Below are 72089 nucleotides of genomic sequence, written 5' to 3' on the forward strand. Positions count from 1 at the left end.
TTTAATTATCTCTTCCTTGATTTGTGGTTCAAGATGGACACTTATCTTAGTTTCCGTGACATTATTTGGGTCCCCTAAATTGATTGCTTCTGTATCATTCAGGTTAGGCTTGGGTTTTCCCTCAAAATGACTTAGTTCTTTACTAATATCTTCAAAGGCCTCATCGTCATCATATTCTGATTCATCATCACACTCTATTTCTTGAATTATTATTTCAGAATTAGATTGACTTTTAAGACTGGGCCGAAGATTCCCCATGCATGTCATGTCATTGAAACCAGCATAAAAAGAACTATACAAGGAAGAAAAGAAAATGAAAAAATAAAAACTATCAGGAATGATGAAAAAGGGAAATTGCATTTCATTGAAGATAAAAGATAACAAGGTTTATACATCCAAACGGACGAAACATAGAATCTGAATTACAACCCTGGAATAATCCAGATAAACTGAAAGAAAATCAAAGCAAACTACCAAAACTCCTTCCGGGTAGGGAGAGGAGTAGCTTCCCAATTGTTAATCTTTGCACTGGGCCCAACAAATTGCACATCCGCCTTGCTAGAACCCTTTCCAGCTTCCACCATGTTCACATCATCGAATAACTTCTCGAACCTTTCAATCAACTCTTTGTCAGGACCAACCATAGAACTGGGAACTGTTGTTACTGGGCATTTCTTGGTGTCAGGCCTGACAAATGATCTGGAGAGATGTGGGACAGGCTTTGGGAGGACCCATGCCCTCTGTTTCAACTTTTTGGATCTTTTCACGTCTGCAACTGTAGGCTTGTATCCCAAACCAAATGTATCCAAGTTTTTGGGGAGGGACACCGGTTGTACGATACCTTGCAGAGATGCACCCAAACCCTTTCCAGGTACAAAACCATTTTTCAACATTTCAACGGCTACCATGACTGATGTGGCGGTTACCCTTGGCATTGGAACGCATTTTCCTTCTGGAATTTTCTCAACCGACACTGTGTCAAAAACCTAATAAACCCAAGGCCCCTTATCGTCTTCAACCTCAATGAACGGAACAATGGCATCACTGGGAGCGCACAAATTATCCTCACCGTGCACAACGATTTCCTGTCTGTCCCATTCATACTTGACCATCTGGTGCAGGGTAGACGGGACTGCTTTGGCGGCATGAATCCAGGGTCAACCCAACAGCAGATTGTAAGAAACAACCACATCCAGCACCTGGAACTCCATAGTGAATTCAACTAGGCCTATTGTCAGCTCAAGTACTATGTCCCTGACTGAATCTTTCCCTCCGCCATCGAATCCCCGAACGCAGATACTATTTTTGTGAATTCTTTCATCCTCCACTTTCAACTTGTTTGGAGTGGAGAGAGGCAAATGTTCGCACTGGAACCATTTTCGACCAATACCCGAGTAACCACGGAATCTTCGCATTTCACCGTAAGATAGAGGGCTCTATTGTGCTCAGTACCCTCCACGGGCAACTCATCATCAGAAAAAGTGACTCTGTTTACCTCAAATATCTTATTGGCTATCTTTTCCAAATGGTTTACTAATATTTTGTCAGGAACATGGGCCTCGTTCAGGATTTTCATCAAGGCTCGACGATGCTCGTCTGAATGGATTAACAATGACAACAGTGAAATCTGAGCAGGCGTCTTCCTCAACTGCTCCACAATGGAATAGTCTTGCATATTCATCTTTCTCAAAAACTCTTCTGCCTCTTCTTCGGTCACAGCTTTCTTCACTAGCACTGGATTATCTTTAGAGGTTCTAACTTTTCTTAGCTCCTCGGGGGCAAAGCATCTCCCCGACCGAGTCAATCCATGAGTCTCATAGACTTCTTCTTTAACTTCTTTTCCTTTGTACGTTACTATCACCCGTTCATAATTCCAAGGGGCAACCTTGATATTGACTATCGGTAACTAGGTTACAGGCTTGATAATGACGGGATCTGTGCGGGCCCCCTCCACAATTACAACAGGCTTGTTCGCCACCCCTGGCACAACCACTTTTGCTCTTTCTTATTTTGCCGCGACATCACTTGAGGACCCCCTCTTGGCTACCACAGATGGTTCACTATTTGTCCCGTTCAACTTGATCACTGGCTTCTCACTTATTGACTTTTCAACCGACCTGACCTCATTGGGCCGAATCATCATGACGGTCTGTGAAGGCTTCTTAGGTTCCCCCTCCCTTATGCACTATCTCGATCATATTTGTCTCATGATGGGCAGGCAATGGGTTCTGGTTGATATTGGGTGCCTCCGGAGCTTGGACTTCAATCCGATTGGTATCGATAAGCTCTTGAATAACTGTTTTCAATTGCCAACATTTCTCCGTGTCGTGCCCCGAAGCACCAGACAATATTCGCAACTTACATAATGATCAAGATTTCTCGGGGGAAGATTTGGCAGTTTTGGCTCGATCGGCCTTAGCATATCCAGTTGTCTTAGCCTGTGGAACAAACTAGTATATGACTCTCCCAATGGAGTGAAGGTTTTCTTCTTCTGCAATCTCTTGTTCTTAAATACTTGATTGGGTCGGAAACCTGATCCAGGAGGGTTTTGGTAGGCTCTTGGGGGTGGATAAGCATTTTGTGGAGTTGGGTATGTATTTTATAGGACTGGCGCATGCCATTGTGCGTGGGCCAAAAGTTGGCTGTATGTTTGGGCATGGTGGACAGAAAAATGGGGGTCTAGTGGTGGGTAATAGTGTTGGGGTGGATTATACGGGGTATGGGGGTAGGTTTGGTGGTAGGTTCGAGGCTGATTATAGTGGTGAGGTGAGCCCCTAGGTCCGAACCAAGCTCATGAATCAATCGTTGCTATATCCTCTTTCTTTTTCTTTCCAATTACCCCCCAGTTCCACTTTGAACGGCCTGGGTGGTTGCCTTAATAGTTGAATAGCTCATGATTTTGTTTGTCTTGAGCCCTTCTTCTACTATACTGCCCATCTTCACCATTTCATTAAAGGACTTGCCTATAGCTGATACCAGATGACCGTAATAAGTAGGTTCTAAGGCCTGCAGAAAATAATCCACCATTTCACTTTCTTTCATTGGAGGGTCCACCCTTGTTGCCTATTCTCTCCACCGAAAACCATACTCCCCGAAACTTTCATTGTGCTTTTTCTCAATCTTTGTCAAGGACAGACGATTTGGAATAATCTTGAGATTGTACTGGAAGTGACAAACGAATGCTTGGCCTAGATCATCCCATGTATACTTTTTTCTGTGATCCTGCCGGGTGTACCACTCCAACGCCAAACCACTTAGACTTTGACTGAAATATGCCATTAGCAACTCGTCTTTCCCACCAGCTCCCCTCATTTTGCTACAAAAACCTCTCAAGTGCGCCACTGGATCACCGTGCCCATCGTACAAATCAAACTTGGGCATCTTAAACCCTGCCGGCAATTGCACATTTGGAAATAGACATAGATCTTTGTAAGCCACACTTAACTGACCTACCAACCCCCGCATTCTCTGAATGATTGTTCCAGGCTTTTAACTTTCCTGAACATCTCCTCTTGTTCTGGATTTTTAGATGGTTTCTCATTTTCCAAAGGGAGATCAAAACGAGGAGTGTAGGAATAGGGTTCTGGAGCATTGAAAGTGGGCTCCGGGGGGTAATATTGGTTATCATGGGCTTGGAGTAAGGGCTCGCTGGAGGATCTCTGGAGTGTAGCGGGTGCGGTGCCACGAAGACAGGAGTGGCTGGTGGAGGAGGGTATGGAACTGGTTTGGGTGGTGGAGCTTGTGGTGTTTGGGAAGTAGTGCCCTGATAGTAGTGGTAAATGGGAAAAACCGAGGATGAATCGGCCGTGGAAGGTTCCTGGGACTGAGCCAATGGCGGGACAAAGGCGGGGTTAGTGGGGTAAAGTGGTGGCAGGTGCCCTTTTACCCATGCTTGGTACATCTCGAAGGATCGATAACACTCACATCAAGTTCCTGGTTGGTCATGATCGACTTGTTTTTGGACCGGGTGTTGTATGGGTGAGTTGCCAAAATGCCACACAAACTAACCACCTGCCTATTACTTGATGACAACAACAAACTCGTTAGCGATCAGGGTTTAACAGATAGGCAACCGCACATTTGGGGAATGTAATGCACCTAAGCAGTTAACCGTTTCTATTATGCATTTGATCGGTTGTTTGCGTCATCCCGGCTTTCCGTTATTTCCATTTGCAACTTCTCTATTTCTTTTCTTTCCTTTTTCTTTTATTTTCTCTTTTTTTTTCTTTTTTTTTCTTTGCTTGATTCCCGCCGTTTTTTATTCTCTCATCTTTCTATCTTGTTTTTCCATTGTTTCCTTCCCACAGTTTCTTGTTTTCTCTCTCTCTTTTCTTTTCTTTTTTGGTTATGATCGAATCCTTTGGGGATTACCTACGTATCATGACCCTGCATGAATCAGATCTTTGCGTAGTTCTGGGGGATAAGTGTGAAAATAAATAATAAAAATATTTTGGGATTTTCAAATTTTTTCATAAAATGAACCTTTTGATTACCACGACTCAAAAACTAATAGACTTGAAGAAGAAACTAACAGACTCCAATGGAAAGACGAAAATACAGACTCAAAAACAGACTAATAGACTTCAAGATGAAAATACAGACTAACAGACTCCAATGAAAATCATGAATACATCAATGCCTCAACTGCTCCTGGGGCCCACGGGACATCATTCGGTCTCGCCATGGGCCTACGTGCCAAATCCCCTTGGAGATGGTAGAGTCTTCCATTATCTAGCGGACAAAGGTCATCACAGTGGTGAAGAACATGGATCTAGTCATGTCCTCACACTAACTGCATTTCATTGTGATGTAGTCGGCGATCCTTCTGACTCTCTCTCTTATGACACCCTTTTCTTGCAAAAAATGCCCAATCTGCTGGGCCCTGGCTTCCATAGTTTGTTCGGCTACATGATTCTGTTCTTGAAGTTGTTGCAAATCTCTTTCTAACTATGCCATTGCTATATAACAGTGTTCTCTTTCAGCCTTAAAGTCTTTCGCCTGCTTGATCATTTTGTTCTCAACGGTGATGACCCTTTTCTTCAACCCTGCAACCTCATTGTCGTATTTCTCTTTTAACTGTTTAACCAGGCGCGCTCGTTCTTCCCCATTCTTAGCCAATTTTGTTCGAACCCTGGCTAGTTCACCCTCTGCTTTGTTCAAATCAAAACCTTACTCATCCACCTTCTGCCTAAGGTTCTTTATAAGTTTTTCATCTTTTGCATTTCTGGCAGGATTTTCAGCTGTTGTTTTCATTTCTCAAATCTGGGCTCGAAGGGCCTCATTTTCTTTGGCTAGCTTTTTCTTTTCACCCTTATCCGCCGCAGCTTGCAAACCGTTCTCGAATTGGAGACCCCTGACTTGCTTTTCCAGCTTTCCTATTGTGGCCCTATACTCATTCTCCTTGGACAACCAAGTCCACTGTTTTTGCGATGCCTCAACAAATTCCTGAATGTGGGGCTTTTTGGCTGGTCTTTCCGGTTCGGCCCTTGCAGTGTTCTTCTTTCTATACCAGGCAAGGTAGGCGGGTGAGACCTCGCCTCTAGATAGGTCACGCACTCGAGTGTTCGCTGTCAAATACTGGCACTCGTTCCAAATACAACGAACTGTTTCTTCATGAAATTGGCCGTCAAAGCTAACCTCGATCGCATAAACACTAAGATATTTGTCTGGGTGCGTCACCTAGCACCTTCCCAACTGTTTCATCACCTGGTATGGAGCGTAAGGCTGAATGCCTCGAAGACCCATTAGGAGGAAGTAAGGACTGGTGGCGGGCATATACACAATTTCTTCAACAGGAAGCCAACCCAGTGTCCATTCTATTTGCCCCTCAGTGATGGAGCGAAGGCGGGATACCCAACCTCCAAACCCTTCTATTAATTGAACCCTGAAATCCTTGTGTAGAACTATTCAATGCAACTTTTCTCTGTGGACCCATAACTCATATATTGAGGGCAGTGACACAGGTGTTCGATCATCCACATCTGTAGTAGCAAATTGCATCCCTCAAAGAAATCTGCCCCAGCTTTACAAGCTATGAGAGCTCGGTATATCTCAGACACTATCATATAGGCAAGGGTGCTCTTGGCATTGGTAATCAAGACATTGACGACTCCAGCCACCCGCAGATCGATATTCCCATCTTTCTGGGGGAACACCACGAGGCCTAAGAAAGCTACCATGAAGGCGAAACCTCTATGCTTATCCCATTTTCCTCGGTTCCCTTTGCTACAAATCCCGCTTTTCGGGTTGTAGAATCCTCCTACATACTCGTACCTCTGGTATATGAAACGTAGGGTGGGAAAACCGTCTGCCAACTCAGAGTACGGTATTCCCTTGCTTATTTTTAGCAAATCCATGAATTTGTGAGAGTTAACAACTCTTGGAGCGATCAGATACTTATGCCTCAGACCTTCAGTATTTCCCATATAACCTGCTATCTCTTCTAAGGTGGGTGTGAGTTCAAAATCCGAGAACTGCAAGATGTTGTGAGCTGGGTCCCAAAACATAACCAACGCCTTTATGATATCTCCTCTAGGCCTGATCTTCAACAACTCAGTGAGACCTCCCAAGTGTAGATTGACCTTATCTTGCTCTGATTTACCCAGATCTTCCCACCACATTTGCAACTTCAAAGGGATCTTGTTCATGACTGTTATTGGCAAACTTTGACTCGTGCTCATTCTACACATTTATTAGGGTGATTAAGCAAAATCAAGACTTATTTGACTCAAAAATAAAGTTAACACTGTTTTTCTCTCTCTTTTATTTTTCAAATTTTTATTTCAAAATAAAACCCGGCTTTGCAAATACAGCCTTTCAGCGCTTCCGAGGAGAAGATTTTAAGGCTGTGCTTGCTAACCGGCCAAAATGCCAAAAAAGAAACCAAAGGTGGCTGTTCTTGCAAAAACAGCCTTCCGGCGTCCTTTTGGAGACATTCAGCTATTTTCAACAAGAATGACTTCACCTTACTTATTTCCAACAAAGTAATAAAATTTTGATGCCTTTTGAGCTATTTTTGCAAAAAGGAAGTTGGACCCGATGGGGGTTGCCTACGTATCCCACATCTGGTGAGAATCAAACTAGCGTAGTTTAGGCAATTTTGACAAAACAAAAACCAACTTTTTTTTTTCAAAACAAAACAAAAAATTTCTCTCTTTTTATTTCAAAATTTCGGTAGAGTTTCAGTATATTTTGGGACATCGGTTTTTCAAAAACAAGCAATTATCTCTTTTAGGCCTCACATTGACTTTCCTTCTCTCAACCTTTTCCCTATAAGCCGGTCAACATGCAAATCCGAAGAAAATGAATGCACAAGTAGCAAGTAGGATGCATCAGGATGGTCTTTTCATTTCGGGTATACCTGTCCTAGATAGATCCAACCCCTGTGTTGAGTCTCCAAAGTCAAATGCATATGATGCAGATAAGTGTTTCTACTAGGGATCCAGCATGAGGCTGAGTTATTCTAGGTTTAAAACCTGGGTGTATTGTTCTAGACCTGGCTTACCCGAGCGGACAACTCGAGCCGAAGGAGGGCTGCGTACCGGTAACCAAAAGATCATCCGGCTTTGCAACTTATCCGAACCTCGTTCTATTTGGGACATGACACTAACAGAAAGAAGTCATGACTAGCGTGCACTCCTCGGGAGAGATAAGAGAGGGGTTTCGTAGCAGTTTATATACAGTTCAGCATATCAAAGCGGTAAAAGCAATATTTAGCACATTAGGCCCAAACATCTAATAAAATCAGATAACAGATAAAACCAAATATAACAATTCATCTAAGCTCGAATTCTTGAACACTAAACTAGAGATTCTAGGTTCGGTTCCCCAGCAGAGTCGCCAGAGCTGTCACACCTTCCTTTTTCCTACACCCCCAGAAGGGGCAGTATAAGGGAGTTTTTTCCAACTTAAATTGACAATCGAAACGGGATTTATTTATTTAATGATTTAGAGTCACCACTTGAGATAATTTATGGTGTCCCAAGTCAGCGGTTCAAATCCTGAGTCGAGGAAAAGATTGACTTTGTTTTACAGTCCGCGAACACAGAAACTCGGGTAAGGAATTATGTTAACCCGGGAAAAGGTGTTAGGAATTCCCAGGTTTCGTGGTTCTAGCACGGTCGCTCAACTATTATAATTGACCTATTATCTAATTTCAATATATGTTTTAGCCTATAATTCAATTTTAACTTATTAACCGCTTTTATTCATTTTTAGGAAGATTGCAACGTTATTAAAACACGTCTTGAACCACGTCACATAAATGCACCCGCGGCCCTCAACATATTTTATCCAACATTGTTGAGATTTGGATTTGGGTCACATAAATGCGCACCCGAGTTTAGGAAGGTAAATTATTAAAATAACACGCCTAAAGCAACTACGCGTTTGCAACTTTGCGAGGGCCATGAAAATTCGCCAAATGGCACGCCTCAATTTCTAAGGATGAACAATATTAGCTGAGCGAGGACCATGCATTTTAAGGTTTTGTTTGGCACGACGCACCTCGATTTATTCTAACCAAAAGGTTTCTAAACTAACTCCTGAGGGCCATAAACTATTTATAATATATAATATGGCTCGCCTTAATTGTAAAAGGGGTTTGGCTAATTGATTAAATGGCATAAGAAATTCTCGAATCAATTTTCCGAAACCAGACTTAACCAGTTTGTAATGATGAGGAATTGGGCCAGCTATTAGATACTAATTGGGCCAACAATGGCCATCAACAAGAGAGACTATTTCGAGGCAAGCCAAAGGCATAGAGCGGGGTTTACCATTTTCTGGCTCCGAGTGCTTTAACAATTCTGGGCCCAGATTGAGCCCAAATTCTTAATGTGAGATGAATGTCCAAGGACATACCCCTAAGCAGACTTAGCAGGCCATAACTTGCGTCAAATGGTCCAGTATCAAGCCCCAAACCTCGGAATCAGCCTTTAAGCCCAGATCGGCTAGCTAACAAATTGATTTATATTAAAAGCACAACGAGATTAAACTAACAATTCTGAACCTTAACTAATTAAAACAAATTGCCTAATTAAATTTCTATTTCTATTTTTTGGCATGTATTAGCCAAATTTGCTTATGGAAGGGAACATCCAATGATCCGAACGAATGAGATATTGGGCTCGAGAAACAAGCCCATGTAGCAGCAACAGGCCGTTTTCTTTACAAAGGATCTCACAATCCAAAGCTTAATGAGCTCAGAACCTTTAAAGAACAAGGCTGAAGATCATAGACTTAATATCTAATCCATGCTAATGCAAAACAACCACAATTAACAAGTGAAACATGTATTGACAAATCTCATCACTGTCCAATAACTAATACACCCAGGAAACTTTGAATATTATTAACAACACATGTCTAGAAGTGACTCGTAAGGAAAAAATAAAACTGACCATGACCTGGGACCCCATTCGATTAGGTATTCCTGAATGTTGTTTAAACACAATACATATTCCATGACATTCAAATGAATCATACAACAAAAGATAGCTCTAAAACAGTCCCATTCACTTAAATTCCATAATAAAATGTAGGATCCAATTACTGACTCATTTAACACATACTAGATAAGGTCTAAAATGTTCTGAATCACCTACACTACAACAGAACCATATTCGAATCCTAAAGTAAACACATAGCATTTAGGAAGAACATGAAATGGAAGAAATTCATAAAAGACATGAAACTAAGCTATGAACCATTAGACTAGTGTTTAAACTTCAAAATTCTATTTCATTTCAATCTTCAATTTGAGTATCACATTGTACGAGTCTCAAGAACGTGTACCTGGAAATAAAGGGGAAAACAAAGGGAATGGAGGGTCAGTAACCAGCAGTAGCAGATCAAGAACCCAACAATACCAATAAAATAGTAAAACTTCCACAGCAACCCAAAACCAGCTTTTAAAATCCAAATCAAACCATTTTCCAACACATATGAATCAGAGGTAACTTCAGAAATCAAAAAAACCTCAAAAATCAAAGAAGTGCTCCAATGGAACAGTGAATTCTGATATTTTAGACCCTTACAGTATTTCCAGGCGTTTTTCAGTTTTTCAGATCTCCTCCCCAAAAAATTCAGCAAATGATGCTTTTATACAGGGGTGTTGGGGCAGCAGAAATGTGTTTCAAATTTTGCTCTTCAATCCCTTTTCAACTTTCGTTTTTTCTTGAAAATCCTCAGTTCTAAAATCTAATTTCATTTTAGTCCCAAAGTCAGCTTCTAAGAAGCTTCCCATTTCTGTTACAAAAAGATTCCTTAAGCCTAAGTTCCTAAACTACCCCTTAAGCACCTGAAAATTACCCCAAAATTCATGGGTCAAGTTGACCCAATAATTAAACCAAAACACATATAGGTCAGAATGCCCCGACTCAATTTTGTATGAGTCTGTAAACCCCAATTACATTCCCTCTTGGGCTTTTGATTCTTCATAACCCAATTCAAGATCAAACTCAGAAAAATTAATGGGCTAAATGAAATTGCCCCCTCAAGAAAAATCAGAATTCCTTTATCTTGCAAACAAAAGAGAAAAAATGAAATAAAACAAAAGAACTAAGGCTTGAAACAAACACGAACTGACAACTTTTGATTTTAAGAATGCAAGCATCTACTAACTCAGAATAAAGGAAATAATAGAGAGAAGAAGAGATGGAGCAAAAGGGGAATGAAAACTGGAATGAAACGGACAGGAAAACAATAAAAGGACTCGAAATACCTAATTGGAAATGGACGGACCTCTGCCATGGCTCTGAATGGACCTCCATTATCCCGAGTTCAAGCCGAAATTGGTATTCGTTGTGGGTTCTTGTTGAAAACCAGCGAGAAACACCAATTTAGACCCTAACCGGTCATGGAGACTTGAAGAAGTCAAGAAATTTTGTTTTTGTTTCTCTGCCCCTTTTTAGATTTGAAATTGGCTTCGCTTTATGGTGATTCGATTGATATTAGTTAGGGGTTGGGAAAGGGGAGGTTGAGGAGGTTCTATGGTGAGATTTTGAGGCTGGTCCGAGGCAGCGCCGCCGGGCTCGAGGCGGTGGGGAATGGTGGCGGCGTTAGGATTTAGGTGGTGTCTCTGAGAGTGAGTTGAGAGAGAGACGATGAGAGAAGGGGGGTTAGAGGGGTTCGGACACTATTATACCTATCAAACCCCACTTACGGACTGTTAGATCAACAGAGATCAACGGTCTTGATTTGGTTTGTTAAAACGGGGTCGTTTCGGTTAGGTGGAGACCGGACTAGGTGGGAAACGGGTTTGGGCCTCAATTAAACGGGTTTCAAGGAAAAATTATTTGGGCTGGAGACTTGGAATTAGATAAAGCCCAAAAATCGGATTCAATTCCTCTTTTGCTTTCTTTTCTTTTCATTTCCCTTTTTTCTAATTTCTTTTAAATTAAAATTAAAAATAAACCTAAATTAATCCCTAATCAAATTATCCTATCAAATTAAATTAATTAACTCTTGCTAACAATTACCACAAATAATTAATAACCAAATTTAAATGGAAAACTACCAATATTCCAAATGTAAAATTAAAAAACGCAAAAATAAACTATTTTTTGTGATTTTTCCATTTCTGTGGGACAATTAAATTACTAATTAATTTTAAAAATGCAAGATTAAATCCTAAATGCAAATGCAACATATTTTTGAACTTTTCATAATTTAAGCAAAATTAACATGCGCAGACAAAATGCAAACAATTAATGAAAAATAATACAAAAATCTACGAAATTACAAAATAATGGAAAAAAATTATTTTTCTTGAATTTATGGGAGTAATTCATATAGGAAAAAAATCATGTGATTACACCGCTCATTGCTGACTTGTTTGATAGACTTGGGCAAGCCAAGTACTTTACCAAGGTGGATCTTCGAAAGGGCTACTACCAGGTTCGCATTGCGGAAGGGGATGAGCCAAAGATAGCATGTGTGACGAGATATGGAGCCTTTGAGTGGTTGGTGATACCCTTCGGCTTAACCAATGCACCGGCCACATTTTGCACCCTTATGAACAAGATTTTTCATCCCTACCTTGATCAGTTCATGGTAGTCTACCTAGATGACATAGTCATCTACAGCAACACCTTGGAGGAACACATGGAGCACTTAAGGAAGGTTTTCCAAGTCTTGCGGGAGGACGAGCTATACATCAAGAGAGAGAAGTGTGAGTTTGCACAATCAAAGGTGCATTTCTTGGGCCATATCATTAGCAATGGCGAGCTACGCATGGACGAGGCTAAGGTACATGCTATCCAGGAGTGGGAGGCACCCATAAAGGTAACTGAGCTGAGATCCTTCCTTGGCCTTGGTAACTACTATCGTCGATTCATCAGTGGATACTCAGCAAAGGCCGCACCATTGACCGAGTTGCTAAAGAAGAACAAGCCATGGGTTTGGATGGAGCATTGTCAAAAGGCATTTGAATGCCTTAAGGCAGCTGTAACAAATGAGCCAGTCTTGGCATTACCTGACTTTGCTAAGACATTTGAGGTGTATACAGATGCCTCAGACTTCGCCATTGGGGATGTCCTGATGCAGGATAAGCATCCCATAGCATTTGAGAGCGGCAAGTTAAATGAGACGGAGCGGCGTTACACAGTACAAGAGAAGGAAATGACTGCCATTGTGCATTGCCTTCGTACATGGAGACATTATCTGCTCGGGTCGAGGTTCGTGGTCAAGACTGATAATGTGGCTACTAGCTACTTTCAGACACAGAAGAAGCTCACACCAAAGCAGGCTAGGTGGCAGGATTTCTTGGCTGAGTTTGATTATGCGCTGGAGTATAAGCCTGGCAAAGGTAACGTTGTAGCCGATGCCTTGAGCCGGAAAGCCGAGCTTGCTGCAATCACTTTAGCGAGATTGGATATTCGTGGGGCTATAAAAGAAGGCATGCAACATGATCCAGCAGCCAAACAACTTATCGAGTTAGCCAACCAGGGCAAGACGAGACATTTTTGGGTAGAAGACAGAATATTGCTTATCACGGGTCGGCGGGTCTACGTGCCTAAGTTTGGAGACATTAGACAGCGAATCATAATGGAGAGTCATGATACAATGTGGGCTGGTCATCCAGGCCAACGTCGCACCAGGGCCTTGGTTGAGTCAGTCTACTATTATTCACGCATGTGAGATGATATAGAATGTTATGTGCAGACTTGTCTTGTATGTCAGCAGGACAAGGTTGAGAAACAACAACCCGGAGGACTTTTGGAGCCACTACCAGTTGCAGAGCGTCCATGGGAGAGCGTGACTATGGACTTTATCACTTTCCTACCAAGGTCCGAAGGTTATGGTACTATTATGGTGGTCGTAGATAGAGTTTTCAAATATGCCACCTTCATGCCCACCTCACCAGGTTGCACAGCCAAGGAAGTCGCCAAGCTATTCTTTAAGTACATGGTGAAGTATTGGGCCTTACCAAGACATATAATCAGTGATCGAGACCCCTGCTTTACTATAAACTTTTGGAGAGAGTTGTTTGACATACTTTGTACGGAGCTGCACTTTTCTACTAGTTTTCACCCACAGATGGATGGACAAACGGAACTAGTCAATGCCTTACTAGAATGCTGCTTGAGGCATTATGTAAGCGCGCATCAGAAATATTGGGCAAGGCTCATAGACATCGCCCAATTCTCTTATAACTTGCAGCGGAGTGAGTCCATGGGACGGCACCATTTGAGTTAGCCACAGGATAACAACCACAAACTCTACATTCCTTACTAGCCGCGTTCGAGGGAAAGGGTTTGGGGGCTTATCATATGGCCAAAGGATGGGAGGAGCAGCTCGACACTGCTAAGTCCTACTTGGATAAGGCAGCTAAGAAGATGAAGAAGTTTGCGGACCGTAAGCGGCGTCCCACATACTATAGAGTTAGGGACATGGTCATGGTGAAGTTTAACCCAAGACAGTTCAAGGCACTACGAGGCATGCATCAGAATCTGATTCGCAAGTATGAGGGGCCATTTAAGATCGTCGCCAAGGTAGGCAAGATCTCATACAAGCTTGACATACCATCGTATCTTAAGATCTACCATGTCTTCCATGCCAGCATGCTTAAGCCATATCATGAAGATAAGGATGATCCGAGTAGGGGCCAACCAAGTCAGGCGCCAATGACTATCACCGCCTAGCATGATCGGGAGATTGAGGCTATCATAGATTACCAGGCCAGGCGAAAACAAGGGCAAAAAGCCATCGCTATGTTCCTCGTCCATTGGAAAGGGAAATCACCGGAGGAGGCCATGTGGGAACGATATGAAGACTTATGGCAATTCAAAGATAAGATCCGAGGGTTTATACAGCAGCATTGCACCGCGGTCGTCGCAATATTGGGTGGGGAAGAGTGTGATGACCTGCCATGTCATCATGCCACATAGGCACCATTTGACATATATTAATGCCATGTGGAAGCTTACATAAGAAGAAGTCTATCCTTTATGAGAAGATTCTAGAGAGGTATGGACATTTCCTTAGGAAGAACCAAGATCCTTATGGATTTGATAGGAAAGTCCTTGAAATCTTCTAGGCTTGTAGAGAATTCTAGAAAAAGCCTTTATCTTGTAAATATCAAGGACTTGTGTAATAATTAATATTTACACACTAGCCCCTAGGAGACTAGTATATAAAGGGGGCCATTCACTTGTAATTCATCAAGCAAACAATTCAAGTTCTCTCTAATACAAAGCTTCCTTTAAACAATTCTCTTGTGTTCTTTCTTCCATTCTCTTAGCGATCTTAAGTGTAGCAAGGCTGACTTGACATACCAAGAATGTGAGCAAGTTGTGCAAGATCGTCAGCGAGTTGTCAAGTGTCGCACGTGTACTTAGTTAACAACTAAAGATGTGACAATAGTCTACATAAACTCGTCACTTACCATTATTTTTGGGCACCACAACAGTATTAGCTAGCCAATTAGGATATTTTACCTCACGGATAGACCCGATTTTTAAAAGCTTTTGTACCTCATCCTGAATCACCTGGTTTTTGAAGGATCCTTGCTTCTTTTTCTTCTATTTGATAGGTGGATACGTTGGATCTTTATTCAGCTTATGGGTCATCACCTCAGATGGTATACCTGTCATATCTGAATGCGACCAAGCAAAGCAATATGTGTTAGCTTTTAAAAATTCAATTAACTTACCTTTCATCTCTAGGCTCAGGTTATTTCCGATGTAAACCTTTCTGTCCGGCCAATGTATAAACAGCACCACCGCTTCGAGATCCTCTATTGTTGTTTTGATGTTTTCGTTCTCTTCTGGCTCTTGAATAGTATCAGGCCTTGAGTCTACATCTGTTTGTCCATCTGTAGTTGAGGTTTGTGTTGTTAAATCCTCAACTGAATTCTGTGCTATTTTTTGTCTGCAACGTCATTTTTTATGCGTAATTCTACCACTGAATTGATACTTTAAGAAGCCTGTTGATTACCACAGGTTTGTCTAATTCCCTATTGTGAATGGAACTTAATAACTTGATGTAAGGTAGATAGAACAACATTCATCTCGTAAATCCAAGGTCTGTCGAGGATCATATTGTATGCCATGTCCATATCTATTAGTTAAAATTTTGTATCTTTGACTACTCCTTCTGCGAATATAGTGAGCATTATCTCCCCTTTTGTAACAACGCTTGAATTGTCAAATCCAGAGAAGGTACGTGCTTTGGGTACCAACTTGTCACCAGTTTGCATCTCATTTACCACTCTTAAAAGAATGATATTTATAGAGCTACATGGATCAATCAAAACTCGTTTCACATTAGTATCATGTACAAGTAAAGATATTACCAGTGCATCATTGTGTGGAATCATCACGCCATCTGAGTCTGCATCATCAAATGTTATGTTGTCTTCTTCCAAAACTTGGCGTACTCGCTTTCTGTGGGTAACTGTGACTTTTGACACCTTTTTCGCAGTTTTATATGTCACATCGTTGACCTCCTCTCCTCCGCTTATCACTTTAACCATTCTTTTTGGTGACGGAGGTTTTGGTGGCTCTTGTCTATTTTTCATATATGCTTGCTTACCCTTCTTACTAAACAAGTTGGTTAAATAGCCTTGTTTTAGTAAGTGCTCTACTTCATCTTGTAGCAATCTGCAATCTGATATTTTATGACCGTGATCATTATGAAACTCGCACCAGAAATCTTGCTTTCTTCTATTGGGGTTCGATCTCATTACAGTGACAAGAAAGGAAATTAGAATATGAAATAGCAAAGTAATCAATAGAAAGCAAAAGAAAGTAATTGTATTCCAATAATAATCAAAAAGTGTCTGTACAAATGATATCTCTTTCCCTTATATAGGAATCTATAAGTACTACGTCTTTCCCCTTTTATGACCGAATCATTATGAGCATTAAAGATATTAATGAGACGTTATAATTGGTAATCGTAACTGTTCATGAAGATTCTATAGCGTTTGAGATCATTCACGCTCATTACTTGGTGATTCATGAATCTTTCCTTTTTGTTGTCTTTATTCATTCCGACGGTACCTCTTCATATAACCATTTAAACTTGTGCGAGCATATCTTTTTCTCTCGTGGATGATTTGCTCATATCTATTACGACTCGTGCCTCTTTCAATGCATCTCTCCAGCTGTCGCTTTCTTAATGATCCACATGTCTTGTCATATCAGCCACTCATATAAATCCACGTGTAATATTTATTTTTACCAATACATAAACGTATTATATATTATTAATCTTTAATACTTAAAGTTTTTTGTTAAAACACTCGTTGATTTGCTAATATTATTATTAATCTTTAATTATATCTTTCTGGGGAAATATTTTCACTCACCAACAAAACATCGAAAAATATATTTTTCGAAGAGTCACTTCTATCACACTAAACTAAACACACTATAAAAATAAAAAAAATAAAAAAAATTCTAGTTCGTGATTACGGTATATAACTCACGATTTAGGTAGCAGTCATCACTCAAGCATCTAGAGCAACAAAAAGTACTACGTATTACATAACGAATGGTACAAATGTACAAAACAATTTGTACAAAAGTTTATTTTTCTTTGACTATTATATATGCCTTCCTATATTATTTTCAAGTAGTTAAATTTATTTCAAAAGAATTTTAAATTTTTTACTCATTAATACAGATTCAGCCGAGGTATATCGAAAACAGCTCCTTTGCTCTTTCAGAATAGGATAAGGCTGTGTATATCTTACCCCTAGACTCCACTTACAGGAATTCATAGGGTTTGTTGCCGTTGTTATTGAGACATTAATGTAGATCAAAACTAGATAAGTTAGACTCTCGCCTTCCAAATCCACATTTTTTTTTTTGGAACAAAGGGAATATATATCTTGGATTAACAACAAAAGGTTACATATTGTATACTTAGCATGCTTTTCGTGGTTAATTACTTTTTTAAAATCTAACTGGAATTTGGTATAATATTGACAAATATTTTGTTTGACAAAAGTGGGTCCATTGGCCGTCCCATGAGATCATCTTCGAGAAAATGATAAGCTTAAAAATTATAAAATAATAAAAGATGAAAAATCTTAATATTGTGGCCGGTTAGATAGCTAATGATTAGGGTTTAAATGTTTAATGATCAACATTGATGTCATGGTGCGGCTGCAGTACTTTGATCTCTAAAATAGAAAATTAATTCCATGTCAATTTATTAATGGAAGTGTCCATTTTTTGTTTATATGCTCGCAAGATATTTATTTATTTTTGTTTTTCACTCAGTGTCTAGTCAATTAATTCAGATTCACGTTAAGAGCCAGGGACATCCTATTTTGGAGTAAAGTCGTCTCTATCAAAAGCAACTCTATTTTCAAGGTTTAAACCAAAGACATTCAGTAGTTAAGAATAAAAGAATATTTATCATTCTACCGCAACATTTACTGATTATTCCTAAGATATTTGTGCGCTTTTAAGTGAAGACAAAACCTAGGACGTGGTAATTCATATTATAAGTTGAGCAATCACGCATAATCCTAGGGAACTATATTATAAAAAAGTTTGACTACTCTTAAAAAATATGATTTTATTAGTATAATGCTAAAAATCCTATATTAGACAAAGCTTGTAAAAGAATTAGAAGTTTCCTACGTTGTGATTACAAAGTCATGTTCTAAGAACTTGTCATACAAGGAAAATAGGTCATTCTTCAAACCAAGATGAATTTTGTTTGTTAAAGAGAAAATATGGAATGAATTCAAGGCTTCCATTTTCATTCTTTTAGGCTTTCGGGCAATTTCGATCTTTTCCACAGTCAAGAAGAAGAAGTAAAAATCAATTTTTTTTTGCTAAAATATGAAGTAGTATTTTCATCCAACTAATCATTCATCAATAATATAAAGGAGAAACGGGTAGGAAATTTTGCTTGTAATATAAAACAAACATATGGATTAATGATTGTAATATTAAATCACAACAACAATTATGCTTCAACCAAAGCAAGTTCGGATGGTTTTATATGAATTTTTGTTTTCCATGCATGCATGTCGCTCTATTTAAATTCATAGCAGTTCAATTTTATAAGAGTATAAAACAAAATTTAAATATAAATATGTGACAAGACTAAAGGACTCCTAAAAAATATTAGACCTATAATAAACACAGTAACATGACCAAAAGTTAATCTTAGCTAATTGGTGATGTCTAAATATGTCTTTTTGTTTCATTGCGCTTTATTTCTCATTTGATCTGTACGAATTCCAAGAGATGCTAGTCTTTTAAGAAAATTTCCATTTATGTGATTTAGGTCTACGCGAGGAGCGGGGTTGAGCGAGGAGCGGGGTTGAAAACAGAAAATTTTGTTATGTGAAGCAGGACAGTGCGACTTGAAGTCTGCCCCACTTACTTTTGAGTCTATCAGCTGCAACAACGGCTGCGAGAACGAGTGATGTGCTTGCCCCGACCGATTCCATACGTAATTCAAGATGTCGTTTGTGTTCATGTTGGCGATTTCTGATGTAAATTCGGTTGGCGATTTCTAATGTAAATTCGGTGGCTCGTTTTGTTGATAGCTTAACAATTCAAGAAACAGAATTGCTGCAGTTTCCCAAATATTTGGCTCCAAGAGAGTAAACAACAGAATCTGCTTTGGTTCTAACATAAATCATTTGCATAAACAGTGCTGTGAAGTTTGCACCAAAGTAGTAACCCTCATCTTTTCATTTAACCAATAAATCAATAGATATTTTGAAATATATCCAGCATGAGTCTTATACATGTGATTCTTTCCATAAATAGAGTTACATTTCCTGTCTTAAACATCAGTTTTTCTGTCTTACTATAAGTAAGAGATGTATCGTGTGATCTCCCGTTCTCCTCCAACGGTTCAAAGGGGAACGCTGTAGTGGCATTTGCAGATAGCCACATGAAGTAGTCTCTCCTAAACTCCACCACTCAAATCTGGTGAATAATAAATCAATCAATCAGGGTAAATAATAGGTAATCGTTGAGTGTCGTATTTCCTGGTACAAGCGCTGTATTTTGGAAACTTTCCGAAGACCACTACTTCTGCACCAGATGTTCAACATCTCCAAGTTGCACTTCACCTCCTTGTAACACGTATTCATCCTGAAACAACATTTCAATCTGCTCCAGCGATTTGCCTTTCGTTTCTGGAACATATTTATAGACAAATGCAACTGACAGTGCAGAGATTACTGAAAAGATAAAGAAAGTTCCACCAACAGTAATTGCACGTGAAACAGAGAGAAAAGACATTGCGATCAGGCCACTGCACATTCTATTACCTACTGCCCCGAGCCCTGATGCTTGAGCACGAAGCCGTAAGGGAAAGATTTCTGATGTTAAAACCCAACAGACTGGACCGATGCCCACTGAGAAGAATGCTACATTCCCACAAACAAATAGTATTGCTAGCGCGATGCTAATTGATCCTTGTTTCAGTAAAATTAGAGTGATCCCCACGCCAAACAAACATGTAGTCATACCAATTGTGCTCACATAGAGCAATGGCTTTCGTCCGACTTTGTCAATGAGAATGATGGCTATTAGTATAAATGTTGTTTTGCTGATTCCAACAGCCACCGTGGCAGCGAGAAGTTTTGATTCATCCTCAATACCAGCTGCTTTGAAAATTGCAGGACTGTAGTAAACAGTAGCATCAATTCCAGTAATCTGTTGGAAACATTGAATTCCAATACCTGTGATCAGCATCCTACGTAAAGCAGGAGAGGGCGTCAAAAGTTCACGCCAAACGGGTTTCTCTTCATATTTGTCTGTGTTTGTGCTTCCAGCAGCTTGTTGTATCTCGGCTAGTCTCTCCTCAACTTCTGACTCGTTTTCATCTGTTTTCATTAGCACTGACCTCGCTTCGTCTACTCGGTTCTGCAAGACCAACCACCTAGGTGACTCGGGGATGATGAAGAGAGCAACTCCGATAAAGACTGAGGGAAGAATACCAACAGCTAGCATTATCCGCCAGCTTATATGTGCTGAAAGACCCGAGAATGCATAATTAGATACATAACCAAGTAAAATTCCTAGATTTATGAAAATCTCAGGAAAAGATGTGAGCGAGCCTCTAGCAATAGTTGGCGATATCTCAGCTATATAGACGGGTGCAATCATGACACCAAAGCCTATGCCAACTCCAGCTAAAATCCTTCCTACCATTAGTATTTCAAACGAAGGAGCAATGGTCATTACAGCTGCACCTATTTGAAAAATAACAGCAGCTAACCCCATTGTCCACTTTCTACCAATTGCATCTGATGTTCTCCCACCAGCTAAGCTACCCAAAAGTGAAATTATGCTCAAAACACCAACTAGAACTTCTTGTTGCACTTCTGTTATTTTCAAATCTTCTTGAATAAATAAGATTGCTCCACTCATCACACCTACATCTGCATTTCAAAAACACACACATTGATATCAAGACTCGGCTAGTTAATAAACCTTTACGAAAAGGCACACAGAGTGTGCTGAATAAATTGATGAATATATTCAAAGCATTTCTCCCCCTCCCGCCTCCACCCTCTCCACCTCGGGCTTTATATTCCCCTACTCCGACACCAGGTAGTACATATTCAAAGTGCATTGTAACATATATCACTAAGTATTACGCAAAATTGTAAAAGGAGATGACAATTGTCACTGTTTCTTTTCAATTCCACTAGATAAAGTAGGTAACTTTCTCCATTAATAATGAACTAAAAATTGCATCACCTGGAATTAGTTAACATTTTCTGCATTAATGCAAAGAAGATGAGGCAACATTATTTCTGTAATAGAAGCTCTATCCATATGTACTTCTCCTTGATACATTGTTCAAGAGAAGCTAATTCTGTTGCTGATGAACTGCTCAAGGCTGTTTCTCAAAGTGGACAAGATGTTCTTGAATCCAGGGAAGTTGATTTGCCTAGGAAGCTGCGGACCTTATTTAGTCATATTAGGGCTTCATTGCCAAGTCTAAGACTTTTTAATGATTCTTTTTTTTTTTTTGATGAAGTGGTGTATTATTGACAAAAGCATCCAGTGGATGCACGTATTACAAAATAAAAGAAGATATCAGCTCCTAAGAAGAGAGCAACAAAAAATCTATCATAAGACTAGAGAGCTGATAAATTCCATAAATTGGTCAGAGTTATACATAGGGGAGAGTTTAACCCAACTAAAAAGAGTGACCAAACATCTAGCCTTGAGTAGGTATCTAGCAGTTGAGATGCCATCAAAGCATCTTTGATTCCTTTCTGTCCATAAGCACCAAAATATAGCAGCAGGAACCATCTTTGTTCATTTATTTATTGAAGAAAGTGTAATGTCTTTTGCTCAAGAGTTCATTTCTTTTAACTTGTAAAGGAGCGAGTCTTTTCCCTCCTTTAACAGTTTTGGTGTAAGGCTCTAATCCATCCCAAATATGTAATCACGTTATATAATATCATCCCTAGAACTCCAAGATTGGAACAATATGATTAGCGGAAAAATTACCAATTGCTCTTCCAAAGGATTTCTAGGCTTCAAACATGAATTACAGTCTCTAAAGATTACATTCCAGCAGATGTTCTTATGTGAAAGTCGACGAGATAGTAAATCATCTGACAACAGCATTGTGCTTGATCAGAAATTACAAAAGATGTAGGTAGAATTCCTCATTACTATATGTATTAGACGCTCATGTCTCGTCCTAAAAAATCATGCAAGATACATACATTTTTCCTGAGGCAAGCATCCAATAACTTGCTGGTTTACTACTTTAATTATCACCAATATTCTAGAATCATAACATCTCCTTCAGTACTACAAATGAGTCCCCATCAGAAGCCACAACGCAAATCACAAGGTAGAGTAGCAGTGTAGAACTTCAACATAAATCTTGAATAAAGTCAACATTTAAGAATGACAAAAGGTCACAACTAGTTTCATTATACAACAACAACAACAACGACAACAACATACCCAGAGTAATCCCACAAGTGGGGTCTGGAGAGGGTAGAGTGTACGCAAACCTTACCCCTGGCTTTAAGAAGGCTTAGAAATACTAATACTTTGACTTTCAATTCCATTCTTCACTATTTGATGAGTCAAAAATTCCTGGTTTGATATCAATTAGCCATTTGCCTCTCTATCTTCACAAGATAGGGTAAGGTCTGTGTACACTCTACCCTCCGCAGACCGCACTTGTGGGATTACACTAGGTTTGTTGTTGTTGTTGATATCAATTAGCCATTTAGCATAGTTACAAACACATTGGTTTATACTTTCTTTTAGTCTAGGTATGTACCACACAAAAAAGATTCACAAACAGGAGAATAGTTCATCATTTGTAGGTAAGTGCGGACATATAAAATGTAATGATAAAAGATTTACCATAGCCAAGGAGGACATTGTTGAGAGAAGCAAAAACAGCACAACCAAAGACATATTTCCTTGTACTCTTTCTTCTCCTCTCCATTTGATGATGATGGTGTGAAGGATCATCATCTCCATCATAATCTGTTAACTCAGAGACCATTCTCTTGTACTTGTTCTTGCTCCCTAAAGGAAAATCAGACAAACCCAATTCCCCATGTCCATTTTCTTGGACACTTGACATACCCATCTACCCCCTTTGACCCAAAAATCCAATCTTTAACTGAAAAAACTGAAACTACAAAAAGCCAATCTTTAACTGAAGAAACAGAAAGTTAAAGTTATTTTGACCCAAAAAATCCAATCTTTAACTGAAAAACTGAAACTACAAAAATCCAATCTTTAACTGAAAAAGCAGAAACTTGAAGTTACTTCGACCCAAAATCCAATCTTTAATTGAAAAAACTGAAACTTGAAGTTACTTTGACCCAAAAATCCAATTTTTAACTGAAAAACTGAAACGTGAAGTTACTCTTGATTCAAAAATCCAATCTTTAACTGAAAAAACAGAAATTTTGAAGCTACTAAAAGTCTTTCAATTCTTGATTAGATGGGTTGAACTGGGTCTAAAAACACAAGAATGGAGTTAGGAATTGGGTTTCAGTTCCAAAATCAAGATCTGGAAGACAATTAGAAAGAATTAAAAATTAAGGAAAATAGGCAAGTGGGACTTTTTTTTTTGGTATGTAAGCGCAATAGGTTTACTAGTGAAATGGCAGTACTATCTCCGTTCCAATGTATCTAAACCTATTTTTTAAATTTATGGTTCTAAACAAGTTAAAATACTTGTGTGGTTATAAAAGTTATAGAATTGTAAGTAAAAATTAAATTATTATCAAATTTAGAAAGAGGTTATTATTTTTGAAACGAACCAAAACGAAAATAGATTCTAATAACTGAACACAGAGGGAGTACATCACACGTCCTTGACTTGACCAAAATAAAGAATGTGAAGCTTTCAAAGCTATAGCTGTAGACTTAGCAAATTTGCAGTATTTCTAAAAACAACAATTGTTTCTCAGTAAACTTTATGTTCTTATATCAATTTTAGACTTTTAGTAGCCTAATTAATACTATAGGAGTTTCTTTGAAGGTACTATCGTTGTGCGAAGGATTTTATCAACGTTGTGTTCCATTGTCTGTGTTAAAACCACTATTTCAGTCAAGAAGTTTATTGTCAAGGCCATAATTTTTGCGTAATTACACTTTAAATGTGTTTTTCCTTTTATATCTATTCAAAATCTATAAAAAAAATAATTGCTCTGCCCTTTCGTTTCCTTTTTCTTTCTCATTTGCCACGTGCTCTTTTCCTATTTTAAGGTTTTTGTGCTGGTTTAATTCCACCTAGTTTAGACTTTAGATAGGGATTTAAGCACTTTTGGTTTATTTATATGTTTGGTAGAAGTTTTTGATAAATACTAAAAGTATTTTTAAGTCAAGTGTTTATATATTAAAATCAAATCAAAAGCCACTAGTTGGTTACTGCCAAAAAAAATTTAGTTCGAGTACTTTTGGTGTGACAATTTTTATTTTATTTTTATCTCTTATATCTTCTTATAATAAAATTCTTACCAAAATAAAACCCTTACACCTCCATTTTTTCATGTAAGGATACTGTTTTCTAATTAGAAATTTGTTAACAAACACACTCACTTATCATCAGTTTTAGTAGTTATATCCAAACGCGTGATTATGTGAGCGATTAAATTATTTTTCAACACTTAATACTGATAGAATATATGAGTCCACCAAATTATAGAAAGACCAGGTCCTCTATGAGCTTCTACCGAAAATGCTAATGAAACAGTAAGTAAATAAGACAGGGAGTTTTTCCGTGGAAAAATCCATCTTCAATGGGATAAAAAACCACGACCTATACTGGTAGGATTTTAACTTTACTACTGAGCAAACTTTAGATTACAATCTATGTATTTTAGGAATTAAACTCTTAATCTCTCACTAACTTGTAATACACCTATTACAAGCCACTTTGCAATACACATATTACAAAGACTTCAACTCATGACTAACTCTAGTCACGACACAAACACTAAGGGTTTATAATTTCACAAGAGGTTCCTAAGTAACGCTTCTAAATAAGCAAAGTAGGAATTACAATGAAGAACAATCACAAAGTTACAACTCAACTAAGGACATACAAATTACTAGCTCTAGGAACTGGTCCATAGTAGTGTTAAACTTTGTTCTTGATGCACTTGAGAATTGAATGCTTGGATGTCAGATGCTTGAATGGTTGAATGAATTCTCAAGTGTTCAAGTGATGTTTTGTTGTAAAGTTTAACGTTAATACAACATGGATGACATCACTTGAATGATGTAATCACTTGGTAAGACAAATGAGAAGTGACTGCAGAACTCTGCTGCACTGTTTCTATGTACAGTGCAAGCAGTCACTTTCCAGCTGTAGACAGTTGATTTCGTACTGCTGTCAGGGAAACACAAGGGTATCATGTCCTTATATTGATTTCCTATCTTCTGAAGTTGTAGCAGTTCACATTAGCTGGAGTCCGTTGATTTGCGATGTGTATTAAGTGTATCAGGTTCCTTATCTGATTCTTTGACAGTAAATTTGTTAGATCATCAAAACATAAAGCTAAGATATTGTAAACTCATCAAATACTTATCGGTTACTTTTAATTAGTTAAACCAAACAGAATTTTAATCTCTTGACTAATGTGTTGTCTCCTTAAGAACAACGAATTTTAATTTGGAAACCTCAAACTCGTGTTTATACTTAGGAAAAAAAAATGGTGGATCGCACGATGGTATTCTTTTTGTTTTTAGACAACTCTGTCCTCATTTTTAGGAATAACTTGAGAAAAAAATTCCTAAAATTATGGATTTCACTTGGTTACACAATCAAAAGAAGAAAAGCTTACCACTTTACTTTAGATAGGTTGTTCCAATCTCAAAGATTAGTGCCTGTAAGATCTTTTGACAGTCACATGACCATCTAAAGTGTTTTGGAAACGCGAGAAAGGAATTATTTACTTTTCAGATTTGAACAATTAATAGTTAAATATATATCAAGCTCACTAATATTATTGGATAATTAAAAAAGGTTAATGCATGAGAGGGTTCACCCTTAGCTTCCACAAGAAATACAATGTTACAAATGCTTTAAAATATAGCAAACGAGTTACGTACTGATAAAGTAAAATAAAGTTGGTTAATAATATTATATCAGGTGTATGTAAATTTATTAAAAAGTTTATAAAACTTAGATGATTTTTTTGTACCTATCAGTACGTGGTTGAAAGCAAGTGATAAGACCATTTCATGTCATTCAATAATTGATTATACATAATTATACATATATAGTACATAAATTATGCATATATTATACGTCTATATTTTTAGTTTAAGCAATTGGGTGGGCGACTATTTGAAGTAATTCTTCTATTTTTTTCCTGCCCCTTTGCACAGCTTAGGACTGTGAATTTGTTTTTTAAATGAAGGGCCAAAAGCCAAATTCCCCTGCCAAAAAGGAGAAAACCCGTTGTGGCTACTTTTGTGGCCTTGTATTTACAAAATTAGCCACTTGCTTTAAAATTTGACCATTTTAAAGTTTGGATCATGTGACCGCTTTCAGACTTTAGGCAACTTATCTAATTTTAAAAAGGGCAGAATAGCTTAAATGTCACATATACTTGTGTCACTTTGTCATGTCAGTCCTCAAACTTGACAATTTGTCAATTGAACCCTTACACTCCTTCAAACTGTGTATAATAAACGCTTATGACAGGAGGCTGCCGGTGCGTGTAATACAATCTCCTCCACGTTGGTTGTCACGTCAAAAAATAACCATGTGTAGATGCCATGTCACATGGTAGATTAAAAATAATTAAAATAAAAAAATAAAAAATAAAATTCAAACATTAATTCCCTAATCCCCTCCCTCATTGATTTCTCTCTCCCCTCACGTTCTTTCTCCTGCCCATCTTGCTTCTCTTTCTTCGTGTTCTTCCTCTTTTCCCTTCCAATTCTTCCATTTTTATATTATAGAAATAAAATTAAAATATGTAAAGAAAAGAAACTAAGTAAAAATTATTTTTTTTCCAGATCGAAAAGTGGGAGAAGAAGTTCGATGGTCCATTTTCATGGCTGACGGCGTTAGGTGGCGGAGAAGAGGTTCGATGGTCCATTGTTCGTCTAGCTCGAAAATTAATACCCGCTGCCCCTTTAGTATATTTTTGACTTGTTCAGGATTCAAGAGTGGTAAAAAAAGGACACTATAGTATACAGAGATGTTTGAGGAGACTTTAGGGATTTAGTTTTTTTTTTTGTTGGAAGGGACGAACAGGGGAGTGGGGAAGAAGAAAAAGAAGAAAAAGAAGCATACAGGGGAAAAATCAAAAAGGGAAGAGCCGGAGGTGGTTTTCTGGGGGGCGGGGAGGGAAGAAGAAGAAACATACAGGGGGAAATAATCGAAAAGGGAAGAGGAAAGGGAGGGGTGCGGTGTTTGTTGAGTGGGGTGGGGGTAGGGATAATAGGAAAAAGAAATTAAATGGGGGGGGGGGGAGTTGCGGGGAAGAACTGAAAGAGACGATATTTCTTTTGCTTTTTTTCTTTTTTGACTTATTTTATCTTTATCTTTTGGCAGAATAGCCTAAATGGCACCTGTACTTCACCCACTTTATCATGTCGGTCCCCAAATTTAGATATTCGCCAATTGAATACTTACACTCATTCAAAACGTGAATAATAAACGCTTATCCAACGTGGTTTATCATATGTGTCATATGTGGCTTCAGTGCGTGATTCATACGCCTGTAAGGGGCGTGAAGACAGTTAAAAAAGCCCTAACGGTAATAATTTAGCCTATTTAACAGCCATCTTCTTCTTCCTACCTTATTCTTTATTGTTGAACATTATAGAAGCTAAATTTAGCAAATCTGATGTCTTCTTCTTTCTTTGTTAGCTTCAACAGTGAAAATAAAAATTTTATTTTCCTGTGACTCTTCGTTGCCCATCAATTTTTGCCATTTCCTTTTGTTTTGAAAGTCAATTTTTTTCTGCTTCTCTTGCAACAAATAAGCTATTGCCGCCTCTTCTCCTTCAACAATGAGGAAGGAACCTTTGTGTTATTGTGGAGTTGCTGCGTATCTTAAAATGTCACGAACACCCACCATCCTGGAAGGAGGTTCTTGGGCTGCCGAAGATATGAGATTGCTGAAGGTTATGGCCTTTTCAAATGGGTTGATCCTGCGATTGAGGAAGAACACTACAAGACTCTTCTTGCGGCTCTTATTAAGAAGAGTGATCGATGCCATTGTCAAAGAAGACAAGGAAGGTCGAAGTTCAGAGTTGTTGTTATTATAATTGTGGTTGTAGTTGTTCTAATGTTAGCTATTATGTTATTTGTTTAGGATTGATAGTGCACTTTTTTATTTCGTGGGTTTAGGCTACATATTTTGTGTTGATGTAAAATTTTATTCATGGAATATATTGACAAAGGCTCCATTACAGCAACAAGTACTAATATAATGGCATGTGTTATAGGCAGTTAATAAAATATCCAAAATAAGGGAGTTGGTTTACAAAATATTGCCAACGATAGGCGGTCAACAAAAACATACATAATGAAGTAGCTTTACAAAATATTGTCTACCACAGTCAACAAAACACATACATATGTAAATATCAGTTGAGCACTTCAATTAATGTTTGTTGTGGCTTGGCTGCTTGGTGTGGATTGTGTAACTAGGGTGGCTTGAGTGGTTGTAGTAGACTTTGCCCTTCTGTAACTCTGTTCTTGCAGCTGCCTTTGTGTAACTGCTGCTCGGCCCTTCCACTTTAGTCCAAGTGGTTTGAACCTAAGTTCAATGTTGGTAGGAGCAGAACTTATGAGTGTAGAAGAATTGTGTACCACTTTGTCAGTAGTTCCAGACTACACAAAAATAAAAGGTTGTGAGTGAGGGATTATGTAGTAAACCATTGTGTAATTAAGTGAAAATATTTACCCTCTGTATAACAGTGCCACTTGAATCAAATAGCACACTATATCCTGCTGTCTTTGGTCTCTTAGACCCTACATTTACACCACCTCTTCTAGGCTCATTGGTCTTCCTTTTTGGACCTCCTGTAATATTGGTTGATTGTTGTGTGCTTGGATCAATGATTAGTAGAGTGAAGGCAACACTTTCCATAGTTGAAGGTGTTGTTGATGATCCGGCTGTTGGTACTGATGCACTTCCAGCTATTGTTGATGATCCAGCTGCTGGTACTAATGTACTTCCAGCTGTTGCTGATGCACTTCCAGTTGCTGTTGATGTTGCAGTTCCACTTTCAGCAGTTTCACCTCCAACTGAACTAGTTCCAGCCCTTCCCCCTTGGTTTCTCTGCATACACATAACAAAACTATCACTAGTAATTGAATTCTTTCAATATTAGCAACAAAACAAACATTAATACTTACTGTTAATGGGAATCCTTTCTTGTTATGTCCTAGAGTCTTGCACAAAGAACATCTCATTTGTCTCTCTATCCTTGTACCCTTCCCAAACTTCTTCTTTGGTTCATCAGCAGCTTTTCTCCTTTGGTTCTTTGGCCTTCCTGGCATTGCAATTATAACAGGTGGCTCAATAGCTGGCAGTGTGCTTTTTGGCCATAAATTCATACTAGTTAAAGGTTGAATAAATCTGCTATATGCCTTAAGGTAGGTATCCTTTCCCTCATAGTTCTTATAATGCATTGTTGTAATTGCATGTGCACATGAAATTCCTTTGAGTTGTCATGATCTACAAGTACAGGTACATGTCCTAAAGTTAACAACATGTTTATATGGATCTCATACCCTATTTCACCATTAAATTTGACTTCACATTTGGCTGCCCTTTAAGCATTCTCTCCAAGTATTTCCATAGCCATGGGTGATATCTCACCTACCCATTTTTCAGAAAAATCTCTCATGCTATTCATCCTCTCCATACACTTGATTTTAATTTCCTCTAATATAGTAATGATAGACTTGTGCCCAGCTGTTAATATCCAACTATTGAATGTCTCACACATGTTGTTCTCCACTACACCACACTTACTATGTTCTTTGAAGTATGCCTTACACCATGTTTCCTTGTTATATTCAGTAAGTCTTGAACAATATCTCCCCCAGCTGGTCCATTTCATCCAACTTCTTGCTAAAGTAAACTTCAAATGTAGCTCTTGCACACTACCAGAATTTTTTCCTTCTTTCCTCACTAGGCCAAGCTTGCTTCCAATTAGCCCAGATATGTCTAGCACACCATCTCATCTCAGTATTTGGCAATAACTGAGTTATTGCTAGATGAAGACCCTACAATCATAAAAACTATATTGTTATAACTTAAACATAAATGAAAACAATTACACTTTAACGAAAGAGTATTAGAAATCATACCTTCTGCATATCAGACATGACCATCAGCCCTTCTCCTTCAGTTTCTGTCAAGTTTAGATCATGCTTGAGACATCTGATAAACCAAGACCATGTATCCTTTGATTCCTTGAGACAAAGCAGTTCACTTTTGCATGTCCCCTTTAGGAATGCAAAGCCAATTATGTTTCTGCACCTTTCTAACCATCCAGTTTTTAATGCTTCAAGACAGACATAAATGCCTATAAACACCTCCTTGCCAGGAATTGAATCATTATATGTCCTTATTGTCACACCTCCTTTTTGCGCCTACCCCGAAGGATAAATGCATGAGGGGAGTTTTTTCATTTTAAGTGACATTATTTGAAAATGAGATTATTTATTTAATTCAGAGTCGCCACTTGGGAAAGGTTTGGCTTTTGGTGTCCCAAGTCACCGGTTTATCTTGAATCCCAATTCGAGGAAAATATTCGACTTTCCAAATGAAGTCTGCGAACCAGAAATTCTAAGTAAGGAATTCTGTTGACCCGAGGGAAGGTGTTAGGCACCCACGGATCCCGTGGTTCTAGCACGGTCGCTTAAATTGTCATAATGGCTAAATATCTGATTTTAATACATGTTAACTTGTGTGCTTTTATTAAGTTTAAACCGCTTTTATTATTATTTTTTAATAAAATTGCAACGTCGTGAAAATGCATCTCGAACCACGTCGCAATCAATACACCCGTGGTTGTTAATACATTCCGACTCCGTTGAGATTTGGATTTGGGTCACATAAATGCGCACCCGAATTTAAGAATGTAATTTAATTAAAATCGCGCCTAAAAGGTCTAACGCGTTATTATCTTTAGGGAAAGCCGTGAAGTTCGCTAGATGGCTCATCCCGTATTCTAAGTATTTTTAATATATACATTTATGAGAGCTCCGCGGTTTGTGCACTTTTTTTTTTGGCGAGGCTCGTCTGACAACAAACTTAAAAATACTTCAAATAACAATAGACACATGCTGTACATATGTTTAAACTAAAGTTAAAGCCAAAAGCAAAAGTTAAAGCTTAAAGGGAAAACAAAAGCAAAAGTTAAAGCAAAAGCAAAAGTTAAAGCTAAAACAAAAGTTAAAGCATAAAGGGTGTTATTATTTTAATAGCTTTTAACATTTCGGAAAAATTCAAGGTTATTTAAAACATCTCAAACCATAACACCTGAGCTTCACGACACGCTTTATCTAACCTTGTTCGAAATTGAAGCCGGGTCACATGAAATGAACCCTCGAATTTAGAAATTAAGCATCACAACTACATCACGGGAACCGTACCCGTAATCACGATAATAAATTAAAGGCGCGCCTAAAAGTATACTAGGTGTTCGTTATTCTTTTATATAAACTTTGTGACTATTGTAAAGCAAGCATTATAGAATTAGACTAACAATTAAATCATGAAGACTAATAGTTAAGCTATAATCTAAATCCAACAACTTATTTCTTTCATGTACCCATTTTGTGGAACATATCTTATAAGACAAAATTCAAACGAAAAAACGAAATAAACGAAATAACAATGAAGTCATCCGAGGTTAAACAAATATGGAACAACAATTCTAATAGGTAATAATATCCATGATAAAATCAAAAGCAATTCAACAAAGACGACACACAAACAGTTCATAAGAAATCCATACCATTTTTATTCCATTTAAGCAAATATCACAAGTTTAGAAATGTGTATGCACCTGTTTGAAGCAAGAACAACAACCAAACTGGACCGACAACTATCGGAAACCTCTTCAACGACGGAACCTTGGAACCTCGATGTCAAGCTCAAAGATCTCAGACCGGAAACCACGAGCACAACCCAAACGATGACCTTAGACGGACTGCGCGACGACAGTGAAGAAACAGCGGCAACTGGGCTGATTGGTTAGAGACCTGGGGGCTGGTGTTATGGTGTTCGAAGGAGAAGAACGTGAAGCAACAGCAGCAGCAACAGCTTCTGCTCGACGAGGCTCCGGTGTTCGTGGGGCTGGTTGATTGGTTGTCGACTGGAAGATGGATGACGGGGACGATCTAGTTGCTCGATAGTGAGGTTGAGCTCGTCCGGTTGACGAATGTAGCGACGAACGGAGGGAGTCTATGGCGACGATGAGGGTGGTCTGGGTGGACGATGAGGAAGGTGATGACGTAAAGGGGGTAGTCGTTTGAACGTGAGGAAGGTGATGACGTAAAGGGGGTAGTCGTTTGGACGTGAGGAAGGTGATGGCGCAACAGCGATGGCTGTTTTGGTGGAGCTGGAGCTTGTTGGCTGGAGGATAGGGTGGTCGACGGACTGTTTGGTTGACGACGTTGCTGCTGGTTCGCGAGGGATGGTGGGCTATTGATGGTGGTCGTGAGACGGAGAGGAAGCTGGGGCGACGGTGGTTGCTGGAGGTGGAAGGGTGGTCGCTGGACGATTTTTCCGGTGACGGGCAGTGGTGGTTTTGAGGCGTGAAGGAGGTGGAGTTATGGTCGTGGTAGTTTTTTTCTTCTTCTCCATTTTAGTGGTCTTCCCTTTCTCTTTTCAAAAAAATGTCTAAGTCCCCCCTTTCATGTGCTCCTCCGTGTATATGTAAATGTAGGGTATTTTTTGTATGCTTTTTCTCTTTTTTCTTTTAAATCTAAATGGTCCAATTTTAAAAGCCTTCCCATGTTACTTTGTCCATGTGCCCATGTTCTTGTGTTTTGTCTGTGTCCCCCACGTGTGGTGGGCTCGGATTGTTACGGGCTAGGTTCGAAAATTAGGCCTAAAAATGGGTCGTTTGAACCCGAATATCATTCTTTGCCCGGAATCGAGAATGAAAACATGAATTTATTTAATTAATCCTACATAAGCAAAATAACTATAAAAATAAGACTGACAATTAAAACGAAACTATTTCTATATTTTTCCAAGTTTTTTTTTTTTAAAAAAAAAAAAGAAGCTACAACACATTAATTAAACTATTTTTTTACAATTTTCATTTTATATATATATATATATATATATATATATATATATATATATATATATAATATAAAGTACTATTTTTATATTTTTTAAAGTTTATGAGAAATGAATAAACTAAAATTTATATATCTTTTTTTTGTAATTTTTATTTTTGTGACGAAAATAAAGTAAAAGAGTCAAAATAAGCTGAAATAGCTACATTAAAGCTAAATTAAATATTTACGTGCTAAAATGCGAAAAATTTGGGGAGGGACAAAAATCACATATCAACACTTATCACTACAGTAGTGCCAGGATTAGTAGACTTTAGCATTTCTGCATAATCATGAAGCCTAGTAAATTCTTTCTTGTAATCACCCATATTCTCCTTCATAACTATCATTTTTGCTCTTCTACGGGAAGTTTTACTCACATATAAGCCATATGATTTCCTAAGTAAGGCTTGAATCTGATGAAGCTTAATTTTAGGCTCATTAATTATTCTGTCTTTGAATTTTTTTGCAATCCATGGTGGGTTACACATCTTGTTCCTTATTTTCTTGTAGCATTTATGGACAGGGTAGTATGTAATTACCCTAAAATTACAGGTGCTGCCTTCTATGCTACCAAGGATATGCCATGGACAACCTTTCTTTGTGCACTTTGCCCTAACCATTTCCTTCTCATTAGGTTTCAACTTAAGGTTCACACCTTTTTTAATAGAATATGTCTGCAATGCCTCTCTAATCTGTACAACATTCTCAAATATCATATACAGTTCAAAAAATATTTTTTGGCAAGTTGTGTCAAAGTAGACCTTCTTACTTGGATTCCTAGCTTGTGCATCACTTACTTCATCAGGGCAAACAAGTTCTCTTTCATCATCACTACACTCACTACCTGGATCTGAGCTATCAAAATACTTGCCATCCCCTCCTAGTTTCCCTTCATATTTTCTCCTTTTGTTTTTATGCATATCTTCAAAACCAGCATCTATACCAATTGGACCAGATGGTATCTCATCTACATTTACTTGGGCATCCTTCTTTTTGTTGAGTTTAGGCTGTCTAATTTCAGCTATATCATCTTCCAAATCACTACATTCTTCAATGTTCTCATCTATATCAAACAGTGAGTCAGGCCCTTCAGAATCATCAAGGTCCTCATCAAAATCAGATTCTAATGTTTGAAGGTGATAGGATGAGAAGTTATTACCTTCACCTTCATCTGATTCTTCTATCTCTTCATTTCTATTTGCCCCCTTTTCAGTCATATTTATATCATAGTTGGGAGGTGACACATCAGCCCTAGTATTTAACCCACTGTCATGCCCATCTGTTTGTATAGTAGGGTCTAGTTCAGTTATGTCCTCAACAAGAATAGGCTCACTAATTTTATGGACAATACAAACATCAACAAAGTCACCACCTTTCAATGTATTAAGAAACTTTAACACACCAACATCTGTTTTTAAAATGTAATAACCACCCTTTTTGTTAACTTTGCATCCAAACAAATCAACTTATAAAAATCCTAAGTCACTAGCAAACTTGTGAAACAACAAAATATGTAGCTCATCAACATCAACTGTAGTTAATTGAGGACAAGTTAGTCCATTTGCATACCTTAGGTCAGGGTCGAATACAAAATTACCACTGTGGTGGATTTGTAGGTTAACTAGGGTTGAAGCCATTTTCTTTTCATACCTGCAAAGTAAAAAAAAAACAGTGTTATCTATGCAATTTGTTATCAAAAGTTGCACCTTTACACAACTCCATAAACAAACCAACAAAAAAGAAAGATTTTTAAAGTAAAAAAGCTTCCAAGATTCCTTTTTCGTCCCCACAATGCCTTATAATATTCAGAAATACTGTGGTGGACCATTAACAAGAAGGATACCCAACAAACATCACAAAAAAATGCATAAACATCGGATGAAATTCTGCTTTGATAACAAAAACTCAAAACACTAAACGGAATAACCAAATATGCCATTACATACATGACACTACATTAAAAAGGGCTTTCATTCTAACATGTAGCAAAACACAACAAAAGCCCTATATATTAAGGGATATTAAACAGCAATTATGACCTAACCCAACCTTCCCCTAAAAAACCCTAAACAGAGCAAAAGCCCCATAAATAGAGGGAAATGAAGAACAATAAAGACAAATATGAAGAACAAATGAAGAATTACCCCACAAACTTTGATAACAACAGTACAGATGAAAATCCCGGCAACAACGACGGAGAAGAGAGGAGAGACTCACTGTTGTTCGATACTATCTAAGCCCCAAGTACGCGGGTAATTATAAAATGAGGGGAAAATGTGGGTTTGGGGAGGGGGGGGGGTAAATAATCCTTTGCCGATTTTTTATCCTATTTGGCCATCATATGTGACTTGGAGCCTACGTGGTTTTATTTTATTGACGTGACATCTTACGTGTAGGCGATTGTCATACACACACTGGCAGCCTCCTTAGATAAGCGTTTATTATTCACGTTTTGAATGAGTATAAGTGTTCAATTGGCAAGTATCTAAGTTTGGGGACCGGCATGATAAAGTGGGTGAAGTACAAGTGCCATTTAGGCCATTCTGCCTTATCTTTTTAATTTATTTTTCATTTTTATTTTCATAATTTTTTTATTCTTATTTTAATTATTTCTTGTTCAAAATTTTAATATGCACGCTCGTTGTCCGCGTGAATTACACCCACTTTGTCCAGCTCAACCATTTTGTTGCCACATGTGCTTGGTCAACGGTCATAGGGGCTTAAAATATAGACTTTGATCAAGTTAAAGTGTCTGGATGAAAACAAGTGAAGTTTGGGGACCAGCATGACAAAGTGTGATAAGTATATGTGTCATTTAGGTCATTCTGCCTTTAAAAAGTAGCCAACTTCTAAATACAAGACCACATAAGTTACTATTTGTGCAAATAAACCCATTTTATTTTCTTAATCTCTTATTCTAACTCACTTCTTGATGGTTAAAATTTGTGATCCACGTTTGAGCGCCTAAAATTTTCTATTCTTTTGGTCGACTTCTTAATTAACTATTTTTTAGTTATATTTGTTCTATTTTAGTTTGCATGTAAATATATTGTATACTCATAGTCTCTTTGTTTTTTCCTTAGCAAATGTCGTTATAAGTTTAACTATGTCACTAAAGAAGTTATGAATTTATTGAATCTTGAATATTTGATCAAATTAGATTAATACAGATGTGGATCAATCTGTCCTTAATTGTGAACCCATATGGAGAGGGGGATTTAAATTCAAGCCCTAGTTGTGCACCAACAACAACAACAACATATCCAGTATATTTTCATATTTGGGATATGAGGAGGATAATGTGTTCACAGACCTTACTCCTATCTAATGAAGGTAGAGGCCCTAGTAGTGCACTGTAACATAATTAATTGATATAAAAAAGGAAAATCAAGTCATGAGTTTTTCTTTTTAATAAAATGAAGATTAAGATAAAGTTATGCAATTATGCAAAGTGTTGTTTTATGAATTGTGTCTTATGTTTCTTCTTATATGTTTTCTTTCTTCTCCTCAAAATCCAAACACTTCCCATTTATCTCAAAATCAAATCTCAGGAAAAACTTCTTCTAATTACTAATATCTCAAAAATATGGCAACTATTTAAGTTCACTAAATCTTGATTTCCTTTTCTTCTATAACTCTAAATTCCCATCACGCCTATATAAGTTCTGCGCGAGAAAACATGAAAGACAAACATCACACAGAAAATGCCGAAAGAGTTAAACACTATTTACACTTTCAAGTTCCCTTCTCTTTTCTCTCTTCGACTCTTTTATCCTCGTTCCCTTTCTCAGAATTGTAAGAACTATAACATTTTGGTGTATTTAAAGAAGAATCATATCCACGATTTGCTCTCTAGCCAATGGAAATGTCAAAAACATAATATGATTGTTCTTTAAATATACTGGAATATCATGATTCTTACAATTCTAAGAAAGGAAATGAGGACAGAAAGATCCAATTAATTCATGTTTTACTGGGTTTATACTTTGTAGTTTGTACTTATAGCGATTTGACTCCATCACTTGTCAATTGGGAATAAAAATCTATTTATGTGGAATCATATTCATAATGGGTAGATTCAATTCTATAGTCTGTATCGGTGAGCATTTATCAAAATTTCCTAATAAAAACACTTTCTTCATCATCTTTGTAATGTAACCATATACAAATGTAGAGTTGTTCACACAAAGTTCTTCATTTAAGAGCCAATTTCAAGACTCGAATTCAATTTGCTAATAGTGTGAATAATCTTTACACGATTACTATGATTTGATATATTATAACATGTTACTTACTTTTTAAATTAATTACTAATCAATGCTTATTATAAAGTGTTGCTTGGAATTCCCTTTTAAACTAAAAGCTGGATTGTGAAAATATTCTTTATACCATCGGCGCATATAAGTTCTTTCTAAAACGTAGGGTTTAACTTGCCATTCGATATATACCAATAATTGAGTAATGAATAAAAAATAGGACCTTCCAATTTTTAGTGGGATTGGACAAAAGCTACTGAATTTTCGTGAATCAATAAATTATATTATAGGTCCAACTCAATAACGGAAAAATATCCAGTCAAATAATATTGCCTCAAGTAATATTCAATAGCTATTTAGATCTATGTGTTGGGTTTTATGTATTTAATTATATTAAATACTTAAAAGATGGTGAATGGAAAATGGAGAGAAATGAAATTTTTGAGTGAAATTTTAAGTTTGTCCCCTTGGCAAAGGGACATTGTCCCATATTGGAAGAGGAAGAGTTTTTTTATGGGTATATAAGCAATTGCTTTTCTTCTAACTCTTAAAGGGTTGAGAAGAAGGCAAGCCTCGCGCTGTCGTCATCGTCGCTCGCTCGGCTTCGGCTTCGGATATAGTCAATTGATTGATTATTTTTTTGGACAAAATTTATTTGTTAATAGTAAAATATTAACAGAAATGTTATTAAATATTTGTTTTAATAAAAGAATATTAATATTAAAATAAATATTAATATTAAATTCTCAATCCGTTTTTCTGTTTTGGTAACAGAAAATTAACTACCCTCTTCAATTTTCCCTCTTTATTGTTGAGCAAATAGCCATTTATGTAATGGCATGTATGTTGTGGCCGTTTTGCATAAACAGCCATTCTGAAGAGTTGCACCTCTTCAGATTTCAGCCCAACTTTGGCTATAAATACAACACTATTCTACTCAGAATTTCCATACGATTTTCTGAGTTTCTTCTCCTTCTTCTGCATACTTTTAGCATCAAACAAAGCAACAGTAAGTGTGATTTGCTACCGAACTTTTTGTTCGCTGAAACACTGGGGTTTGAAGTACCACTACACCAGTGTGTAATTCGTTCTATCTTGGGAGGAAATAATCCATAACCTTGGGTACTAGGAGGGGATTAAATTCCTTAAGGAAACACTGTGAATTCAGTGGGCTCGAATTGGTTTTATGTTATTTTGTTGTTCATTTCTGTTTATGTTCATTTATATTTCCAGAATTATTTTACAAATACAGTGTACTTGCTAACACTATGCCACGTCGAATATAAAATAACTAATGGCTACGATTCATATCAATTCCTATAGTTACCAAAAAAACTAATAATGAAAATATATATACTAGCGGTAGCCGTAATCTATTCATGTTTATTACTTTAACTACAAATAAAGTAATATGCAGTGCTCTCTATAAATGATTATATTGGAATGACATTTCTTCTATGCTTTGAAAGCAATTTTACAAATAATACACTAAATTACAAATACAAGTATCCATCTTCTCTATTTACGTGGTGATAATATGCCAAATATTATCAAATTTCTTAACAATAATTTTTCGGAAAATTCATCTGATGCCCATATTTTGCTTTATTTTGCATTTTAAAAGTAAGAAACATGATTAATATTAACGACTGTTTTTTGAAATTTTTGCCAATTTAATTTTTTTTGATAAGTATAGGATTTAAGATGAATCTTAGCCATTAATTATTTTATGATCCCCATGACATAAATCTAAAAGTTTATTGAATATTACCTGAGGCAATATTACTAGACTGGATTTTTTCCCTCAATAACCACAATCAAAAGATTCAAACATGAGGTGTTTTTTTATACCATATATACCACTTCCTAGTTTCTGTTCAAGAGTACAGTCAGACCTATCTATAACAGTATCCTCATATAATAGTCATTCACTATAACAATCGAGTTTTTCTCGCAACCAATTATTATGTTATGTTATAATATATGTCCTCTATAACAACACTTCACTATAGCATCTAAAAATATCAGAACAAATAAGGCTGTTATAGAGAGGTTTAACTAAGGGTGTCTAACGGGCCGGGTCATCCCATTTCCAGACTGGCCCAGACCGGTTGAAACCGGAACCGGCCTGGACCGGTACAAGGGGGCCGGGTGGGGCTGGGTTAAAGGGGTAGGAGGTTTGGTCCGTTCATGTTTTGACAACCAGTTAACCGGACCAGTCAAAACCGCTCGACACAAATCATTTGTTCATCCGGTTAACCGGCCCAGACCGGTATAAAGGTAACTATTTTTTTTTTACTTGTGGGCCTAAATCTGACTATTGGCAACGGTCCATTTCCCATTATGGTTGTTGCCCAACGGTTGAATTGCACGAATAGCCCATTTTTTGTTTTTGTTTTTTAAATTAACACCCCTTTGAAAAACTATAAATACACTCTCCCTCTTCTTCATTTCTTCACTCATCTCTCATTTCTCAATCTCAAATTCTCAATTGAAGTTAAATCATGCCTCGTACTTCTAGAGTGCGCTCATATGTTTGGGAACACTTTGAGTTGGTGGAAGAAAATGAAGAAGTTCAGAAAGTAAAGTGCAAGAATTGTGGTCGAATCTTAAATCTTCGTCCAAAGTGTGGCACATGCAGTTTAAGGAGGCATATGAAGACTTGTCTTGAGCGTCCTCCGGAAATTCGTATTTAAGTTGATTTGAGACAATTTATGTTATTTAAAATTATTAGACATATTTATGCTTAATGTTTTAGTTTGTTAGATTAATTTGAAGTATTATTATGCATGAAAATTTAGTTTTACTATTTTTTTGTTAATTTACTTGTTAAATGCAAACTTCAATTTTGTAATTTTGAAATAAATGTAGCGCTTGCAATTTATAAGTGCAATTTTTTCTCATCTTCATTGTATTCTTTATATTTTTACTTTATATTAATATAACTTACAATAGTTATACAAAATAATAAAAAAATAAAAAATTACACTAACCCGGTCCGGCCCGGCCCCTTGTACCCGTAACCTTTACGGTTCAATTTTTACCCTGATGAACCCGAACCCGTTAAATCCGGTATGCCCCAACCTGTAACCGGCCCGGACCACAACCCGTACGGGTACTAAATTTCCCTAACCAGGCCGGCCCGGCCCACCCGTTAGACACCCATAGGTTTAACTGTATATCTGCAGTCACTAAAACTTCTATCACGAGTAGTAGGGACACAGAAACCATGACCTATACCAATTAAAAAGCATGTACTTACGATTTAATATTAGATTTACTATATATTAAAATAACATCACTATTAGCAGACAGGTTGCTGTGGTGTAGTGGTTATCACGTTAGTCTTACACACTAAAGGTCCCCAGTTCGATCCTGGGCAGCAACATCTTTTTTGCTTTTCCACATCAAATTTCTTCATTTTTAGTTATGATTATGTACACATTACTTGCAAAAGATACAGAATAAGCTATGCTTTGGTATTCAAATTCTTTTTTTCATTTTTCTTTTAATTGTTAGATCTTAGCGTGCTTTCTTTGGATATTTCAGAGGCTTGGCCCTTTTTTCGGTTGTTCCTATTGTACGTTAGATGGAATGATCTAGAGGGCTAAAAATCTTACCTTTACTTAGAGAGTGGTGTTTCCCGGTTCAAGAGAAAGTGAGAACTTTCCTTTAGCTACAGACCTTGAAAATATTTGTTTTGCCACTTTATTTTCCTCCACCAAGCTCTTCTTATTTACTTGCTTAGCTTTGCAAGAAGGCACACATGCTTTTATTTTGCACTCAAAACTCTTACCATTTTCAGTGTGCTTTATTTATCAAATTCTACTGTGCTTTCTTTGGGCATTTCCTAGTATTCTCCTATTTCAATTTGAGGGCATATTGCATATAACAATGGTGAAATTTCAAGGCCAATTGTGAATGTAATTTTCCCAGCCAGACGTTTGTAAGGGAAGTTAGAAATCTCTGGGGGCAAGTGGACAGATAGTTATTCTTAGGGATGCTATTTAGAGATAAGCCAGTACTTATTTTGCTCTGAATTTTTAACTAAAAATCTCAACTTCAGGACAATGCAAAACATTTTTGTCCTTAAAAACTAAAATTCAGGACGCATTGGCTAATTCCTAAATAGCAGCCCTTTAGAGTGGCTACCTGGTGTCATTTCTACAAATCTCTGTTGCACATTTTAAAGAATATGAGCAGCTGCTGAATCAGGGGAAAGATAAAAGTTCTCTCTTATTTCACTATGCTATTCCATGTCAAAATCCAAATACATCCTATAGGCATTTCTATCTGAAGAGTAATAGCCCTCCACAAGAGTATCCACTTGAAAACCAAGTTTCTTGTATAGCTGCATTGCTGGAGTCCTTGTAGGATCTACATGAAGTGATATCCGATGAACATTTCTTGTTCTGCATTTCTGCACCGCCGCCTTGAGCAATTTTTCTCCATGGCCTTGTCCCCTGTAATTCTCTTTCACTGATGTTTATTTCCAGCCCCAGAGGAAGGATGCATCAGTAAACGTACGAATATATTTTATTTGTCAAAAGAAAAAGGAAACACTGTATATGAACTTCCCTCTCTATCTCAATTTGTGCTGATTTATGCAGCCGATGAGAAAACAAACAGGAAAGCGACAGGCATGTAGTATAAAAAAACCCTTTAAACATTTAAAGAAGTTACAACAACTATGCCTCAGTCCAAAACAAGTTGGAGTCGGCTGTATGGATCCTCACTAACCATGTTTCTCCATTTAAATTCTTTAAAGGTTAATTTTATTTTATTTTTGGGTAAAAAATCATGATAACAAATTTACAACCATTGAGAGAACCAAAGCAATTCTTCCAAAAGCGGAAAAAAAAGGAAAAAAAACATCACAAGCAAGAAGGTTTTCTCTTCTATGCAAATGATGATAGACAATGCTTAACTGACCTATCAGGAATACTCAATAAAAATACCAATTCACCTGTTTTCTTTCCCGAGCAATTTAATATGATGAGGGTCAGAGAAAGATTTAACTGAACTCTCCTGCAAAATTCCTTAAAAACAAACTGCTAGCTATTTCAAGGTTCAATGTTCCTCAATAGTAGCTAATTAAGCTTTAGTCATCCTAATTTGAGTAGCATGTTAAACAAGGTCAGATTTTGGTCAGCATGAAATAGCCTACCTAGTCATACAAATCCTCAGTAGCCAAACTAATGATTATGGATGTATTTTCAATGCCGATGGTGTCCAGGCCACAACTTACACAGACCTAAACTATTCCACAGAATACCTGCTACCTCTCACTAGCACCTGTATCGGGTTACTACGGCAGCATCTCTTTTACAAATTACAACTGCTAAACACCCTGTTCAATTCTTTGTTCCGGAGGTGCCAACACATCATTATTAACATATCAGCTTGCTCGAAGAGGAAAAATGCATGACACTTCTCTAATTTATTAGACCTGGATCCTTCATAAAATGCTCATCCAATCCAGCTATATTGAAATGCATTGAATGAGCAAAAGCAACTTTTCTTACCCATCTGTTCACACAGATTAGAACTTGTTGGCAAATGCCTTCAAGCATGTTCTTCTTAGAAAGACAACTTGATTACAGATTCAGGCTCTCCGAATAAGTATCTTTATCTTTTGAATGTTCAAGCTATAGTCACATTCACACTACTGATTGTGCTTTCTCATATGCTACGTCACATCAGACATGAGTTCCTGATGAGTCATGATCATAACTTTCTATCTGATCTCACCAATTGGTCCTATCCACATCTCACCCAGAGCTGGTGCAATTCCATGAATTCAACTTCTTCATGCCAAAATTAGTTCCCAACCTAATTGTGAGTCACATTGGTTCAAGTTTCATAGACCAGCATGTCAACAACGATTACAAGCAGAGTAATCTTTTGGGAAACTAAGTAAGTCCAGTGATTTACAAATCCTTTCTCCATCCCAAATTATGATTACCAGTAGTTGCTCAAGTTAGAGAGCTTACAGAGAGGCAATAGTTGCCATTGCCAGTTATTAATCTTATAGGCTGTGGGAATAAGTGCCGCAGAATAGGCAGCTATTGCCTCCGCTCTTAAGCCTAGAGACTCATCTTCATTTAGTTTACTATTCAACTTCCCCCACTCCCTAGTTGTACAGGTACGGACCAAAAGCTTCCTCTATCATATTGAAGAAATAGCTAGGCAGTAGAGCTAGAAGAAGCATACCGCTAGCGTGAAAGACGGGCGGCTTCTCTAGGAAAGATGGCCCAATTCCTCTTTATTTGTTTTGATTTCTGCTGCTTTAGCGCGTATGAAATCATTTACCAAAACAAAAAAGAATCCTCCTCCTGTGGTCATTTACCTAGCCCAAAACCATGCTCATGGGAGAATAAGTATTTTACGTGTGTTTTTTAAACTTAGTAGCAATTTAGCTGCAACTTCCAGTTTACACTGTGAGATAGCAATCAATCAAATGTTACTTGGTAATTGCAGCAGAATAGTATCTCAACTTCCCAGCAAAACATTTGGATGTAGTCGAAAATTACACCTTAACTTCAGTCCCAGACCAGAATTTGGAGTGTTACTATAAAAATCCCGACCTCACAGGGTAGGGCTAAGGCCTACGTACACACTACCCTCCCCAGATCCACTTGTGGGAAATCACTGGGTTTGTTGTTGTTGTTACTATAAAAATTCCAGTCATCAACAAGAACTGATTAGCCTTTTGACTTCATCCCTAATCCCACGGCATCAATTTTAGGATACCTCAACAGTGAATGCATTTTATCTTCTTTTATATTTTCAAAAAGCTATTTTTCTAATATCAGCTTATAGACTCCAATCCAAGAACAACCAATAATGACTACAATGCGTCACTCCCAGACAAGTTAGGTTGGCTATAAAAATCTCACTTACCATAATTCATCATTTAAATTATCTCACTCCAATATTAACTAGAATAAAAGAAAAATAAAGAGTATCAGAAGCTATTTATATTTTCTATTAGTATAAAAATCTCTAAATGGGCTAAAAGACTCCGAAAAAGCATAACACTTAAGTAATCATACCAACTCCAATCAAAGAACAATAAGATAAATTCAAGAATAAGACCAACTACTAACAGGAAAACTTAAGCAAGATGAAAAGGGGTTCGCTTTATTCAGACCTGCTAATTTAGTGATGCAAGCACAAAGGGAAGAAGGCCAAGAGTACATGACATAACCAGCAATATCTGCACCTACTTGGGTGTACAGCAACCCACTGTTCTTCTTTCTGAGTTCTTCATCAAAGGATCGAGCCAATGACTCGTGTTTAGGGAAAATCTTCTTCTCTATTCTCACTATTTCGTTAACTACCTTAGCCCAATGTGGTGAGTTTCTCTGCAGTTCAACTATCACTCCCGTTTCCATTTCTTGGATTTCCTAAAGTCTCTGATGGGTCTTTGACTCTGCGTATATAATAACTAGGTTAATAACAAAACTCAACTGGGTCACAAAAAATACTCCCTCGATTCAAATTTTAGGAAATTACATCCATTGACCCCAAAGATGAATGTTCTTGTTTTTTTATCCTTGCTTGTATCACGGACAATGGGCAAGCAAATAGTAACACTTGTTAGGCTTGAAATTCTTCCCACAAAATTATCAAGAGTCAAAAAATCAAAAGTGGTACTGAAGTATCCTATTTGTGCAAATCACCCATTCAATTTTAGGTGTCATAATAACTATAGAGTCAAAATGAGCTTTTTTAGACCATATTTTTATTAGTTTTTAAATATATTAAGCATCCTCTAAATATATTAATTTTAATTCAAAAAATTTAAAAATTTTATGTTTCTATTCATCCCGAAAAGTTTTTAACATTAGCATATCTTAAAAGCTTTACTTTATTTTTGCAATTTTTTAAAAATATTTTTAACATTTTAATAGTTAGAAATATAATGTACATTGTTTTTATACTGTTTATTAGTATATAAATTAGTAATACAAAAATAATGTATAAAATAATTTTATACAATTTTACACATTTGTTTACTCGTAAACAATACAATTGAATTTATACGTGGTTTATCACAAGTGAATCGGTTTGATCCCAAAATGATAAATAAATTAAACAAGAATGTAAAACTTAGCGTTGAAATCGAGATAAGACAACAGAAATCCTGGTTCCAGGAGCAAAGCTTCCGGAGACAGTAATAACGATATTAATAAGCAAGAAGATAAAATATTGTTGAGTTTTGAACAGTGTATAGTATGAGCTTGTCAGAAAATTCTCCTTACAATGGCTGTTGAACTCACTATTTATAATTGTTCCTAGAAAATAAAGTTCTAGGATCAAGTCCCTCTTAAATGACGATTATGGGGGTCATTGAAGAATGTGTAATAGCAGACAATGAATATCATATTCTCTGTAACGGACTACGCAGTTAATGCTATAGGACATTCTCCATTAAATGTTATTGGGTGACAGACATTTATTTTGTCGTTATGGATATCATTCCCTTCAGACACAAACGGGATTGCTGCCTTCGGACCTGGTTGCCATTCGCCTTGCTTTCTATCTGCATTCGGCTCCACGTGTCACTTTATTATGTGAGCATTTAATATGAACATATTTTACCCTATACAGATAGTCCCTTTGCTTTCCGGTGGCACACATCCTTGTGTCACCGGAAAGTTAGTGAAGATAGCTTTCTTGGCGGGAAATTCTCTAACCCCCTCTATAAAGTTTCTGACGGTTAATTAGATGCACGTCTCTCCGCATTTAATGCCCTAAACACACGTCATCCCATGATTCCGCAATATTTTCGCTAGTTCTTAAGGCAATTATGGCCACAATCTTAGCCGCCTATATCTTTATTTATACGCATCAATCTTCTCCTTTTTACACTTCATAATTTTCTAAACTCTCTCAAACTCTCTTTACTCAACTCGCACAACTTCCTTTAATCTTCTTCTTCAGAGAAAAACCATTACTTCCTTCTGATAATAATGGCATCCTCTTCCAGAAATTCCAGTGCTTCAAAAAACAAAAAGAATACTGATGATGCTGCTCCTCCTACGGTGAGCTTCATTATCCCCAGAAGGCTTACTACAACTAAAGACTTCGAAGATAAGTACCTTTCTGCTAACCCCCCTCCCCCCACATGGGTTGTTTGGGTATATCCTTCTTCCATCCGTCCTTCTAGCATCCTTGCTCTGAAGAAAGACTATGGTTGTCAAAATTTGAACATCATTGCTCCTGACCTAGCAGAGTTGGTAACCTTCTCCAAGAAGGGTTTTACGTATGTTTACACTTATCCCTTCACTTTGGGCCTACTCTCATTGGTTGGGGGCTTGACCCTGTTATCTTGGAGTTTTGCTTCCGTTACCAAGTCTGCTTGCCACATATGAGCCCTTCTGTGTGCCAGACGGTTGCTTGTCTTCGGCGTCTATTCTAGAAGACGGGAGAAGAGTTATCCCTGGCTCGACTGATAAACTTTAGTAAACGTGGTTACCATGATTTGCTAACCAGCATGGACGATGACAATGACCGTGGATGGATGCGGCAATTCGTTGCAGTTTCCACCAGGGATATCATCCCGGCCACGACTCTATCCTTTCCTGAATCATGGAATCGTACTCGTAAGTTCATCGTCTGTCTTTCCTTCTATTTAAAGATTATTTCATGCTATTATTGATTCTTTTTCTTTCATTATTTCAACAACTCGGTGGATACCACCAAGGATTGAAGGCTTGGACCAGTGGATCCAGAAGATTTTGGATGTCACTATGCCTGAGACCCTCAAGTGGAAAGAACTAGCCCTTAAATACGAGTAGAAGGCCAAAAATCATAGTAAGTTGAACTTATCTTGTTTTTACTTTTTGTATAGGAAAATTGGTTAACTTTTCTTTCCTGTTGAATTTAGGTCTTCCGCAAGGCTCTGTTACCGTCCCCGATGAGGCCGTTTAGGTTGATCTTGTTGATGCGATGAGGTTGTTGCAGGAGGCTTTTACCTGAACGGGTGTCATCGGGTCTGCTTTCGGTGCAAGTTCTTCTTCTCGGAGTCCCCAGCCGGAGAACAAGCAACCAAAAAGGTGACATTCATCCACGGCTTAGAGTAAAAATAAAAAGGCGAAGGGCACTGCATGCGAGCCAGCCGCAGACACTGTAGTGATCGATGATAATGGAGGAGCCAGTGATGAGGGGGATTCTCTACATAGAAGACGACGACCTTCATCAACTCAACAGAATGCTTAATCTGTTGAGCTAGTTACGCTAATCGAGGACGACCCGGTGCTCTGGGGGGAATATGTTGTAGTGGACGATTCTAACTCTCTCTTTCGAGTCCTAGTCGTCATTTTCGGTACCGTGAGGCTAGGTACCGGGTCTTTTCCGTCTTCTATTGATGAGCAACCAATAACTAGCACTGCTTTTGGTGCAGTTGCTTCTTAACCTACAACACCATCAACTTCATCTCCATCTTTGCCAACTTTGCCTTCGCCACCAGCAACGGCTACATCATCTCCACGGGCCACAGTCATTCGAAATGAGGATATCCCTCTTCTCTAGTCCCCAGTTCACGGGAATTTGAGGCATAATTATTTTGTCCCCTCCGAAGATCCTTAGAGGAGGAGGAGTATTTCCATCTCTGTTTCTACCGGATGCCATCTATTTTCCCGGCCGGTGAAACTTGCTAATCATCTGAAGCCTCTGGATTTAGACAAGGATAGAAGTAAAATACAGTCTCTCTCGGGAGAGTGTATGGTAAACAATGCCATGCACAACGCAGCGGCGGTATGATCTTTGTTACTTGTGTTGTTCCTTCTATCTTTATTATGGTATGATTTAATTTGTACTTCTGTTTTGCAGGCTAACTTCCTTGCTTCAGAGGGCCTTCAGAGGTTAATCCTTCACAAGGAGAAACTAACCTCCGAGCGAGATCAATATTGTTAGCCAAGTGGGATCAAATTGCTGCTCGGCTCTCGGAACTGGAAGCACAAGCTGCTGAGGCCGTTGAGTTGGAGGCTTAGTTGCAGCAAAGCGAGCAAGAGGTAGTGACCCTTAGCCAAAATGCCGCCATGTTAAGGGTACAATTTGAAGAAGCTAAGGCAAAGTGGGTTGAGGTTCAAAATGTCGTTCTTGCTGCTGCCGTTCGCGAGGCTGCCTCTACTGAAAGACTAAATAATTTGAAGGCAATCTTGAACTCCAAAGCTAAAGAAGTTGCTGCTGCTGAGGAGAAGTATGCCCGATCAGTGACCTTGATGTCAGCCTCCAGGCCGCTAGATCCGAGTGGGATAACCTTTCGACTGAGGTTGACTGTCTTAAGGAAGAACTTCGATGCCAAGCGGCTTCTCTCATAATTGAAAAAATATATTATATGTATAGCATGAGGAGAAAAATCTTGGAAGAGGCCAAAGCAGGCATCATTGACCTTGATGCCGAAATTGCCAAGGCTCGTGAGCTGGAGTTCTACTGCCCGAAGGGGTCTTCCGGTTCAACCTGATGGTACTGACTCTTTTGGTTTCGGTTCCGAATTCTCGGGAACTGAAGAAAAACCTGAAGGGGATAGTGGTAAATGCCAAGATGGTAAAGGCCAAGATCTTGAGCCAGCGGCGAATCCGCCTACTTCTCCTGGGGGTGCAGATGCTTCTCTTCCTCCGGATTTTAGGGATGCAGTAGCTTAGCTTTTTGCTTTCTTTTCATTTTATTTTTCTTTTTCATACTTTTGTACTTGTGTTGTTTGGCACGTTTGTTGTATATAGAAGTATTTTTTCGTTTAAGTATTGCGCAAGTTTTTCTCTTTGCGTACTTTTCATTTAAGTATTGTGCAAATTTTACTTTATTGCGTCGAGTTATGCGAGGCTTTGGGTGTATTTTTTCCCGATAGCATTTGAATTCGGGGCATAAGTTCTTCCGGAATCAACCCTTTACCATGAGGGTTTCGTAAGAGAGGACCCTCATATGTTTACGATGCTCTTGAAGAGGACGTCTCCTGTTTATTACGGCACTAGCATTTGAAGTACTTGTTTAATTTTCAAATAATAAAATTAACTCATCGATTGGACAAAAAACAAAATAAAAATAAAAGGACTTACTTTATTCCTTTTATTTTCAAAAGGAATAATACATAATTACCCGGGTCGTAGCAAATTGATGCACCCTTTAATTTTCGGGGATCCTATGACCCCTTATATTTGTTAAAGGTGTAATAAATAACACCTTTTGTTACTTAGCATAATCTCAACTAAAATAGTATATGACACGCACCAATTATAATTTGACACGTGTTTTTCTTTTTTAAAACTAAATAATTTCTTTTTATTGCTATTTATTTTATTTCTTTTTTTTTTCATTTTATTCTTTTCCCCAATCCCTCCTCTGTATAATCCCTTTCCCGGTTTCCCCAACTGATTCTTTCTGCATCTTCTTATTTTCACATTTATATTTCTTCCATTTCTTTCTTTCTTCTTCATTCTTCTTTTTCCACTTTCAGTTTATCTCGTTTGTTTCTTCATCTTTTTTTTTTTCCGTTCTATCCCTCCGTTATTTTTGAAGAATCGGCGACGGCAAAGATCCAAGGTGGAAGAAAGAATGGTGGACAGGAAGTTCTCTATCATAAAAAAAAATTTGGGATAAAATCCATGGAAGAAAATGCAGGAGAAAGAAAAAGAAAATTAAAAAAGATATGTAGCCGATGTTGAGAAGAGTCACCGGAGCAAAAAAATTTCAGCCAAAATTTTAGTAATTTCGATTGAAAGTGTGAAAAAAATATTATATGGGTTATGATTTGAAATGAATTAAAAAGAAGCTAAAGTGGTAATCTTCAAATTCAAAGCTTGTGGCAATGGAGGATTTCGATCCAAGTTGCAAAGAGATATGAAGATGATGAAATGGGTATGGAATTATAGAGAAAAGAAAGAAAGAAAGAGAAAAAAAAATTAAAAAGAAAAAAAAAACTATTTTGGAGCTCTTCACGCACACCCTCACGTGCATAACAAAACAAGTGCCACGTGAGCTTAAAGGGTGTTATTTAATATTTATTACACTTTTAACAAATGTAAGGTTAATTTACTACCATCCTAATGGATAATTAGGTATTATCCCCTTTCAAAAGCACATAAATATTCGTTGTGCTAAAAATAAATTGTCATTATGTGTGACTAACCTGTACAACTTATTTTTACGGGGCTGATTGTGCAGTCCCCGATCCCAATAATAAAAGTTTGTTTCCGGGTTTCGTGTTCCCGGTGGATATGGCAGTCATTACCGTATTCTCATTATCATTCCCAACAACACTTATTTTTAAAAAAATTAGCTTATAGTATTACTTATTTTTCTCCACCAGACACTTGAACTATCTAATTTTTTTTATTTTTACAAGAAAGCACTTTTTGCCTCCCACATGCTTAACAGGCTATAAAACAGTTTTACACAATAAAACATTTATAAAAGATGGTAAAAAGATGGTAGCGGACACCCAAAAATTGGCTTTCAAAGCTCCAAGCGTATGAAAGACATACTACTAACGTGGATGGAAAATGGGTCAAATTAGTAAACATTCTACTCGTGTTAGAACTCAACAGCCTTGCTTTCCTTTATTTTGCTCTTGAAATACACGGGAAAGTTGAGATGAGTGAGAAATTTTACACTATCTGTTCTCCTGAAATATGCTGAAGGTTCTCCAGCACAGTGTTGGTGGTCTGAAATCATGGTGTAAATGTAGCCCTAGCTCGCTAATGGTTTTCAGATTTTGTACCAATTCTGGAACCCTAGCATGCATCTTCTACACTCTACAGCAGCGGACACTCTTCACCAAATGCTGATACGGTATGCACCTTCTACTGTGTCCATTCTTCCAACAATTAAGCAGTGGGTTAGTGAAGGAAAATGAGGACCTCAAGAAAGCTATTAAACAGCTCAAGGCATTCGGGCGCTTCAACCAGGTTCTCTCTCTCTAAAATGCTTATTTATTTAGTTCTAGAAGGAGGCGAATTTGCACAAATAGCCGCTACTTAAAAACATAGTCCAATCTTTTATAGTGCTTAAAGTTTAGCCGGCTCAAAATAAAACTTAAGACCTTCCGGCGAAGTTAGGCTCTGACAGTAAACTTTGAATAGCCTTTTTTAAAGGGGAAACTAAGCTAGGTCCATTTATAAGTAGCTCAATTGGTTAATTCATAAAATATTACTAATATTAGCTAATTAGTTATTTGTTGCAAAAAGAAAAAATCAATATTTTGCTTTCTTTTGAGTGAGTGTTATTAGAATAGATTGGGTACATGTTATTATGTTAAGGAGCTTGAATCTCAATTTTGGGATGATTTGGTGAAGTTTTGAGGTGGTTTGAATTGAAAATTCGAAGTAAAAACTGAACATGAAAAAAAATGATATGTGTATCACATATGTATCATATTTGTATCAATTATGTATCACATCTATATCCATGTATACTTGTGGGCTGTGTGTGAGATACATGTGTCGCAGAAATTTTTTTTGAACTCGATTTAATTACAAATTTTAATACAATACCCGTCCAATCACTCCAATCTTCCTCAAATTTTGTATATTGACTTATCTATATGTTCTCAATGAATTTCAACTATACCCATTGAAAAAAAATTCCTTTTTGCTTAGATTTTTGGAATACTGTATATATTTTTTTGTATTTCATTATCTTATTTGCTACCTCATCCATGAAATTTCATTTCCGTCTTGCATCTAATGTTGCTAATCACGCTTAAAATATATGGAAGGTTATTTTTGCATGTGATTCTTTGAGAGAAAGAACCTTGTTTATTTGGTTTTTCAATTTTTATATGTGTTTGGCTAGTTTTGATAAGTGTATGACTAATGACTAGAAGTTGGTAAGTTAAAACTTATTTGAAACATCCGTGTAAGTTTCCCTTTAAAAAGTGGATAACTTGATGTTTTAAATGGTACCCTTAAGTTTGGCTATCTGGTGTCATTCTACTTTAGAAGGGCCTTTCTTGGCCACTCAATTTAGAAATTGCTAAGACGGCTCCCAGTGGCGAAGTTAGTAATTTCACTAAGGACTTGTTTGGAAGTCACCCTATAATTGAATTTGGGTGTAATTAGATGTAATTACACAATTTTAACGTATTTGTCTGACCAAGTAATTACTTAGTCAACATGTAATTTGGTGTAATTGAGAGAGTATAATTACACTCTCCAATTCTCAAGGGGGAGTTGAGAATTCCTGGTAATATCATGGCGTAATTACAAGGTTATTTTCTGAATCTCTTTTCATTTGTTTTTAGTTACTTTTTTATTTTAACTTTTTAAATTCTTTTTTTTCTTCAAATTTTAGTCTTTTTAATTTATTTATCTTTTATTTCCTTATTTCTCATTTTTCAACTTCTACTTCACGTGTTTCTACATAATTTTTCATGTTTTTTTTTTATTTCTTAATCATTTTCTTTATTTTTTTTTATCACACTTAGCTATGTTATTATTCTAATTTTTTAAGGAATTATACCTCATAATCTTAGAAAGAATTAGTCATTCACAAACTTGACTTATAATGAGTGATGTCATTAAAGTTAAACTTTATTATTGGATGAAGTTATTAGGATTGTGGATGGTCAGCATCTACTTGCTTTGTAAAGATATTTTTTTGGAATGAATAGAAAACACTATTTACCAAAAAAAAAAAAAAAGTTATATGCAAACTTAACTATGTTAACATGATAGAATGCTTTTTAATATTTAAATAATCTTCTCATTTTCCAACCTTTATTTTTGTGATTCCTTGTAGTTTCTCATATTTTTTTATTTTTTTTATTTTCTTCATTATAGTTGTGCTATTGTTCTAGTTTTGAAACTACACCTCCTAATATTACAAACAATGAGTCATTAATAAACTTGGCATATATTGAGTGATGCCATTAGAGTAGAATATCATTGTTGAATGAAGTTATAGACTTATGTTTTTCTTTTCTTTTAAATTATATTTACTTAAATTACATTAAAGCTTATTTTAATTTTACATAAGAGTATTATACTAATTTTTTTGAATTTTGAATTTATGTTATATTTTCGGTTCTATCATATTTGCTTTAGTAGTATTAACTTATTAATTCAGATCGCATACCATTCATTTTTCAGTTAAAATTGATGAAATATCTTTTTTTTAATATTTGAATAATGTTATGGCATAATATTTATAAATATTAATATTTTTATTAAGCACGCCATGACGTTACTACAAAATATGTGCTTTTAGTTTCTATAATTAACTAACGTAAAATATTATTAATTGAAAAATATATGTCAATTATTCTTACTATGTTAGTTACAAATATATAACTAGTAATTAATATATTTTCAAGAAACAATATGTATCTTAAATGTCAAATTTAAAATCATTTATGAAGGCATACAACAACAACAACGACCCATTAAAATCTCACTAGTGAGTCTGGGGAGGGTAGTGCATACGCAGACCTTACCCCTACTCCGAGGGAGTAGAGAGGTTGTTTTCGAAAGACCCTCGGTTCAAGAAGACAGAGAATATAAGTACCACCAATAGAAACCACAGGAAAAATAACATCATGAAAATGAGAAAGTAGATGCAATGCAAAAGCGATAGACCAGTGTTGTGAAAAGCGGGCGCTTCCTCGCTTAAAGCGAGAAGCGAAGCGAGGCGACCCATCCATCACTTCTATTAGCTGACGCGTAGCAGATATTCAAAAGCGCACGCTTCCTAATAAAAAGTGAGAAGCGACAATGTGAAGCGAAGCGGGGGAAGAAAGCGCTTCTCTATATTATAGGGCTACCAACCTATTTAATTAAAAAAGCTGTTCTTTTTCTAAAACATTATCGACCAACAGCAACAGAGAAAGAAAGAGGGGACCTAGGGTTCAAGTTTTCTACACTTTTCAACTTCAAGATCATCAAGTTTGGTCCAGGTATGTGATTTCTTCTTCCTCATCCTTCTTCTTCAACGTCCAAATAGCAGCGAAATGCTGGCAAATTTTTTTCCCCTTTCAGTTCTTCTTTCTCATTCTTCTCCTCTTCTTTTTCTTTATTTTCTTGCATTGCTTTTTCATTTGAAATGCTGCCCATTTTTTACTGGAATGGTATGTTGTCCATTTTTCTTACTAGAAGATGACGAGCAATATAATAATGATGGTGGAATACAAGAATTTGACAATCTTGTAGCAGAATAGGATGCTCTTATTGTGCTTTAATTGATGCTACTCTTTAGTTTTTACATTGAAGTATTGAATATTTGCTTACAGTTACATGTGTTGTCTATGCAATATTTATTTTAATATTTTTTCTAATATTCCGTTTCACTTCGAAAAAGCGAGCGCTTCGCTTCTCGCTTTAAGTGAAAAAAGGCTTGTCGCTGTTTCTCGCTTCACGCTCTTCACAACACTGCGATAGACAGTACATAGACCCGACACTATGAAAAACAAGAGAGTAATAAGACACAACATTGCCACTAGCTGAATTCGACAAACCCTACCAGACTAGCCTCTCAAAAGTACGAAATAAGGAAAGACTCAACTACCTCCTAACCTACAACCCTAATACTCAACTTTCACATCTTCTTATCAAGGGTCATGTCCTCGAAAATCTAAAGCCTCTCCATGTCCTGTCTGATCACCTCTCCCCAATACTTCTTAGGCCGTCCTCTACCTCTTCTCGTGCCCTCCAAAGCCAACCTCTCACACCTCCTTACCGGAGCATCTGGGCTTCTCCTTTGTACGCGTCCGAACCATCTGAGCCTCGCTTCCCCCATCTTGTCATCAATGGGAACCACGCCCACCTTCTCCCGAATATCTTCATTCCTAATCTTATCCATCCTAGTGCGCCCACACATCCACCTCAACACCCTCATTTCTGCTACTTTCATCTTCTGGATATGTGAGTTCTTAATAGGCCAACACCCAGTCCCATACATCATTTATGAAGGCATATATTTGTTAAATTTTAACTTTTAAATTTTTATAATTAATTTTATATTTAAAATTTAATCTAACTGTGTAATTACACCTGTGCAACCAAACAATAAGCTTATAAATACAATGTAATTATATTATGATAAACAAACAAGTCGTCATAAGTACAATACTGTGTAGTAATTATACCAATTCCATTTACCTGGTGGCTTTCCAAACAAACCCTAAGGGTGTTCACAAACTTTGAAAAAGTAAAAAAAGAAATTCGACGAATGGATACGTAATATTTAGCTAGACTATAAAAACTCTTATAATAGTCTAGAAGTTCTTATAAAAACTCTTTCTTTTTTGAACCCCTTAGCAGAAGTTCTGCTTCCGCCACTGCCCACATCCACGTCGTACCGACACGGGTATGGCGCTGAAAGTGAAGAGTCCGAGCAACTTAGGTTATAAGCAAAAATATGACAAGTTAATTGTTTTATATATAGTGTGGGCTAAAGATAAGGAGTTTATAATGTTGTAATTTAGGGTTGGATCAAAAACTTTTTTTATGGTCATTAATTAGGATATGCTTCCAAGTTTCAACTACCATTAATTATACTAGCTTTAGTGTACGTGCGTTGCACGTGTTTTTTGCGCCTCTTGATAAAAAATATATAAAATTTGGAAAAAGAATAAATTATGTGTGCATAATGCAACATTCATTTAAATTTAAAAAAATATATTACATTGATAAAATGGTCAAATGCAGAGCTATTGAAATCTATTTTTAGAAGGTAAAAAAAGCGAACGATATTTTGCTAAAGGCTTCAGGCTTTTAATATAGTATAGATAGATAGATAGAAAAATATAAATACGAAAAAGAATTAGGTTACGTGCTTTACGCATGTACACATATCAATAATTATAAATTTTTTAATATTATATAAACATTATAATGCAATCATCGATTATCTTTTTGAAAGTTTTTCTAGAATTTGATATTAGGTTGTGCATTTACATTTTTATACGTAAATTCTTCAGATTTAATGGTAGAATTCAAATGGGAATTACAGCCTTTATATAAACTAAACATAAAATAATGTAAAATAAATCAAAAATAACTATAGACACCTAACGAAATCACCCTAACGAAAACAAATTAATTATAAAGTAAATAAGGAAAAATTTTATTTAAGTAAACTCTTACTCAGTTCTAAATTCCGAAATATTAGGAGTTTTTACATAGTTCAAATAAGGAAGAATTTTATAACCAAAACTTTTGTTGATTTTATAATAACAAATATTAGGAAAATAAATTAATTACAATTTTGTCCAATGAGAAATCTATTTTTAAAGGATAAAAGAGGCGAACGACATTTTGCTAAGGGCCTTCGTGCTATATATATATATATATAGATAATTCTTACTATAATTGGTTTGCTAATTTAGTTAAAAATAAAAGCTAATAAGACTTTTAGAACTTTGAGACATACCATTTTTTTAACTTGAAGAACACAGTGTTACATCTCCTTTTCCTCTGTCCTCCCTTTGGATCATATATCTCGGGGTGAACAACCTTTTGTAATCGAAACTGAGGAACTAATAATTCCACAAGAAAAGTCTTTGTTTACTAATTCCTAGTAGAACAGACTTTGTTGTTAAACCAAAAAAGGAGACCAATGCTATAGGAAGGGATCGGACCCGCGATGTTTATGTAATTTTGGAGACCCTTAGTTGATGAGTGACATTTCCAAGTTGTGTCAAGAGTATTCAAGATTTAATATATATCTACAAAAATAATATAATAACCCATCAGCACGACCGTGTTCAGCTGACCACCCTGTATCATTGTAGCTCCCCTGACTGGTCCACTAAGACTGCGAGAACATGAAATCAAATGTTGTTTAGTAATGCCTAATGTAATAGCAGCTCATTATAGTCTGCTCTCTATGAGCTACAGAATCCCATTTATGTGTCATCTAGAGTCTTGTCTTGATTCTTGACTTGCTCCTTACGTTGACCTTAGAATGAATCTTGATGCTGACTAATAGGCTATGAAACACCTAACTTGTTAAAGTTTAAACGGGCCATGTCATGATCATTAGTTGGTTTGACCGAAATTTCAATGGGTTTTAAAGTGATCCATTAAAGGGAAGTTTACATAAATACATGTAGAATCATAAAATATTTTTTAATCTACAACTATAAAGTAATTAACATATCTTACAACTTAAACACGATAAAAGGATAAAAGAAATAGCTTTTAATACAGTATCTTCCTATAAATAAGGAAACTGAATATCAAACACATTTAATAAAATCAATTGTTCCCTAAAAATACTCCATCACAATTCCTATAAATAAGGAAACTTAATACGGAAAATTCTCCATTGCCTTTTTATTTGTATTCTCCTTCTCCACCACATTTTCAACAAACAATTCATCCTTTATCAAATTTTCTTTTCACTAGTAGCAGGAGAAATAATCTTTAAATAAAAAGTACCAAAAAAAGGGAACAAAATAGATCATAATCAATTTATAACATGTAACAAAGATATGATTTATTGTATATTATATATACCAAGTGTCATATAAGTTTATATTATATAATGTATTGTATACTATATTGATTAGTAATATACATCCGATAAACTAAAGTGGTATTCTACAATAAAAGGTATTTTGTATTTGTCACACCTCCTTTTTACCCCTCCAAAAGATAATGTGCTATGGATTGTGGGTTAAAGAGTTTTTTCAATTAAAGTGACAAACTTAAATAGGGATTATTTTATTTACAGAGTCGCCACTTGGAATTGATTTTTAGGTGTTCCAAGTCACCTTTTATTTGAATCCCTAGTCAAAGGAAGGTTTAACTCTATTTTTATCGGTGTGCAAAAATAAAGTTCGGGTAAGGAATTCTGTTGACCGAGGAGAAGGTGTAAGACATTCCCGAGTCCCGTGGTTCTAGCACGGTCGCTTTATTGACCATATTTGGCTTAAATTAATTTTGGATAAACTGTGATTTATTTGGTTTTCAATATTTTATCTATCCGCTTTTATTTATTAAAATTGTTGAAGAGTGATTTGAATAATATTAAATTGTCCTAACCGCACAGTGCGAGCGAATGTGCGACCGAGACGAATTTTATTAATTTTATCATAACAGCACTATGCAAGCGAATCTGCAGTCATGACAAAAAGTAATACTACGTTATTAATTTTTTTTTTGTTTTGGAGGAGTTAAAAACATTTTGAGAAAGTTAACTAAAAAAAACTATCACGCTACGCAAGCGAGTCCGTGAATGAAAAAGTTAGAGCGCGCTTACTAGTTGCCTAGTAGTTCAACTAATTAATGAAAAGAAAATATGTTAATTAATTAGTAACGGAAATCTAATTTTTATTATTATTTTCTAGCTTTATTGTTGGTAAAATTATGCAAATAAATATTGGACCAACTCAATCTATTTTAAAGAAATAGGTCAACTTCTTGTTATAGGAGAAATGAGCCTGCTTAAGGATTTTAGAAGATGGGACAACTATTTATTTATTTCTTAGAAGAAAGAGAAAAAAAATGGGCCACCTAACTTAGCTTTGCATTGGGCCTAAAGAATTGAGTTTTCGGCTCAAATTCTTTGTTTGCTGAAACGTTCAGCCTTTTTCCACACTCCTTTATTTTTATTCAGTTTTATTTATTATTTGACTCCTAATTAGTTTACTGATTTATGCCCACTCAACACAATGACTAAAGGTACTATAACAACATAAACACTTAATAAAAATAAATAATAAAATGAACTACATATGAAATAAACCTTCTTTTTTATATATACATATATATTCCTAGAATGAAAATATTGTTAACATACACTTCTTTCAACTTTCAGTATAAGAAACTTACTTCCAACACCAATTTAAGAAAAGATAAATTAAACTAATGTTACTTTGTTGCAACTTGTAGCCAAGTAGACATATTTCAGAATTCAAACCACATGTCGAAATTGAAAACTAAAGCATTTCTTGACATAGCCAGCATTTATTCACAAATATGTGTACTTACCATTTCATAAACTAGAAAATATGTATTTGCAATTAACAAAGAGCTCAAGTTAAAACTTTGAACTTTATTACATCAAATTCAGAGTAATCTGAGTACTACATAGTTGAGATAAATACCTAGATAGCAGAGAAGTGAGCAACAGGCAGCACAACGGACTCCAAATTTATACAGAAACTATCAAACCAGCTCGCATTAAACCAACGACAACAGAAATCAGCTCAAGAACACCCAAATGAACTGAGGGACAACAGTATATTTTAAAACCAAACACAAAAAGACTGAAACTCTTTCTTCTCTAAAAATCTCTTGCTAACAATTCTTTTCAAAGTCTTATCTAGGTGCCCTAAACTTACTGATGTTGTTCTCTCTCCCTTTTTCCCGTGTGTGCGTCTGTTTATTTGAAATAAGAGAGAGTGTAAGTATAACTTGTAAAGAGTAAGAATGGGAAGATAATAGGAATCGTGAGGTGTGTGTTGTGAGTGTAACGTGGGGAAGTTGGGGAAAAAGGATAAAGTGATAGGGGACAAGGAAAAGTGGGGGACAAAAGAGAATGAAGTGGGGGCAAAGAGTTCGGGATAAAGGAGAGTGGAATAAGGAATAATTTTGTGAGTGAAAAATAAGTGTATGCTTAGTGTAAAGTATCTGAGGAAATAATTGTGTTGGTGGTAAGGTATGTGCTAAATAACGTGAGGGTGTTGAGAAAAATTCAAGAGTGGTCAAAAATTAGGTGCTCACAGCATGCCCCTCTTTGCTTGGAAACATGAAAAGTTTTCAGGCAAAGACAAGGTGAGCAATGTGACTAATTTTTTATCAATCCATTACTTAAAAGGAAAAGAAATAAAAGATAGGGTGCGACCGAGCCATGGTTTTGGACGGTCTACATATCCTGGGTTATAGGGGAGTCAGATCACGTGTAGCTCAAAGAAAAGGCTAGAATGCTGAGTAGAGGAGTCCAGTGAGATTTCGTCGAAGCTCCGGTACGCAGCTTTGTTTATTACATAAATAATAATAATAATAATAATAATAATAATAATAAATAAAATAATGTAGCATTAATTTTTGTCATGACTGCGGATTTGCTTGCGTAGTGCTGTTATGATAAAATTAATAAAATTCGTATCGGTCGCACATTCGCTCGCGTGGTGCGGTTAGGACAATTTAATATTATTCAAATCACTCTTCAACAATTTTAATAAATAAAAGCGGATAGATAAAATATTGATAACCAAATAAATCACAATTTATCCAAAATTAATTTAAGCCAAATCTGGTCAATAAAGCGACCGTGCTAGAACCACGGGACTCAGGAATGCCTTACACCTTCTCCCCGGTCAACAGAATTCCTTACCCGAACTTTGTTTTTGCAGACCGATAAAAAATAGAGTCAAACCTTTCTTTGACTAGGGATTCAAATAAAAGGTGACTTGAAACACCTAAAAATCAATTTCAAGTGGCGACTCTGTAAATAAAATAATCCCTACTCAAGTTTGTCATTTTAATTGGAAAAACTCTTTAACCCACAATCCATAACACACATTATCTTTTGAAGGTTTAAAAAGGAGGTGTGACAGCTCTGGCGACTCCGCTGGGGAGCTACATAAGAATTCGAGCTTGTACATGTTGACTTTTTATTTGGCTTTATTAATTTTGTAAATATTGTGATTTATTTGTGCCTAATGTGCTACCTGTTTGCTTTTTATCATTTTGATATTGTTGAACTGTACATATAAACTGTTTTCTCACGCACCCCCTCTGAGTTTTCTTGAAATTAAAAATTGGGCATTTGCTTGACATAGTCCGCTTTCTTTGAGATAGCCGAGGTGCTTGTTACCCGGTGAAGGATTTTAGTCACACATGTTTTTAGGCGGGGAACACCACCAGTTAAGCCGGAAAGCAATGCTATCGGTACACTGACCCTCCTCGGCTTGAGTTGTCCACTCGAGTAAGTCAGTCTAGATACCTTCTCCACCAGGATTTAAACCTAGAAGAACAAACCTCATGCCGGATATCCCTAGTAGGTTCGTTTTATGTGCATCACGTGCATTTGACTTAGCGAAACTCGGCATAGGGGCCGGGTTCGTATAAGACAGGTATCCTCTTTGAGACCATTATATTCACTTATGTGCTACTTGATACATTATTTGGAAGGCTTACTTGCATTGTCAATCGGCTTTAGAAAATTAGTGTAGCGGAATTATTAAAAAAAATAAAAAAATAAAGGGAGTCTTTCTCTTAGTTTAGCGCAAATAAACCCCTTTAAAAAAAAGAGATTTTTGTAGTAGTCTGGTGCGAGGTGTAAAAATTATCTTTCATAAAAATCAAAAGAGAAAAATACCCAATTTCATCGAACTACGCGGGTTTGATTCTCACCAGATGTGAGATACGTAGGCAACCTTCATCGAGTTCAGCCCATAGTTTTCAAAAAAAAAAAGTTATTTTGGTCATCTTTTTACTGTTTTGCCCTCGTACTCCGGCTGTTTTGCCAAGACAACCGTAAAATCTTCCTAGGAAGTGCTGAAGGGCCGTTTTGAAAAATAGCTACTTTATCCATCTTTATTCACCTTTTACCATTTTTGCCTTTATGTCTGGTCTTTTCTTTTTGTCGAGACAACTTTAAACCCTTCCGAAAGTACCGAAAGGCTGTTTTCGTAAAAGTAGCCATTTTTATCTAGTTTTGTCTGGTTATATTTGCTAAGACGGCCTTCAAACCCCTCTCGGGAGTAGCGAAGGGCCGTTTTCATAAAAATAGTTTTTTTTTTAAAAAATAAATTATTTTGCCTATTTTTTGTTGTTGTTCCTATGTTTGACTGTTTTTGCTGAGACATTCTTTATGCTTTCTATGGAAGTATCAAAGGACCGTTTTCATAATAATAGTCATTTTTCTGCTTTTATCATATCAACTTTTGTGTACGGTAATTTTTTTTTTAAAAAACATTTTAATTATAATATTAAAAAAATAGATCGAGTCCTAAACTGGAAAAAAAAAAAGAATGTTCAAAATTTACATATAGTTTACGTAAGTCCTGACCCTTTTTATCTTATTCGTAGGTTCACCATGAGTTCTCCACAAAGAAGCAGTCAGAAAAGAGTAAGGGACGAGAGACCTCCTATGTTCTTGATCATAAATAAGACCCCGAGTAGTCTCTGTAATTGATGGGCTAGTTTTGCTACATGGGAACGGAATCAAGTATTTAAGCACCTCAAGTTCCTCACAAACATCATGGGAGTTAAGGCTAACAGAGATTTAATCGAGGCTCTAGTGGGTTTTTGGGACCCCGTGAACAATGTCTTCCGGTTCAAAGATTGTGAAATGACGCCTACATTGGAATAATTAGGTGGGTTCACCGGATTGGGGAGAGACCCTCATAGGAAAAAGCCTGTTGCTCCGAGAAAAGTTGGTGTAAACAACTTTTTAAAGAAGTTATGCCTCCGTCGAATTCCAATGGTTTGCTTAAACGAAGGTCGGGTTCCGTTGGAATATCTTTATGACAGATTTAGGGACGAGAAAGGGTTTGAGAACTTCTCGGGCACAGAATTCGTCAACTAGTTGAGTTACGTCGCTTGGAGGGCGTTGAAAATCTTCGCGTTCATGATATCATTTCTAGGGATCATGGTCTTTCGAGACCGTGGTGGGTGCATCAGAATTCGATTAGTTGCGATAGTCTCGTATTTGCAAAGTAGGGAGGATCATACCATTCTTCCTATGATTTTGGGAGATATTTTTCGAGCTTTGACCCGTTGTCAAGAAGGTGAAGATTACTTCGAGGGATGCAACATTTTGCTGCAGATGTGGTTCATAGAGCACCTTTATCATCATCCAATCGTAGTAAATTTCAATGATAATTGGCTGAATTACATTGGATGTCACCCAGACAGAGCTGCGAGTTGTAATCTTCCAGAGGGGGTGAGGGTTTGTTGGACATTACTTGGTTCATTGAATGCTGATAGAATCACTTGAAACTATTATTTGTTCCCTTCTACTAGGGTCACACATATGTCGATGTATCGCCCGTTCTTTATACTCATAGGTTTCAGAGGTTTCCAACCTTATGCGCCCCTACGTGTCATGCGCCAGCTAGGGAGAGAGAAAAAGAGGCCCCCGATTGAGGAAATGCGTCCGTTCGTATGGGAATTCAAGGGAGAGGAACCTCCAAGGGAGTCATATGCACAAAAGGTTTGGTTTGGTGGTCAATTTTCTGATTGGGACGAGATAGTAGCTGATCGTGAACGTGGGGAGGTAAGCCTCGCATACCTTGAGTTGTTTCACAACAGGCTATCCCCGAGCAAAGGCCAGAAAGATCCATACGACATGCAGTTGATTGGGAGGAGGAGATCGAGACCAGACTTAGAGAAACCAGAAAGGAAGTGGCACAAGAGTTCCAATATCGTATTGACATTTTACAAGAAGATAAGGGAATTCGGGAGATAGCCATTGAAATACAACATGCTGATTTCAAGCGGGAAAATGCTTAGTGGGCACAAGAGAGGCGAGCACTCAAAGCTCAAATTAGACAGAAAAAAGTGATAATTACCGCTCAATAACAAGAAGAAAGAGAAGCCCAGTTCAAGGTGGTCCGTGATCATGAGTGTAGAGGTTTTGCTCCATTAATCCAAGATCCGAGGGACAAGATAGGGGGAGTTGAGTCAAGCAAGGAGATCCAGATCGCAAAGTTTGAAATAGAAAGACATCACTACTAAAGTATGATCAATCGGTTGGAGGGGGAGTTACTAGAAAATCGGCGCCAGAGAGATATGGCCTTGGACCGCGCGCGTGAGGCCCTGGATCTAGCTGAGACCCGTGGTCAGCAAAACCAAGAGTTGTATTTGGCTTATGAATACATTAAGGGAAAGATCCTCGAGGTAGCCACATATACCTCAAGAGCATGCAGGAGTTGCCAGGGAATGACGCCTGAGTGGTTTGCATAAGTATTACTGAATGTTGCTTGTCATATATCTGCAGACTTGGAGAGGATATACCGCAATGTTGGGGGCCATCCGCAGAAACAAGCGCCTTGATTATAGTGATGTTGTTGGATTCTATCTGCAGAGATCAAAGTCTTCTTTAGTTAGCAATCCTTTTGTATTCTTTTGTTATCTTTGAGTTTGTAAGAGTCTTTTGTTGTTTTGAGTCTTGTTATTTTGCCTTTTATTTTATTTTATTTTTATTTATTTATTATTTTTTAAAAAAGAAGTCTGTTTGAGTTAAATATGGTCTTGTTTAATTGTTTATCTTTATGTAATTCTTATTTTGTGAGTCTTGTATCAAATATATATATATATTAAAAATCATTGAAAAAGATTTTGTTTAGAAAAATTCGAAAATGAACCAAAAAGATTGTTTGTTTTGTAAAAAAAAATGGTCATGAGCTACGTAAATGATCTGATTCATGCGGCGACATCATACGTAGGCAACCCACAAAAGGTTTGATCAAATATTTTTTAATGACTTTAAAGTGAGGGATCAAAATAAGGCGAGTTAAAGGACAAAACGAAAAAAAGAGAGAAAGAAATAATAGTGTCAATAAGCAACAAGCTGATAAGCCTGAATGAAACATGAAGTCTTCCAAAAGCATTTTAGAAATGGTGATGATGTTAGGAGCATGACATATTACGTGTAATTCATATCTATAAAATGCCTAACCCTAACACGGTTGTTGTCTCTTAATCTAGTAAGTTTAAGGTGGTTGGTTTGTGGTGAATCTGGCAACATATCATTACTTCACAAGATCTAAGGGACCAGTAGTAATGGATAACAGTGATGAAATCGAGTTGCTTAGTAACAATCCGCAGGGTCAATCAGCTGAGCAAGAGTCAGAGAAAATAAGAAAATTGAGACAGTAACTGTCAGATGTATATCAAGCTTATGGTCAACCTCCACTCCAGGGTCCCTCTGAGGGAACTTCCACCGTACCCCGAGCTACTCAACCACTGCTCCATGTAGCGAGCGATCATATTCTACCACCAGGGTATGTGCCAAACTACAACCTCCATGCTGCCTCTGGTACCTCTAATATGCGACCTCCAGTTGCACCGGTCAAGAACACCCCTCTCGTCGTGTCTGTTGCACCAGTATATACATTCCCGCCACCACCTCTTGTGACGAGGCCCAACAACGAGCTACTACCTCAGGCTTATGATGGCCAATACTACTCCCCAAATATGGCTTTCAGGGTCTCAGCTCCCTACAATCAGACTCCTCAGTACGAGTCACCAGCGGAAAATGAAAAGCCTGCAAAGACAAGTGAGCCAGATGAGATGGCTAGGAAAATGAAAAGTCTTGAACAAAACATAAAGAACTATAGGGAATAGGTGGTCACAAAAGTGTTTCGTTCAGTGATCTATGTATGTTCCCTCACATCCATTTGCCACCAGGTTTCAAAACCCCAAAATTCGAGAAGTATGATGGACACGGCGACCCTATCGCCCACTTGAAAAGGTACTGCAACCAGTTGAGGGGTGCAGGTGGAAAATAAGAATTGTTGATGACATATTTTGGAGAAAGTCTTATAGGGGTAGCCTCTAAGTAGTTCATTGACCAAGACATCTCTCACTGGCATATCCCAGGCCTTCGTCAAGCAATTCTAATACAACATTGATATTGCACCAAATCGCATTTCCCTATCCAATATGAAGAAAAAGCCGACGAAAAGCTTTAGGGAGTGTGCCATCAAGTGGAGGGAGCAAGCGGCCAGAGTTAAGCCACCCATAGATAATCATTAGTTGATCATTGTCTTTTTGGAGGCTCAAGAGCTTGATTATTTCCAAAACATGATGTCCGCAATGGGTAGGCCTTTTGTCGAAGCAATCAAGATAGGGGAAATGGTTGAAAATGGCCTAAAGACTGCAGGATTGTAAGTCAGGATGTTCTCAAAGCCACCACCCAAGCGATCCAAAATGGGTCGGGAAGTTTTGCAAATAGGAAAAAGAGAGATGAAGGTTCTATGATGACTTCAGGATCTAGGGAAGTTCAAAGAGGGGCATCGCACCCTTATGTACGAGTTCCACAGGGGCAATCCAGCTACCCTCAACATTATTATCCTCCACCAATTCCTCAATACTCAGTGGGCCCACCACAGTATATAGTGTTTAATGCTCAATCCTATGTTCGGCCTACCAATCAACAAATACGTGCACCAGCTCCAAGGAATCCCCGACCTCAGCAGCAAAATTTTCGGGCACCTTACAATGCTCGTCCCAAGCAGGAATACGGTCGAGAATAGAGGCCAGTGGAAAAATTCACCCCATTGGCTGAACCATGCTCTAGTCTTTTCTAGAAACTGAAATAGATGGGCATGATTGAACCCATCGCTCCCCACCATATGCATCCCGATTCACATGGATTTCAAGCAAATGCTAGATTTAAATATCATTCAGGTGCCCCGGGGCATATCATCGATGACTGTTGGACTCTGAAAAGAGCCATAGAAAGACTTATTTCTGAAAAATTGATTGTAATGACGAATGGCGAGGACCCTCCTAATGTGACAAACAACCCATTGCCAACATACAATGATATTCATTTAGTGGGAATGATTGGCCGAGATCAAGAATACAAGCTGGTCGATCAAGCAGAAATGATAGTGGGAGCAATTCAAGAAGGAACAAGTTTGGAAGTAAGTCCAAGCCGAGATGTGCCGTTGATTGTGAAAGGCGCCCCGAGCTCAGAAAAGGTAACTTTATTTGTGCCCAAGGTCACGAGGTTGGAAGTTCTCTCTAATGTTCCAAGCCTAAGGTTATATGTCCTTGGAGGCCACCTCATCACAAGGCAAAATTAGGGCAGTACAAAGGGTATAACAGAGCCGATCATAATCAGACCTATCGTACAACCCCTGTGACAAATACAAAAACCATTCCTTGTAACTACAACAAAACTGTGATGACGTACAAAGGTAAGGAAATCATAGAAGAAGTGGGGGAAACTGGAGGTTTGACTCGATCAGGGAGGTGTTACTCTCCATAGGAGTTGAGGAAGGCCAAGCAAATCAGAGAAGGACAATTGCCAATAAAGAAATCTATCACTGAAGAAGAGGCAGAAGAGATTTTGAAAAAGATGAAAGTTCACGATTACTCAATCATTGACCAGCTAAGAAAAACTCCTGCCCAAATCTCTCTACTATCTCTGCTCCTACATTCAAAAGAGCATGCTCGTGTACTAATCAAGACCCTGAACGAGGCACATGTCTCAGAGAAGACCACAGTGAATGAGTTAGAGAAGATAGCCAATAGATTTTTCGAGGTGAACAGAATCTCCTTGACTGATGATGAACTTCCCAAGGAAGGAGCCGGGCACAATAGGTCTTTGCACCTGGTCGTCAAATGTGAGGGGCATTAAGTAAAGCGAGTCATGGTTGATGGAGGCTCGAGTGTAGATGTATGCCCTCTCTCTACTTTGTAATGCATGAAAATCAACACAGACAGAATCTAACCTAACAATGTTCGCATTCGGGCTTTTGATGGCTCAGCGAGATATACAATTGGGGAGATCAATCTCACCATGACAATTGGGCCAGTTGACTTTGAAATTGTCTTCCAAGTAGTAGACATGGACACTTCATATAACTTTCTTCTTGGAAGACCATGGATCCATATGGCTCGAGCTGTACCATCCACATTGCATTAGATGGCCAAGTTCGAACACGACAGGCAAGAGATTATTGTTCACGGAGAAGACAAGTCATCCATTTATAAAGACCCATTAATCCCCTGCATTGAGGCCAAGAAAGAGTGTGAGTCCATTGTCTATCAAGCTTTTCAAGTGGTTTCTGTGGACAATGTTGAGGAAGAAAAGCCCATTCTGCATCCTCATCTTTCCACCACATCTGTAATGGTGGCAACACTAATGCTGAGACAAGGTTATAAGCCGGGAAAAGGTTTGGGGGCATCACTGCAAGAAATTTCGAGACCTATTTCTCCATTCAGCAACAAGTGTGCTTTTGGTTTAGGTTTCAGGCCAACACAAGCAGACAAAAACAAAGCTAAGTACCGCAAAAAGTATGGTTGGGTCTTGCAGCTAACTATCCCTCACATTTTGTATACTTTCGTCAAGCCACAACTCCAAGAGGGTCAAAATTCCTTGGTCCAATCAAACATTGATGCAATTTGCCATGGCCTTAGCCAGATGTTTTCTGAAGTGTATATGTCCAGGCTGGTGAAGGCACTAGTCGTGCCGATGTGCAACTAATTGGCCCAGACACCATGCTCAACAACTGGGAAGAAACTCCTTTCCCCACAAGGAAGGAGTCTTGGTAGTTCGCTTTTGCAGCTTCTTTTTTGTATTTTGGGTTACTTTCAGGGTTGTAATCCAGACATCTTAATATGATTGTTTTTTCATGTTAACCCTTCTATCCTTTCAAATTCAATAAAAATGCAATTCCGTTTCATATTAAGTTATGTATTTTTTTTCCTTCATTCTAATTCATGACCTTTTGTTTCCATTTCAGTTTTGTTAATGTTGGCTTTAATAACATGACATGCATGCGGAATTCTCGCCCAGATCTTAAAAAGTTGTCTAATTTCGAAATAATGCATCAAGAGGTTGAATGTGATGAAGATGAGGCTATTGAAGAAATAAAAAGAGAATTAGAAAAAATTGAGAACAAGCCTAAGCCCAACCTCAATGATACTGAGCCAATAAACCTCGAAAGTCATCAAGAAATCAGAGAAACAAAAATAAGCATTCACACTAAACAAAAAACGAGAGATGCCTTGATTCAACTTTTGTTTGAATACAAAGATGTGTTTGCTTGGTCTTATGATCATATGTCAGGTTTAAGTTCTGACCTCTTGGTTCATAAGCTTCCCACGTATCCTGATTTTCCACCAGTCCAACAAAAGCAACGAAAATTCAAAATGGATAAGAGTGATAAAATAAAAGAAGAAATAATGAAGCAATTGAGCGCCAATATAGTCAGAGCTGTCCGATACACTACTTGGGTGGCAAATGTAGTGCCTGTACCGAAGAAGGATGGAAAGACCAGAGTTTGTGTTAACTACAGAGACCTGAACAAAGCAAGTCCAAAGGATAATTTTCCTTTACCAAACATCCACATTCTTGTAGATAATTGCACAAAGCATGAGATACAATCATTTGTGGATTGCTATACTGGGTACCACCAAATTCTAATGGATGAGGATGATGCAGAAAAGACAACTTTCACCACTCCATGAGGTACTTATTGCTACAGGGTCATGCCATTTGGTTTGAAGAATGCAGGGACAACTTATATGAGGTCCATGACCACCATTTTTCATGACATGATACACAAAGAGATTGAAGTATATGTCGATGATGTCATTATAAAGTCAAAGACAAAAGGTGATCATGTGCGCGATTTAAAAAGTTCGTCGAACGGTTGCGGAAGTATCACCTTAAGCTCAATCCATCCAAGTGTGCATTTGGAGTTCCATCTGGGAAACTCCTCAGTTTCATAGTCAGCCAGAGAGGTATCGAATTGGATCCATCAAAGATAAAATCCATTCGAGATCTGCCACCACCAAAGAACAAAACTGAAGTCATGAGTTTGCTCGGGAGGTTGAACTACATTAGTCGGTTCATTGCTCAGCTCACAACCATATGCGGGCCCATCTTTAAGTTACTAAAAAAGATGTTGCTATCAAGTGGACGGACGATTGCCAAAATCTTTTTGATAAGATCAAAGATTATCTGTCAAAGCCCCCTGTACTGGTCCCACCTGAACCTGGTAGGCCTTTGTATTTATATCTATCGGTTATGGATAACTCTTTTGGATGTGTTCTAGGGCAACATGACGCAACAGGCAAAAGGGAACATGCAATCTATTATTTGAGCAAGAAGTTCACAAACTATAAGGTTAAGTATACCCTTTTAGAAAGGACATGTTGTGTCTTGACTTGGGTCGCTCAGAAGCTGAGACATTATCTTTTGGCCTACACTACTTACCTCATATCTAGAATGGATCCTTTGAAGTACATCTTCCAAAAGCCAATGCCCACTGGCAGGCTCGCGAAATGGCAAATCCTGCTCACAGAGTTTGACATCGTCTATGTCACTCGCACCGCGATGAAAGCACAGGTTTTGGTAGATCATTTGGTAGAGAATTCAATTGATGATGAGTATAGGCCACTTAGCACATACTTCCCAGACGAAGAGGTCAACTCAATAGAGGAAGTAGTTCCAGACGATCACCCTGTATGGAAAATGTATTTTGATGGGGCTTTCAATATCAGAGGAGTTGGGATCGGGGCAATCCTCATCTCATCTATTGGACATCATTACCCTGCAACGACCCGACTTCGGTTCTTCTGTACCAATAATATGGCAGAATACGAAGCTTGTATCATGGGTTTGAATATGACCATCGATCTGGATATGCATGAACTATTGGTTATGGGAGATTCTGACTTGCTTATCCGGCAAGCCCAATGTGAATGGGAGACTCGAGACATCAAGCTTATTCCGTACAGACAATGTGTGCAAGACTTGAGCAAAAGATTCAAATCCATCGAGTTCAGGTACATTCCCAGGTTTCACAACAAGCTAGCTGATGCCATGGCTACTTTAGCCTCCATGCTCCCTTATCCAGGCAACACTCATATTGATCCACTAAAAATCCAAGTTCGGAATCAACACGGTTACTGCAATGCAATTGAGACAGAACCAGATGGTGAACCATGGTATCATGACATAAAACGGTTCCTGAAAACAAGAGAATACCCAGAGAATGCTAAAGGAGATCAAAAAAGAACTATAAGGCGTTTCGCCAGTGGTTTCTTCCTGAATGGGGAAATTATGTATAAAAGGACCCCAGATTTAAATTTGTTGAGATACATAGATACCACAGAAGTGGAGCGGATCATGAGTGAAGTGCATTCGGGGGGTATGAAGACCTCACATGAATGGATATATTTTGGCGAAAAAGATTCTACAGGCAGGGTATTATTGGCTTACTATAAAGCGAGATTGCTTCGGATTTGTTCGCAAGTGTCACCAATGCCAGATTCATGGTGACCTGATTCACTCGCCTCCTTCGGAGTTGCATCCCATGTCCTCTCCTTGGCCTTTCGTCACTTGGGGAATGGATGTTATTGTGCCAATCGAGCCGAAGGCTTCAAATGGGCATATGTTCATTTTGGTTGCAATTGATTACTTCACCAAGTGGGTGGAGGCCGTCACTTTCAAAGCAGTCACCAAGAAAGCAGTGGTAGACTTTGTTCATTCTAATATCATCTGTTGCTTTGGTATCCCAAAGACCATTATCACTGACAATGCGGCCAATCTAAATAGTCATTTGATGAAGGAGGTATGCGAACAATTTAAAATCATGCATTGGCATTCTACCCCTTACTGGCCAAAAGCCAATAGAGCCATTGAAGCGGCGAACAAGAACATCAAGAAAATTCTTAGGAAGATGATCCAAGGTTCCAGGCAATGGCATGAAAAGTTGCCTTTTGCTCTTTTGGGATACCGCACGACTGTTCGCACATCTGTTGGTGCAACTCCGTATCTACTTGTATATGGAACTGAAGCTGTAATACCCGCTAAAGTTGAAATTCCCTCTCTCCGAATTATTGTGGAATCAGAGATTGAAGACACCGAATGGGTTAAGACCCGATTAGAACAACTGATGTTGATCGATGAAAAAAGGCTAGCAGTAGT

The 72089-nt window shown here is 37.4% G+C and overlaps 5 protein-coding genes and 1 non-coding gene across 9 annotated transcripts in view; 2 read left to right on the forward strand and 4 right to left on the reverse strand.

Moving 5' to 3' along the window:
- Positions 1–15568: 15568 nt before the first annotated feature.
- LOC138870375 (uncharacterized) lies at positions 15569–15976 on the reverse strand. The gene has a single exon (XM_070148173.1). It carries the CDS (start codon positions 15974–15976, stop codon positions 15569–15571), a length of 408 nt encoding a protein of 135 aa, XP_070004274.1.
- A 3160-nt stretch (positions 15977–19136) lies between these two features.
- Positions 19137–23211, reverse strand: LOC104235476 (probable polyol transporter 4). The gene is made up of 2 exons (XM_009789257.2): positions 22833–23211; positions 19137–20869 (listed from the first exon to the last, which is right to left on the reverse strand). Exons 1-2 carry the CDS (start codon positions 23062–23064, stop codon positions 19509–19511), a joined length of 1593 nt encoding a protein of 530 aa, XP_009787559.1. The 5' UTR covers positions 23065–23211; the 3' UTR covers positions 19137–19508.
- Positions 23212–28510: 5299 nt separating this feature from the next.
- On the reverse strand, positions 28511–32788 carry LOC104235461 (uncharacterized). 4 transcript variants are annotated; one of them, XM_070150030.1, is made up of 6 exons: positions 31980–32788; positions 30274–30470; positions 29936–30189; positions 29314–29450; positions 28859–29236; positions 28511–28785 (listed from the first exon to the last, which is right to left on the reverse strand). In XM_070150030.1, exons 3-6 carry the CDS (start codon positions 30021–30023, stop codon positions 28552–28554), a joined length of 837 nt encoding a protein of 278 aa, XP_070006131.1. In that variant the 5' UTR covers positions 30024–30189; positions 30274–30470; positions 31980–32788; the 3' UTR covers positions 28511–28551. The 4 variants fall into 4 exon arrangements, with proteins under 4 accessions (XP_070006131.1, XP_070006130.1, XP_009787549.1 ...); XM_070150029.1 differs by lacking the exon at positions 31980–32788 and having other exon boundaries at positions 30274–30626; XM_009789247.2 differs by lacking the exons at positions 29936–30189; positions 30274–30470.
- Positions 32789–40835: 8047 nt separating this feature from the next.
- Positions 40836–40908, forward strand: TRNAV-UAC (transfer RNA valine (anticodon UAC)). The gene has a single exon. It is a non-coding gene; the product is annotated as a tRNA-Val (tRNA).
- Positions 40909–41737: 829 nt separating this feature from the next.
- Positions 41738–45079, reverse strand: LOC104235450 (uncharacterized). Its single transcript, XM_009789229.2, has 2 exons — positions 44674–45079; positions 41738–41999 (listed from the first exon to the last, which is right to left on the reverse strand). The coding sequence occupies exons 1-2, from the start codon at positions 44915–44917 to the stop codon at positions 41770–41772; spliced, it is 474 nt and encodes a 157-aa protein (XP_009787531.1). The 5' UTR covers positions 44918–45079; the 3' UTR covers positions 41738–41769.
- A 22996-nt stretch (positions 45080–68075) lies between these two features.
- Positions 68076–72089, forward strand: part of LOC104215153 (uncharacterized) — a 4126-nt gene continuing 112 nt past the window's right edge. The window contains exons 1-5 of the mRNA XM_070148174.1: positions 68076–68626; positions 68896–69508; positions 70074–70288; positions 70433–71366; positions 71431–72089. The exon at positions 71431–72089 is cut by the window's right edge and continues 112 nt beyond it. Of these exons, the coding sequence (XP_070004275.1) occupies positions 68076–68626; positions 68896–69508; positions 70074–70288; positions 70433–71366; positions 71431–72089 (2972 nt within the window). The remainder of the gene's footprint in view (positions 68627–68895; positions 69509–70073; positions 70289–70432; positions 71367–71430) is intronic.

The sequence above is a fragment of the Nicotiana sylvestris genome, chromosome 6 (genome assembly GCF_000393655.2).
Source record: "Nicotiana sylvestris chromosome 6, ASM39365v2, whole genome shotgun sequence".
In the NCBI taxonomy this organism is placed as follows: domain Eukaryota; kingdom Viridiplantae; phylum Streptophyta; class Magnoliopsida; order Solanales; family Solanaceae; genus Nicotiana; species Nicotiana sylvestris.

Excerpts from the sequence above, each read along its gene's own strand:
- LOC138870375 (XM_070148173.1), bottom strand. The coding sequence starts at position 15,976 with ATGGTTAAAGTGATAAGCGGAGGAGAGGAGGTCAACGATGTGACATAT.
- LOC104235476 (XM_009789257.2), bottom strand. The coding sequence starts at position 23,064 with ATGGGTATGTCAAGTGTCCAAGAAAATGGACATGGGGAATTGGGTTTG. Across the intron at positions 20,870-22,832 it reads CAATGTCCTCCTTGGCTATG|ATGTAGGTGTGATGAGTGGA; the intron begins GTAAATCTTTTA and ends TTTGAAATGCAG.
- LOC104235461 (XM_009789239.2), bottom strand. The coding sequence starts at position 29,589 with ATGCATTATAAGAACTATGAGGGAAAGGATACCTACCTTAAGGCATAT. Across the intron at positions 29,237-29,313 it reads AGAAAGGATTCCCATTAACA|AGAAACCAAGGGGGAAGGGC; the intron begins GTAAGTATTAAT and ends ATGTGTATGCAG. Across the intron at positions 28,786-28,858 it reads GTGGCACTGTTATACAGAGG|TCTGGAACTACTGACAAAGT; the intron begins GTAAATATTTTC and ends ATTTTTGTGTAG.
- LOC104235450 (XM_009789229.2), bottom strand. The coding sequence starts at position 44,917 with ATGGAAACGGGAGTGATAGTTGAACTGCAGAGAAACTCACCACATTGG. Across the intron at positions 42,000-44,673 it reads TTGCATCACTAAATTAGCAG|TGAAAGAGAATTACAGGGGA; the intron begins GTCTGAATAAAG and ends AATAAACATCAG.